Source organism: Silene latifolia, unplaced genomic scaffold (genome assembly GCF_048544455.1).
Source record: "Silene latifolia isolate original U9 population unplaced genomic scaffold, ASM4854445v1 scaffold_20.1, whole genome shotgun sequence".
In the NCBI taxonomy this organism is placed as follows: domain Eukaryota; kingdom Viridiplantae; phylum Streptophyta; class Magnoliopsida; order Caryophyllales; family Caryophyllaceae; genus Silene; species Silene latifolia.
Genome location: NW_027413163.1, coordinates 5925353 through 5997441, shown reverse-complemented (window position 1 = coordinate 5997441; position 72089 = coordinate 5925353). Strand labels below are relative to the sequence as shown.

At 39.2% G+C, this 72089-nt stretch overlaps 1 protein-coding gene and 2 non-coding genes across 3 annotated transcripts; 2 read left to right on the top strand and 1 right to left on the bottom strand.

Annotated features, from left to right (window-relative positions):
• Window positions 1-3886: 3886 nt before the first annotated feature.
• LOC141638602 (small nucleolar RNA R71) lies at window positions 3887-3993 on the top strand. The gene has a single exon (XR_012542149.1). It is a non-coding gene; the product is annotated as a small nucleolar RNA R71 (small nucleolar RNA).
• Window positions 3994-16549: 12556 nt separating this feature from the next.
• On the top strand, window positions 16550-17068 carry LOC141638268 (uncharacterized). Its single transcript, XM_074447675.1, has one exon. It carries the CDS (start codon window positions 16550-16552, stop codon window positions 17066-17068), a length of 519 nt encoding a protein of 172 aa, XP_074303776.1.
• Window positions 17069-50419: 33351 nt separating this feature from the next.
• On the bottom strand, window positions 50420-50526 carry LOC141638585 (small nucleolar RNA R71). Its single transcript, XR_012542132.1, has one exon. It is a non-coding gene; the product is annotated as a small nucleolar RNA R71 (small nucleolar RNA).
• Between the last annotated feature and the right edge of the window lie 21563 nt (window positions 50527-72089).

Sequence of the window (72089 nt, the reverse complement as noted above, 5' to 3'; positions counted from 1 at the left end):
GTTCAAAGTCGACTCGAGAAGAATAAAGTCAAGTTCGATAAGATGATTTGTACCTTTCCTAGCTATCAAGGTATGCCCAATAACCTTATGCCATACTCTTATGCCCGGATGATGGACTAAAAGAGCACGACAATCATGGTAAGATGTGACTTCTTTTCCGGAAATGGCCTTTCATAAAGGAGCGGGGTCATACTGTGTAGGCTTCTTTGTGTAAGTCGGGTCATCACTAAGGCCAAATATTTTACCAAACTCTCCATAAGACAAACATCTATCAACATTCTCGAGACGGAACTCAATATTGGTTCGGGTCTCCACCTTGGTGACTTTCAAAGAGCTCAAAAACTCTAAGGTGAGGGAAGAGTAGGTCAATTCTTGCATTTCAAACAATGTACTCAATCCCATAGACTCAAAAAAGGTCTTTGTTTGCTCTAGGACACCAATTTCAACAAAGTCCTTTGAGAAATGAACTTGGTGGGCAAGATAGTTTTCTTAGCAAAGGAAATTAATTTCTTCCTATGGGAGTCGGAAGTGAAAATTACCTCCGGAAATCGGCTAGTTGTTCAACAACCGGAGTAGTAGAAGTACTAGCTTCCATAGGAGGATTTTGCTCTTGAATTTCCAACCTTGCATTATGAACTACCAATGCCTTTGATGCTTAAATAGCTTAAAGAGCTTGTTGTCTCTTAAAAAGGTTCTTCTTTTGGGGTGCCTTACTTCCACCTTTTGTTCTTGCCATGCTCCTTTATGTAGTAACACCAAAGATACGCTTGATTTCTTCAAATTTCAATAAAACCCAAATCGATTTAGGATAGTTGAATATTGCCTTGTATCCCAAAAATTGACTCAAACTTTGAATATGTTGGTGTTTTAATCACTTGTTGTTGGTAAAGGAGTGATTTAATTTGATTTTGAGGAAGTTTGGATTTGATTTGGGTGATTTTGGTTGAGAAATTTGATGTTGGTTGATGGAGAGAATGAGGGTTTTGAGGGTTTTGGGTAGTGTTTATGTTTGAATGAATGAAATGAATTGGGAAAGTTGGGTTTTAAAACCCGTTGGATTTGAAAACAAGAGAAGGAGACGAGCGGATAGGCGTCTGGACGAGCGGACTTTGCTGCAGATTTGGTTCAGGAAAAATCGCTCTAGGACGAGCGTCTTATCAGCAAGATGAGCGTCTTCTTGTAATGGGACGAGCGTCCTAAATTGGAGACGCTCGGATTCCTTTCCAGGGAGAAATCCCAAAATTTGACAGTGAAAAGACGAGCGGACTTCCTCTGGGACGACCGTCCTGGCTGAGACGAGCGGATTCTCTGGTGGGACACTCGGATTCTCAGTCAGACCCAAAATTTGTTTTTCCCAGCTTCACAAGACGAGCGTCTTTGGCCCTGGACGCTCGGGTTTTCTTCAGGACGAGCGTATCCTCGTCGGGTCGCTCGGATTGTCCCTCTGCCACACGGATTCAGGTCCATCCTTAGGTGCTTCGTAACCCGTGTCATTTTACCCTTCATTTCTTCTGATCTTCATTGTGAGGGCACTATAAAGGCTCGGATAGCCTAGGCAATCGCTATCCCCACACTAAGGCAAAACACTACACATCAATAAACAATTGAGTCCCTCCATCACTTCTCTCAAAATGATGAAAATCTTGATCAAGGCATAAAAATGTAAATCCAAAATTGACAAAAATGCAATACAATAATTAAAATGCAAGTTAGAGAGTTAGAATATTTACAAGTGGTGGTTTGGAGAGGACTCCAATAATGAGATGTCAAGGGGGCATGTTCAAGGTGTTGTTGATGTTGCTTAACACCTTGAAGAAGTAGTCGAAAGCTTGTTCATTGTCATGATAATGATCTTCAATAGACCTTTGCATTTGTTGTTCTTCATGGTGGTCTTGGGTCATAGCATTACCGATATAGGGATTGAATATTCCTTCAAACTCATCATCCCAAAGACCGCATACTTCGTCTACTTGATCACTAAAATTGTAATGAGTTGATGAAGACAACTCTCCTTCTTTCTTATCTTGGCCAATAAGGCTCTCTTCTTCACTTGTCATGGGTGAGCTTTTCAAGATCTCTTTGTTGCAATTTCCTTGCTCTTTTGATGGAGCATTATCCACTTTTTCTTCCAATGAAATGCCAACTTCTTCTTATCATCTTGTCGGCTATAGTGATCGACCATAAAACATGGCTCATGTAATCGGGGAGCACTCATTGTGTTGTCAAGATTGAAAGTGATGGTTTCATCTCCCACTTCAAGGGTGAGCTCTCCATGTTTTACATCGATCACCGCTCCCGCGGTGTGCAAGAAAGGTCTTCCTAAGATAATAGGAATGTTGGAATCTTCCTCCATGTCAACAATAACGAAATCCACTGGGATGAAGAATTTTCCAATTCTTACGGGCACATCTTCCCATACCCTTAAAGGTGTCTTTGTTGATCTATCCGCCATTTGAAGCGTGATGTTGGTGCACTTGAGCTCTCCCATTCCTATCCTCTTGCTTACCGAATATGGCATGACATTAACACTTGCCCCAAGGTCACATAAAGCTTTGTTGATTGTAGTGTCACCAATAGTGCATGAAATGGAGAAACTTCCCGGATCCTTGAGCTTTGGAGGTGAACTTCCTTGAAGAATAGCACTACTTACTTTGGTGAAAGCAATAGTCTCAAGCTTCCGGATAGATTCTTCTTTATAAGAATATCTATTATATACTTTGCATAGGCCGGAACATGATTGATCAATTCCGTGAATGGAATCGAGACTTCTAAGTTCTTCACAATCTCCATGAATTTTCCAAGTTGGTCATCAAACTTAGGCTTAGATTGACGACTCGGGAATGGAAGTCTAATCACAATAGGCTCCTTCTCTTTGGCCTTTTCTTCATTCTTCTTTGAAACTTCTTGAATGGTGGCTTCTTCTTCGCTAGAGTTTTGCACAACTCTTTCCTTGTCACTAGTCTCCACAATGTCATCCTCAACTTGCTTCTTTGGCCCTTCATAGCTTGTACCACTCCTCAAGTGTATGGCACTCACCGATTCATGTCTTGGGGGATTACTTTGAGGTGGTAATTTCCCCTTTTGTCTTTGAGAGCTAGAAGATGCTAATTGAGTCATTTGGGTTTCCAACATTTTTGTGTGGGCTAGGATGTTGTTGATGGTGATGTCTTTTGCTTGGCTATCTTTTTGCATTTGGGTGAAAAATTCTTGTTTGTTCTTTTGCATTTGGAGGACCGCTTTTTGAACATCAAAACCTTGGTCATTGGATTGGTTGTATGGAGTTTGATTTTGATAACCTTGGTTTTGGTTGTAAAAGGGTATTTGATTTTGGTTTCTCATTGGAGGTGGGGTGTATGTTGTTTGAGGGTTTTGAACATTTTGGCATTTTTATGAGAGATTTGGATGAAATTTGTTGTTTTCATTATAATAGTTGGAATAAGGGGTACCACTCTTGTATACTTGGAAAGCATTCACTTGTTCAATTGTTCCCCTACATTCACTTTGGTCATGTCCCAAAGTTCCACAACTCTCACATACTCCACTTGGAATTGATGAAGATGCCACCATGGCATTAACATGTTGCTTAGGTTATTTGGAGGCTTCTTCAAGTTTAGCCATAGCCTTCTCCAACTTCATGTTGATGGTATCATTATGAGTACTAAGCCGAGCACCCAATTGAGTAATAGATTCCACTTCATGCTTTCCTCCTTTAGTAGCCTTCCGAGGTCTACTATATTGTGAGTTATGGACCGCCATTTCCTCAATCTTGTTCCATGTTTGATTATCGTCAACTTCGGTGAACATACCATTTGACCCCATGTTGAGAATGTTTCGGGAGTCTTCATAAAGACCATTCCAAAATTGTTGTACCAAGAACCACTCGCTAAGTCCGTGATGAGGATATGAGCGACAAGTTCCTTTGAATCGCTCCCAAGCTTCAGACAAAGATTCCTCGTCCCTTTGTTTGAACCCCGTGATTTGGGCTCTTAGCATGTGAGTCTTTTCCAGAGGATAGGACTTTTTGTAGAAAGCAAGTGCCAATTTCTTCCACGAGTAAATACCAAGAGTAGCCTTATCAAGGCTCTTTAACCATTGTTTCGCGGTACCAATCAATGAAAAAGGAAATAAGACCCATCAAATTTGGTCTTGAGTAACCCTGGTTTGAGAAATCACATCACAATAGTCACAAAAAGTCTCCATGTGAGAATGAGGGTATTCACTAGGCACCCCCCCTCCCCTCCCAAATTGGCTTCTTTCGACTAATTGGATAAATGTGGATTTTGCAATGAAATTACCGGTCAAATGTTGTGGTGTTCTCCTCGGTTGGTACGGAATGTGATGAAAACTTAGGCATTGTGGGTTGATTTTGTGGTTGATTTTGTGTTGGGTTCTCCTCTCCTTCTCTTGCAAAAGGGTTGATGAACTCAGTAGTATTTGGTTGAATATCCACAACCTCACCAATACCTCTCAAAGTAATTCTAGCAAGTCTTCTATTGTTGGTCAAAGTTCTTTCAATTTCGTGATCAATGGGTAACAAGTTACCTTGTGATCTTCTAGACATGCAAAATATCAAACAACTCGAAAACAATTAGAACAAACCTTGAGGAGTTTTACTTCCCCAAGGCAAAGAAAGACACAACTAAAAACAATCAAAGAAAATCAAATCAAGTTAACACCGTCCCCGGCAACGGCGCCATTTTTTGGTCGGGACTACATTTTCGGTTACTTGTCGTTAGGAGTTACCTAGACCAAAACAGTATTTATAACTTCACAAACTACTCTACTATTAGTAAAGAGGTAAGTAATGGTCGGATCCCAAGGGACGGGTATTGATGTAGGATTTTCGATTGCAAATGGTCGTGTCTAAGGGTGTCACAATTTGGGTTGAGATAAGAGATCACTAAACTAAATAACAATGTAAATGAACAAGCAAGATGATTAAAATGAGATATAAACAATTGATTAAAAGCACTAGGGTGTCTTGGGTTCATAGGGGATTCATGGGATTTGATCATACAAACATGTTTTCAACTAGATGCAAGCAATTATTGTTGTGATGGGATCGAGTTAGTGTATATCTTACAATCCCTAGGAAGGTTTGGGTCCCGGAGCCAAATCGATTAGATTGTACAACACCTACAAGTTGACTTAATCCTCCCTATCCAACTATATGCATGGTCTAATGAGACTCGAGTTGGTTTATGTCTTACAAGTCTCATTGAAAAGGTAAGTGATGGGTAAAAAATGCAAGGATTCATAGGCCCGCATTTCATCAAACATAACATGTGCATAAGTTGAAATCACAACAAGCAAGCAAATTAATTATGAAAGCATATTAGATTAAGCATGAATCAATCCCCATGTTAGTTTTCCCTAATTCCCCATTAACCCTAGTTAAGAGGACTACTCACTCATTATCAAGTTTAACATGCTAACAAGGTTGTCAATCATACTAGCAAGACAAAACATGATGAATAAAGGAAGATGATTAACAATAATTAAAAAGAGATTAAGAGAATTATACCTAATTATGATTCTAAAATAATAAGCAAAGAATAATAGAAGTATTCGATGATTGATTGAAGGTTGTCAATCCTCCAAAATAAACCCCAAATAATCTTCAATTACCCAAAATAAATGATGAACAATAGAGATTAAGGAAATGAGATTTGTATTAATGCTTAATTAAGAGTTTATTACAAGATTAAGAAGAGATTAAAGTTGGATTAGAATAACCTAAAAAGAGCATGATAATCTAATTAGTACAATGGAGTATTTATACTAAGGATTAGGTACATAAATTAGGGTTACTAAGGGCTTAAATGACGATTAAGACCCTTAAGAAAAGTTGAGGAAGTGCTCCTCTCGAAGGATATGCTCATCTCCGCTTTGCTAGTCTTCTTAGAATATGCTCATCCCGAGCGGCTTGAGTGAGGGACGGTCTGCACTGGAGAGGAATCCGAACGTATTGGTGAGGGCGACGCTCGGATTGTTAGGGGCCAGGATGAGCGTCTTGACCACGGGATGCTCGGATTGTGGCAGGCCAGGATGCTCGTCCCGTGCACTGCGACGACCGGATCAGCAGCCACTCACATCTTCTTCTTTTCTTTCTCCAACACTCCTCAAGGATCTTGTTGGAGATGCAACGATCTTCCCATCATTGCCCATTTACTTCATTATTTACATAGGCCTTCTAGTCTTGTCTTCCTTTTGATGCTTGGTCATTAGATTCGATCAATTTAGCTCCATTTTGCCATGAAAATGCAAGGTTCTTACTCCTTTCCTACCAAGGGATCAAAAACTCAAAGAATATGCAAATCGAAAGACTAAAGATAGTAAATGACCCAATTATGCACTAAAAAGCATAGGAACGAGGCTAATTCGGGGACTAAATATGCTCTAAAATGAGTCACATCAAATATTCTCAAACCGAACCTTTGCTCGTCCCGAGTAAAGAGGTGACAAAACTAGGACCCTTATTTAAACTAACCTACTAATATAGCCGATATGATACAATTAGCGGGTCTCACTCCGCCCCTTCAACTCACAACAAGACAACCATAAGGTAGGATGCCTTCTTGCAAGGCAAGGTGGGGCTTGCCAAAATGGCGACACATCCAAGGATTAAAGCACACAAAACAAGTAATGGATGCATCTACAAAAGAATAGCCACTTTCCTCATCTAAGTGGCGGAAATTATCTAAAGGGGAAGCAATTCAAGGGTACACATTCCATCATAGATACGGTTTCTTCAAACTACTAAGCCTAGAAGGATACCAATAAATCACCTCCAATTTGTGTCAAGCTAGGTTACCTTTGTCCTCAATCGTTAAATACTTTCGTCATGAGTAGACTCCCTATAGTGTTAAGAAACACTGGAGGATTGCGGAATTCCCCTTCTTGCCTAGACAAGAAGAAGGGTCGTCCCCTCTCTACCATGCACAAAAGTGGATACGATCACTACTACAGATACAGGCTATAACAACGGTTAAAAACCGTTGTTATATAAAAAAGCGGACGTTATTAAAGCGTCCATTGTAAAAGGTTTTAACAACAGTTGGTTTTCTTAAGGAACCCGTTGTTAAAACTATTAACAACGGTTTTAAATATAAAAACCCGTTGTGGAAAGTGTGACTCAATTTTGGTGGGAAAGTTATAACAACGGTTGTAATATAAAAAAATCGTTGTTATAACTAAAGACAACGGGTTGTTTCTCAATAACCTTTGTTTTTAAAAAATAAAAAAAAAATTAAATTAAATATTACTAGATGCATGCATAATTACGGCCCGTTATAATCCGATGCATGCATTATTACTGCCATCCCTGTGCATATGAATGGACAATATGGAATGAGAAGGGTTATAATAAGATTTGAAGCAGCAGAGAGAGATATGATGATCATTATGGCACAACTTCCTAAACATATATTAATTAAAAAACAACTCAAACCACACATTACTTAGTATAAATACATGCATTATCTCAACCACCATTCCATTATCTCACTATCTCCAAACCCAAACTGCTAAAACAAACTCCAAACCCTAATTAATCTTTCAAACAAACTCCAAACTTCATCAACAAAATGAATGATATCATCCTTAAGACTCTTACTATGATCGAGAACAACAACAGTTTCATCCGCCGGTTGCTCCACATTAAGGAGCTACCTTGTGGATGCTCGATCCGCACTCAAGGACGCCAAAAAAGATGGCTTGACAGAGCGAGCGTGATTGTTGCAGCAACATGTATGACGATATAGCAACTCACGAACGAAACCTCCAAATAGGCGAGGAGAGGATGGATATCATAGAAGAGAATAAGACTCTCTATGAAAATATAAGAATTGCATTTTTATCAATGTAATTCTTTTTTTAATTTATGTATTTATATATATATATATATATATATATATATATATATATATATATATATTAATTAAGTTTATCATGCATTCCTCTCTATCATCTTGCTTCTTCTTTGTTTTATTTTATTTAATTTGTTTTACTAGCTAATTAAGCGAATAATACTTAGAGAAATAACATAATGATCGACAAAAACACATACATGCAAATGAAATAGTTAGAAAAAGAAAATAATGATCATGAAAGACGATGAAACCAACAGTGACGGCGAGATTTACCTGATAATTAGAGAAATTAAGAGACGATGAAACCAACAGTGATGGCGAGATGATAAAGAGACGATGCGAAAGAGAGAAAGAGACGATGAGAAAGTGTGTGTTTGTGTTTGTGTGTGTGTTTGTGTTTGTGTTTGTGTTTGTCTGTGTTTGTGTTTGTGTTTGTGTTTGTGTTAAGGTTTGTGTTTTGTGGCTGTAGCTGATCTGTGTTTATGTGGTTTATAGTATGGAAAGTATAGACAACGGTTGTTAAACAAAAACCGTTGTTAAAAAGTTTTAACAACGGGTTTAAAAAATAACCGTTGTGATTACTTTTCACTAACTTTGCGCCAATTTTGCGCCAAATTATTAACAACGGTTGTGCATGTTTGATCCGTTGTTAAAACGTATAACAACGGTTATATAACCATAACCGTTGTAATTAATTTTAGTAAAATTCGCGCCATACGTTCTACAACGTCTATGGTGATTTTCGGGAATAAGCGTTGTTAAAGGGGCGTTGTAGTTGCCTGGATTTGTAGTAGTGGATTGAAAAAGGATCAATAGATTTTGAGTTTCATGTGGGAGTTTGCTTTTGTTGTTGTTATTCCCCCCCAATTTCTTGTGGCATTTGACATTTGAGAACACTTTCTTTTTGCCATTTCTTTGATGCTTGGCATTTTCAACACTTGACAATTTTCAACTTTTTGCATTTCTTTTTGAACATTTTCAAAGCTACCCCATTTGTAGTGAGGGTGCTTATATTTGAAGCTTTAGGATTCTATTTTTGCTCCTCTTTTCATTTGATGCATTTGCAAACTTTTTGACTTTTCATTTCATTTCTTGAACTCAAATTTTGAACAATTTGTGCCCATTCCCTTTGATGACAAAATGTGGTAGAACATGGATGATGGATACACATTCCATTATTGATACGGTTTTTTCAAACTACTAAGCCTAGAAGGATACCAATACATCACCTCCAAGTTGTGTCAAGCTAGGGTACCTTTGTCCTCAATCGTTAAATGCTTTTGTCAAGAATAGACTCCCTATGGTGTTAGAAACACTGGAGGATCGCGGAATTCCCCTTCTTGCCTAGACAAGAAGAAGGGTCATCCCCTCTCTACCATGCAAAAACGTGGATTCGATGGAAAAGGGATCATTTGAATTTGAGTTTCATATGGGAGTTCGCTTTTTATTTTTCCTCCCCAATTTCTTGTGGCGTTTGACATTTGAGAACATTTTCTTTTTGCCATTTCTTTTGATGTTTGGCATTTCAATACTTGATAACTTTTAACTTTTTGCATTTTCTTTTGAACATTTTCAAAGTCACCCCATTTGTAGGGATGGTGCTTATATTTGAAACTTTAGGAGTCTATTTTTGTTCCTCTTTTCATTTGATGCATTTGCTAACTTTTTAACTTTTCATTTCAATTCTTAAACTCAAATTTTGAATAATTTTTGTGCCCATTCCCTTTGATGACAAAATGTGGTAGAATATGGAAGATGGTTGCATGGTTTCAATGGTCACCTTGGAATAAAGGGTAGTCAATGAGTTATCACACCACAAGGTACTCTTGACTAGGCCTTAATCCATGGGTCAAAGGATACTAACATGACACATCCTAGGGTGTTTTACAAGTATTCTATCAAGCAAAGTCTTAAGAAGAAAAAGCATCTACAAGGGCCTTATATACACTTGTCAAGCTTCTCAAATAGATGTTTTCACAAAATGTTTTCCTAAATGCAACTATATGCCATGGTGCAACTAACATTTATACAACCTAATGCATATGCTTCTACCAAATAGTATGCCATATAATCTGAGTGCAACTCCTAACAACACTTGGATACACAAACCGTAACAACAAAATACACCACATCCTCCTTGACATGTAAGTCCATCCTCCTCATATGAATTATGAAAATAAATGGAAGGGAAATAGAGATTAGAACGATCATACCAAGCAGTGTTCATTTTCCCTTGCTAATGCCTTAAATGTAGTATTGTATCTATGTGAGAAGAGAACAAAAACACAAGTATATACAATTCTACGCTACTAAATTAAAGAACATGTTTTTGGTTTTTGAAATTTTCAAATTTTTATGGGTTTTTGTTTTATGAAATTAAAGAACAGATTTTTGGGATTTTTCGAAATTTTTCAATTTTTATACATTTTGGAATATAAATTCCCTGGCGCGTCAGGTAGGGGACTATAACCCATATCATGTTATTACCCATGTAAACGAACCACATGATTCCTATAAGCCAAAGCCAACTGCATCTTGGTCCAATTATCTTTCATCGGCACAAAGTGAGCTGATTTTGTCAGTCGGTCTACTATAACCCATATCATGTTATTACCCTGCTGACTTTTCGGCAAACCAACTATAAAATCCATAGAAATGGACTCCCACTTCCACTCCGGCACCTCAAGAGACTGAATCTTACCTTGTGGTCGTCGCTGCTCCCCTTTCACTCTCTGACATGTCAAACAACGAGCCACGAACTCAGCTGTTTCCTTCTTCATCCCCGGCCACCAGAAAGTCTTCTTCAAATCTGTATATAACTTGTCACCGCCTGGATGTACCGAGTATGGTGTGCAATGAGCTTCTGTCTTGATTATCTTTTTCAACTCCTCATCACTAGGAACACATCATCTCCCATCAAATCTCAGCCACCCTCTCCCTCACTCGTCGTGGTCCCCTCCCCACTCTAGGCTGGGCATCCCCAGGTCTCGCATGATCCCCCTTCCTCGGCTCGGGCATCACCTCCAAGATATCTGGGACAATGAGGTACACCTGCTTCTCAGGAACCTCCTCCTCCTCATCATCAAAATCGGAAGCCACTACTGCCGCCGGCAAAGGCTCGGTCACTGGGAGGTGCTCAGGATCGGGTATCTTCATCCAGCCCATCCCCCAAACCCTCCAAGCTAACCCACCACCCTCCAAAGTTCTCAACCATTTATGGTCGAGGAAATACTCACAGTCCAAGGTAGGTACCGACGGGGTCAATGGTGTATAGGCCGAGGAAGCTTCAAAAGTAGTAAGCCTCTCCGCCAATCGGGTGGCAATGACACCACAGCTCAGAAAACACGAGTCATAAGAGGCCATCAAGGCTAAACTGGCACACACTATGTCTGGGACACTAAAAATGACTTTCTGAGATCGGGTGGGGTTAAGGTAGACCGCAAGCAACATCACCTCATGTGAGTTCAACTTACTCACATCCTTCCTCTCGTAAAGAAGACAAGTCAAAGCACGAAGAAAGATCTTTAAGGTGACATGCTGAACATCATTAATCAACATGTTGATGGAGGTTGGGACGGGTTTGCCGGTAAAGCAAGGCATCAGGCTACTAGCCCCACACTCAGTCGGGATGTTCCTAAGAGCTCCCTTTGCAGGTTTAGCCAAGCCGAGGTGGGTGGAAAATATATCCATGGTAAGGAAGAAACTGGTGTTCATGAGGCGGAACTCAACAGTCTGTTCCACCGCATCATACTTAAACGAACTCATGAACTCTAGAGTCAGAAAAGCATAATGTTGTTTCCGGAGGCGGTACAACCCAGGCATCCCCAAACTCTCGAAGATATGCCTAACATCGGTCTCAAACCCCTAGTCAGTTAAGAGAGTTGTGTCAATACAACGGGTGGGTCTCATCTTTCGTCTCTGTAAGGCAAGAAAATTGTCTCTTTGTGTAAAGTCCACAAAGACAACCGAAGGGTACTCAGGCACAGTTGGGACCGTAGGTCCCCCACTCCCCTCACCTACCTCGGGCTCAGAAGCCCTCCCCCTCTTACTCTGACGGGTTCCAAAAGTTGGTCTCGGCATCTGTTTTCAACACATGACTTAGATACACAAACAACATATACTTGAAAACATATAAACATTCATGTATAATCATGGAAAAGAGTTACTACGTACACACTATCACCAAACAATCCAAAAATTACAAGTGTAAGCTTCTAAATTATCATCAGAGGATCTCTACAGCTGTAAAAATTATGGCAAGTATGGCATCAATTTAACAACACGACTACTAATTTTGAAAAGTAAATCTTAAAAATAACTTCACAAATAAACAAGTTTCACAAGAATATAAGACGAATTTCAGTTTGGGGCACCTTTAAGACGGAATTTTAAGGCAAAATTTTGAGTAAAAACCATCAAAATCCACTCTAAATATGATACCCATAACATGAATCTCTTAATTTGTCCTCTTTTTCATCAAAAAGACAACCAAAATTCAATTTAGAACTTCAAACCCTAGAAATTCGAGACATACAAACCTCCAATTTGATTCGATTTTTTGCCTATCTAACAACAATAATCAACAAATTTAAGCAAATAAATCATGTGACAACAATTATAATAAAGATTTGGCACATATACATCGAATTTTTAGCATGCATTAACATCCTACATGCCTCTAATCAATTGAAAACATAGAAATAGGATAAACAATCTTACCTTGAATGATTAGCACTTAAAAAGGACGGATTAGGCAAAGAAAAGTACAAGATTCAAGTAACAAATCACAAAGACAAGAGCAACTTGGGAGAGATATAGGAATTAGGGTTTTTGTTGAATGAGGAAATAAGAAAAAAAGAGTATAGAAGAAGGGTTATGAATCCCGCACTTCTCCGGGTACTGTTCATTTACTCGATCAAGTAAGTAGGTTACTCGATCGAGTGGCCTCTACTCGATCGAGTTAGAGCTACTCGGCCGAGTTTCTGCTGGCAGATCCAACTTTCTCGACGTTATAACTTCCTAACTAGATCGAATGAGGTCTAATTGATGAAGTAGACACTCCTACTCGGTCAGGCAAGATTAAGAACGACGTCAAAAGTTACGAGTTTGAGTAACAGTTCCTACAAAACAACAACTCGTGTCGATTCCAAGGCAAACTCGGAAATTGTCACAGATTATTATACTCATTCGCGACATATTACTACTACTCGAATGCAATGCAACGGTTTCATTCAACCAGGATACTGATTACTTCATTCTATAACAAATATTACGCTACCAATTGACTTCACTATTAGCTTTCTCATGCATACATCCAACATTTTGTTTCACTTCCAATCATGCATTCGTAATTTCAACAATACAACTAACAGTTGTATCATTCTAAACATTCATCCAACATCATACCATTATGTATCATCCAAACTTGCTAATAATTAAATCAAAATCACCACGAATTAACAACTACTTTACTTAACATAACTATATCATATCATGCAAGCATTCAACCATTCATCCATCACACTTATCAAATACTACTTGCCAAACGTTACAACTAATTCAAAACTTGCTACTTATCATCCTCACCACACGCAAGACTCACATTTCTTTTATAACTAATGCGCGTGGAACGATTTGAAAAGCATTACTATCACTATATCACACCACACTGTCACGAATTATAAGCATTCCACCACTTCCATTACTTTCTTACACATTTCTACTCAACCATAGACTTTCACAGTTTCTAATCACAATTATACATACTAGCATCCATAAAGACTCCGTCACAAACATTTCTAACATAACCACTATACACACTAGACACATAATTCCCGACTCGATATCCCCATAACCGGTGACTGGCTTAAGCATAAAGGGGCCATGCTTTTGAAATAAGGGCGCCTACTCACCTAAAATTTAGCATCAGCTGGGGCTCCAATACACATACACCAGATTTATTTTATTAGACTCTCTACGTTCGTTAGGCTCATTTGTTACAGGTTCCAAAATCGTCGCTCTGATATCACTTTGTGACACCCCCATATACTAATTAGCCTTAACTAGACCTTCCCTAGCATATAAGGGCGCCACGATCTTGGTTTCCTGAGGACAGTAAATATCAAATGTTGATAAAAGAACAATAAAGTTATATTACAAGTGATTAACAAAACTACTGATATATAAAAGATACAACTCAAAACCATTATGTGAACTACTTCTGTCGTTACTCGTGAAAGACTCATACCGCCAAGCACCCAGCTAACATCCATATCACAACCTGCTAAGACTGACTGCTCGCCATAAGGGATCACGACAGATACAACAGAAACAAACAACAAGACAAAACCACACAAGGTCAGTAACTGAAGAAACACACCACAGATACAACACAGGCACAACAGAACATACACACATCACATCTCCTCCAACCAATTACCATCACCAACTGTCCACTGGACCAGCCCTGCCAGTGGGGGACTGCAACCGTTTCCACCTAAGCCCCGCTCATCAAACTGAGCGATAAACCCCATGTCCATTAATGTGCACATCCCCTCCCGTGGCGGGTTCCACGGAGGGCGAACTACGGGCGTGAAGCCACTCCCGCAAGTGACTCCACTTACCCAAGGACGCACCTCGAGAATCACAGTCAAACAATCACCATCAGCTGTACCACAACAATGCAACACCAACCAATTATCACAATCAATCAACCGTACTGACACCACATCAAACAGACCACATCAAAAGACACTCTAGACAACTAACAGTATTGAGTAGGCGAACCTACCTTTAATGCACCGCAGCGATTCCACTTCTAATCACAAGATACCAATCAACCAAGCGACACACCAATACAAACAGTACAACCATCGATCACTATCACTACAACCCTAACTGAAAACAATGATGACAATGATGATGATGATGATGATAACTTACCTATTCATAATAATCCGGCTTCAAGACCGCTACCCGACTAAGCATCCCATCCCATGGTGTAGGCATCCTCAAGGACCTCAAGGCAAGAACTATGGTGAAGGAGAAGGAAGAGTGACGGCATCTAGGTTTAGGAAAAGAGGTGCGGAAATGATTTGAGGTTTCACGAAACACGATTTATAATTCTCTGCTGCAGACCCATTACTCGATCGAGTAACTAACTTACTTGATCGAGTGACCCCTACTCGATTGAGTAGTTACCCCTACTCGATCAAGTTCTCAAACTACTCGATCGAGTAGCCTCCACTAGATCGAGTAACACATAAGACAACGACCAGAGTCAACACTTGGAAGTTTCCTAAAGGCCAAGACGGACGTCTAAGGTCGGTCAATGTCAGTCAACGGGTCCCTAAAAAGACGGGTATTACAATGGGTAGGACTTGGGAGAGAGATGTAGTAAAACATTTAGGGAATGAATACCATTTCAAGCATCCCCTCACCAAACAGTTTCTTAGGTTCTATTTGGTAAGACATTTCGAGTACATTATTTGTTAAATTAGCTTATTTGATCAAATTTCAGCTACCTTATTTTGCAAGTGTTTGACAAGTAGCTTATTAACCAAATAAATTATCTAAAATGATTTTGTAATAAAATAATTTAGTACATGATTTTGTTTTATCTTACTTTTTTACCCCTTAATTTATAATATTAAATGGTTATTGAGTTATGTTCTTTTATGAATATGATTTACTTAATCATGGACATGAAAAACCATACCTCGTTCATTTCTACATCCTCATTTACTATTTTGTTCCAATTCAATAAATCCTCTCAAATTACTCACTCTAACTATCGCCAACCAATCACCGTCATAGTACAACCACCATGCACTATCCCTTATTTTTCATGGTGAAAAGATAATATATATCAGTAAAAATATAATATATATCAGTAAAAAATGAGTGATAGATCCAACATCCCTTATTTTTCATGGTGAAAATATAATATATATCAGTAAAAAATGAGTGATTATATATCAATTAATTTAGAGTTTCTTGTGGGGTATATTGACATTAGAAATGCAAGAACACAAAACACACAAAACGAAGGGACGAATGGTAGATTTAGACAATGTAGATAGTAATAATCAAGATGTTAAAAATATCAAGATCCATTAGGATTCAAAATGTTCAGCAGCTAAAGCGTTCTTCCTACGGCCCTACCCCCTCCCCTAAGGCCCTACCATGCACCCAGCCACCCTAATCTTCATTAACACTAATTTTTATAAACCTTAATTTCATTAACATAAATTAAATTTCCCTAATTTTATATTATTGATGCATAATTAATAAATTAAAAACATGAGAACTAGTGTCCATAATTGAGTAATTTGGCGGATGTGATTAATTTTGTGATGAAGAGAACTACATCGAGTTTGTTTATTTTGTTTTTTATGGGAAGAGTAAGGTATAGAAAAGTAATGACAAAAAGTCCATGAAATAGTAATGTTTGTTAATGAAAAAGCAATTACGATACTTATTATGTGTTAGGATTATGTTATTGTATTCCAATATTGGCCCATAGAAGCCCAACTATATAACTATATAAGCAATGGTTAACATAATAATAAACACAACATTCCCCTTATATCGTCTTAACATGGTATCAAGGATCATTCACAAAAAAACCCTAATTTTAACCTAAAACAGCCAAAACGAAAATCATCCACCACGCCTCCATGTCTAGCGACGAACAACCTCTCGAGCCACCGAAACTCGATTTTTCAAACACCTACTATCTTGGCTCTCACAATGTTCCCACTGACACGATTTCTAACGTCGTTTTACGTCGCGATAATTACGATGATTGGAAAAATTCGATGAAGATGTCGCTCAAATCCCGTCGTAAATTCGGGTTTGTTGATGGCTCAATTAAAAAGCCAACTGATAAATTTGATCTCGATAATTGGGAAGTTGTCCATTGCACTCTTGTACAATGGATTCGAAATACTATTGATCCCTCTCTTCTCGACATAATTTCTTATGTCGAGGACGCATCAGTCCTTTGGTCGGAGTTGGAAGCTCAATTTTCGGTGGTTGACGGGTCACGTATCCACGACTTGAAGACCCAACTACATGACTGTCGCCAATTGAAAGGTATGGACGTCACCACCTATTATGGTAAGCTTGAATCTATATGGGATTCTCTTGTTGTTCTTGAGCCTCCGTTTTCCTGTAAGTGCGGCATCTGCTATTAAACGACTCGATAATTAACGCCTTCATCAGATCTTTATGGGTCTTGACGCGTCTCTTTATGCTAATGTTCGGTCTCAGCAGTTTCAGCTTGATCTGTTGCCCTCTCGTAGCCGAGCTTATCACGTGGTTCTCCAGGAGGAACGTCTTCGTGTTCCTTCTACCACGTCTCTCGATGTTTCTGATGTGGCGGCTTTTGCCACTCCGGTGATGGGTCGAGGAGCTGCTGTAGATAGGCGGGCTTTGCGTGATCAGGAACGCGGTGAAAGACGACAATTTTTTTATTCCTTTTGTGATACTCGTGGACATGAGCCTTCTAATTCTTACATTAAGACACAAAAATTTCCTGAATGGTGGGGTGATAGTGATGCGTGTCCTAAATATGATGTTTTACACCTTATTTTACACGCATTTCAGAGCTCATTTGTGTAGTTTATGCTACTATTTTCCCTATTTGCGTCTACTTTTGTGTTTTTGTGTAATATTGCAGAAATGTGAAGAATCCAGCGGGAAATGAGCCGAATCCGTCCCCGAGTACTTGGCATATTATTTTACATGAAGTATTTACTCGGGAAGCAAACTTGGTGCACGTATCGAGGCCTGAAAGACAAATTTACGAGGCTTTTGAAGCAACTACCTGTTGAAGTGGTCGATAGACTGGTGCTCTTGGTCGATAGACTAGAGTACGATTATCAGAAGCTACTGTTCAGCGAGGTTCAGTCGATCGACTGGTCTCAGTGGTCGATCGACCGCTATTGTAATCTGACGCAAATTAAAACACGAGAATTCCGAAGCCCATTGTAATTAGGTTTTAGGAATAAAAGTTACGTGACACTTCTATATAACGTAACTCCTGCCTACTGCTAGAGATCATCGAATTAATTAGGGTTCAATACACAGAGAAGTTGAACTTTTGATTATTTCATTACTTTAGTTTAATTTTCCGTCAAAAAAGTTTACTTTTCGCATTTGGTTTTGGCTTTCCTGTTCAATTCTTCTTTACGGTATTCTTCTATACCTTTGTCCAGTTTGTTGCTTTAATTCCTCCGTAGTTTGAATTGCTAGTTTAGATTTCCCAAAGCCAAATTTTCGTTTCATGATAGTTATTTATTTAGTTAAATTAAGTATGAATTCGTTTGCTTTATTAGTTAATTTTATTGCTGTTATTATCACCATCACGAGTGGCTAAATCCTTCGTGCTAAGATGTAGGGGATCTGTAGGTTAGACGGCTTTGACGTAGATGGCCTGCTGTCGGGCTCCGGTCGATCGACTGACATACATGGTCGATCGACCAGAGCGTGTTAGATTTTCTTTGACTTAATTAATTTAATTGCTATATTTGACGAATCGAGTGCACGCGACTAGTTGAATGCTTAGGAATTGACCGACCCGACAAGATCGAAAGATGGGGAGGAAAATAAACTACTGAATTAAGACGACTAAATTAATAAGATCGAGAGATAAGTTAATTTAGATTTTGAGTTTCATTAATCAAGAACGAAAGTTAGTATTAGTGAGATTAGGGACCCGTAGCTTAGGCCGAAAGGTTGCTACCTGTTAAATTGGACCGAGAGGACTTTTTATTTTCCCCTCTAACATGCTTAAGACAGTTTACCTAGAGTTGCCGCCGTCGAAACTATAGTGAACCGACCATCTTAGCATCCCTTTGATATTTGCTTCCATCTATTTTTATCTACTGCTCATTTATTTACTTTAGTTATAGAACTATTCAAAACAAACCCCCACACATTTGTTACTTTAGACTAAAATTAGACAACTATTAATTGCATCGCCTCTCTGTGGTTCGACCCTGACTGCCACTAGCTATAGTAGTAGTTTGGATTATAAATTTATCTTTGATACTCCACGACGGTATCAAATTTTGGCGCCGTTGCCGGGGAGGCAATTGTTTAATTTTTGTTGTTTTTATTTTAGTCTTTATCTTAGTTTAAGGGACATCTGTTCCTTAAACTTTTCTCATATTCTACTTGTAGTTTCCTCTTATGCGCAGATCACAGGGTGGTGAATTGAGACCATTAGATCCTGAGATCGAAAGGACTTTGCGTGAGTTGAGACGATCATCTAGAGTATTGCCGACAGAGGAAGAGTTGAGTACTCTGTCCAGTTACTACGAGAATGATCTATTTGAGGAAGATCCACCTTCATCTCCTGTTTCTACTTCCTCAGCTGAGACCTTTACATCTCCAGATATGGCTGAAGAAGCAAGTATAGCCAGTCACTCCGAGCCAAAATCTGAGAATCTCTATAAGGGATTCGCGTTGCCAGCCGGGACAGAAAGGAAATTCAAACCAAAACCGTCTTACATTAACTTGGTTGAGAGAAACCAATTTGGGGGAGCTGCAAATGGAGATGCGGCTAAACATATGGAGACATTCATTGAATACTATTGTTCCATACCCCCACCAGCAGGTGTGACCCAGGACCAGGTAAAGGATACGATGTTCATATTCTCGCTTCGTGATGCTGCTAGGGAATGGTACCGAGATCTGGATCGAGCTGCTAACGGGATAACTGATTGGAATTCGCTGGCCCTATCATTTTATAAGAAATATTTCTCTGCATCGAAGACCAATGCGATTAGAGCTCAGATCACAAGCTTTAAACAGGGTCCTGATGAAGATTTTCATGAGGCATGGGTCCGTTTCAAGAGACTGGTGTGAACCATTCCGCACCATGGGTTTGCGACATGGTTTCTGTGCAACCAATTCTATAATGGTCTTTATGATGATCAGAGAGCTATCCTAGATGCTGCAGCTAATGGGAGATTTCAAGAAAATAGCGGTGAGACAAAAGGGTGGAAAATCATCGATGACCTGGCCACCCATAAAGCTGAGCATGGGAATTCTAGAGGAAATCAGAGAAGATCGGCTGAATCTCCTGCTGTAGCTACAATAGAGGCCCTTACTGCAAGATTTGACAAGATAGATTTTGGGGGATCCCAAAAAGGAGGTATATATAAAGTTAATGCAGTTTCTGACGGTCCCTTTACATGCAAAAGATGTGGAGGAGAGGGACATGTTTCGGAGTTTTGTACTAGTTCGAATGAAACATGTGCTGCCTTTCAAAATTATAGGCAGACTGATACTTATCCTGATCCTTCTAATATCCACCCCAATTTGAGGTGGACTAACCAGAATGTCCTTAATTCGGGCCCACCACCGCAGCAGCAGCAGAATTATGTGCCCCCTCATAAGCAGCAGCAGTATCAAAAGCCTCCCTATGTGCCTCAGCAGCAGCAATTTCAAGGTTCTGACACTTCTGAGTTGAAAAACATGGTTCAAAATTTGTCGGGTTTGCTGCAAAAGGAGTCTCTAGCTAGAGAGACTTCTACAAAAATGTTGGAGAGTCAAATTGCCCAACTGGCAAGCAAAAGTGCAACTAGAGCTCCGGGGCATTTACCGTCGCAGCCGGATCAAAAAGAGACCCTAAATGCGATCACTTTGAGGAGTGGGTTTACCCTTGATGGGCCCGCTATGGTCGAAGATGTTACTGAAAAGGATGAGGCGGAACCAAGGTAAGAAAAAGACCAGAGTGAACAGTAGCAAGAAAAAGACGATCAGCAGGTATCTCAGTCGATCGACTGACACGCCTAGTCGATCGACCAGCCCGCGCAACAGTACATCTTCTGGTCCTGAGGAAGTCAGTCAATCGACTGACCTACATGGTCGATCGACTGAAGGTGCTGCTGATCGTGAACCTTTTCGTCCTCCAATGCCAGATAACTTGAGGGACCACTTATTTCAGAGTACGATGACTCCGACATTATTGAGGCAAGATCCAAATGCTGATGGGTCAGTTTCGGTTCCAAAGTACGACCCCACGACGGTCAATGGTTCATTTCCTGAGACAGTCTGAAGAAGGTTCGAGCTACAACAAGGACAAGGTAGTGGATTTTCAGCCTAAGTCCACTGACGCTGGTATGAGAGATCTAGAGGAGAGGGCTAAGTTGCTTCTTACACCCCCTTATCCAGAGAGATTGGTGTCGACAAAGGAACAGGTATCGTTCAACAAATTTGAAAATGTTATTCGTAGTTTAAATGTGCAAGTTCCTTTCTTAGAATTAGTTAATCAAGTGCCTGCTTACACGAAATTTATGAAGCAGTTGTTGCCTAAAAAGAAGTCACTTGATACTGTGCAATCTGTCGCACTAACTGAGGAGTCTTGTTCTTATTTGACATATACTGCACCTCATAAGCTAGAAGACCCATGTAGCTTTTCTGTTCCATGTAATATTGGCACCTTCTCAATCGAGAAGGCCTTGTGTGACCTAGGGGCCAGTATTAGTGTTATGCCTTTGAGTCTTGCTAAGAAATTGAAATTGACTAGGTTTGCAGTTACTAACATGACAGTACAGATGGCTGATCGTTCTGCGGTCCAGCCTGTAGGAGTCTTAAAGGATATTCCTGTGCAAATAGGAAAGTTCTTTTTCCCAGTTGACTTCGTTGTACTAGATATACCCGAGGATGCTCACATTCGTATCATTTTGGGTAGACCATTTCTGCACACTGTTGGTGCAGTTATAGATGTTGGCTCAGGGACATTGACCTTTAAAGTAGGGAAACAGTCCATTGTTTTTGCCCAGACCGCTAAGAAGAAAGATCCTATGTGGCCAGTCACTTGTAATACGATTTCTGAGAAGAAATCTTATTTTTTGCTTTCTGATATGCCTGCCTCTATGCCTATTTCTTCTATAAAACCTCCGCCCCTGATTGGGAGCAAATTGGAGGGAGATTCTTCTGTGTTAGATATTGCAGGAAATGGTTTGGGGAATTTGGAGCCGCATGTTGCTCCAGCTGTGAAGGAGCCAATCGTTCAAAGAGGCGGTCTAGGATGTCTGAACTATGCAACTGATGAGGAGCCAGTCAAGGTGACGGAGTCCGATTTGGATTTTGACGAGCCAGACGAGGTCATTGATTGGGAAGATGTAAAAGACGTTGATTCGTTGAGTTCTGAAGATGTTGGAATTGATATGAGTGCAGCTGAGAAGATGAGCACTGTAGAGGCTACCTCTTGTAGCCAGAACCCGAGCAAGTGGGCCATTCCGTGGCCATTCTTGATCAACTATTAGTTGATTAAGACTTTTTGAAGACATTTTATTGCTTTTGTTAGACTTTTTATTGTTTTGATTTGCGCGAGACTTCGCTTAATAAGTTTGCTTAGGATTTAAGGACTTTAGACTGTTACTTTGGATTTTGCGCAATTTTGGGCGCGTTATTATGTGTATTTGCAGGTTCATAGACCATATTAGCTCAATTTATTGAGTTAATTCGAAGAAATCAGAAACTTACAAAGAGTTTTCTCGATCGATCGGCGGTGATGTGGTCGATCGATCGAGCCGCGATCTCAGGGGCTTCTGTTTCAGACGCCCTGGTCGATCGACTGGCATGTATGGTCGATCGACCGCCTTCGCTGTTGTACGTGTTCACGTCCATTCCCCCGCTGTGTTTGGTCGATTTGCGGTGTTGAGGGCGTCTTTTCTCCACTTTATTCTCCGATTTATTTCTGTTTTCTTCCATTTTCTTATTGTGCACATAATTTTGCGTTTAATAAATTGCTTTCTCGGAATTACGCGTGGTACTTTTGTTTCTTTCCAGGTACCTATGGTAGCACTGCTGGCTACTGAAATCTCCTAGCTCACGCTGGTTTGGGAAGGTTTCCTTTTGCTGCGCTTAAAGTCTTGTGAGTTCCCGAGTTTAACTTCATGTCTTGTTTAGTTATAATAACGCAAAAATCCCATTTCCCTTTTATTTTCTTATATGATTTTGCACAATGGGGACATTGTGTGATTTGGTTTGGGGAAGGGTTTTGCGCATTGCATTCACATATTCTATTGCATTTCTGTTTCACGTTTATTGCACTTCAGTTTGCATTTGTTATTTCATTTCCTATATATATACAAAATTCAAAAAAATTAAAAAAAAATTCAAAAAATTCAAAAAAAATTCAAAAAATTGCACGTTTATTTTAGCATATAGGTTGAGTCGGAACGGTAGTATTTCAATGATGACATTGCATTTGTAGTTGTTTATGCCTAAGCCGTGCTTAATTGACATGTTATTAGTAGAATCATATGCATAGTCTACGAGTTTCCGTTAAATATTTTGCTGGACTTTAAACTTGACTTAGATTTATGGGAAACTACATCATTTTCTGAGGTTTAGAGCTTATAACTGGTGTCATTCATGACCAGTTTATCTAGGAATGTGAGTAGTTACTCCTTGTAAGACATGTTATATCAATATGCATAACTATGAACTTAATCTACTTAATACCTGTATGCATTCGATTTGTGGTTTGTTGACACATGTGGTAGAGGTCTCTTTTTCTCATTTTACCCATAAACCTCACATAGCCAAATTGCCTTCTGTCCCATAAGCTACATACTATATTTAACCTACCTTATCTGAGCTAGTATTGGTAGTTATGGGAATGTATTTATTACATTTTGGTTATATTGCTCTTTATGAGAAGTTTGGTGGAATGTTGGAAAGGAGGAAAGAAAGAAAAAGAAAAATAGAATTGAAAAAAAAAGAAGAAAAATGAAAAGTAAGTTCGGCCTTTGGTCGGTCGATTGACCGTGCACTGCGAAAAAAAAGAGAAAAAAAATCACAATCGCATAATTCAAAGTCTTTATTAAATGGCGATTTTTGCTCCCATGTTGTAGTTGTATCTTGTGGGGAGTTGACTAATTGTGGAAATTGTGAGATTAGTGCTTCTAATTAGCACCGGTTTTATTGTTGAATCTTGAGTAAGAAAGTGGATGTTGTTGTAATTTGGATCTGTAATTACTAGCTTGGCTTTAACTCCTCATATCCAAATTTATCTTAGCCCCTTCTTACCCATTTCCTCACATATCCATATTTACCTCGGCATGTGTCATGGTCATTTGTTTGGTTGGAATGCATATGTACGGTTGTAGAGGTCATTTTCATATTAGATTGCAGGCATGTTCTTATGGGTCGTAGTTAGGTGAGTGTCATTACAATATTACTTCTTTCTATCTTTTACATATACTCACCCGTATTCATTTCGTGATTTGAGCGACCCATGAGAGTCCATAATGATAAGTCTCTATAGTTAACGGTTCAACAGTTTTTGACGACTACATAACTCGTTTGCATGATTCATATTACTAATTGATTGTTAGTTGTTGCATTAAACTGGTTTAGGCTTTGCAGTTTGTATTTCGCTCTGAGATTGAAATCGTTCCAATTAGGTCTTAGGATCGAGTCTAGTTCTTGCTTGGGGACAAGCAAGGGTTTGGTTTGGGGAAGTTTGATGTGTGTCCTAAATATGATGTTTTAGACCCTATTTTACACGCATTTCAGAGCTCATTTGTGTAGTTTATGCTACTATTTTCCCTATTTCCGTCTACTTTTGTGTTTTTGTGTAATATTGCAGAAATGTGAAGAATCCAGCGGGAAATGAGCCGAATCCGTACCGAGTACTTGGCATATTATTTGACATGAAGTATTTACTCGGGAAGCAAACTTGGTGCGCGTATTGAGGCCTGAAAGACAAATTTACGAGGCTTTTGGAGCAACTACCTGTTGAAGTGGTCGATAGACTGGTGCTCTTGGTCGATAGACCAGAGTACGATTATCAGAAGCTACTGTTCAGCGAGGTTCAGTCGATCGACTAGTCTCAGTGGTCGACCGACCGCTATTTTAATCTGACGCAAATTAAAAGACGAGAATTCCGAAGCCCATTGTAATTAGGTTTTAGAAATAAAAGTTACGTGACACTTCTGTATAACGTAACTCCTACCTACTGCTAGAGATCATCGAATTAATTAGGGTTCAATACACAGAGAAGTTGAACTTTTGATTATTTCATTAGTTTAGTTTAATTTTCCGTCAATAAAGTTTACTTTCCGCATTTGGTTTTGGCTTTCCTGTTCAATTCTTCTTTACGGTATTCTTCTATTTCTTTGTCCAGTTTTTTGCTTTAATTCCTCCGTAGTTAGAATTGCAAGTTTAGATTTCCCAAAGCCAAATTATCGTTTCATGATAGTTATTTATTTAGTTAAATTAAGTATGAATTCGTTTGCTTTATTAGTTAATTTTATTGCTGTTATTATCACCATCATGAGTAGCTAAATCCTTCGTGCTAAGATGTAGGGGATCTGTAAGTTAGACGACTTTGACGTAGGTGGCCTGCTGTCGGGCTCCGGTCGATCGACTGACATACATGGTCGATCGACCAGAGCGTGTTAGATTTTCTTCGACTTAATTAATTTAATTGCCATACTTGACGAATCGAGTGCACGCGACTAGTTGAATGCTTAGGAATTGACCGACCCGACAAGATCGAAAGATGGGGAGGAAAATAAACTACTTAATTAAGACGACTAAATTAATAAGATCGAGAGATAAGTTAATTTAGATTTTGAGTTTCATTAATCAAGAACGAAAGTTAGTATTAGTGAGATTAGGGACCCGTAGCTTAGGCCGATAGGTTGCTACCTGTTAAATTGGACCGAGAGGATTTTTTATTTTCCCGTCTAACATGCTTAAGACAGTTTACCTAGAGTTGCCACCGTGGAAACTACAGTGAACCGACCATCTTAGCATCCTTTTAGTATTTGCTTCCATCTATTTTTATCTACTGCTCATTTATTTACTTTAGTTATAGAACTATTCAAAACAAACCCCCACACATTTGTTACTTTAGACTAAAATTAGACAACTATTAATTGCATCGCCTCTCTGTGGTTCGCCCCTGACTGCCACTAGCTATAGTAGTAGTTTGGATTATAAATTTATCTTTGATACTCCACGACGGTATCAGATAGGCCTCGCAGTTTAGCTGAGCTGCGATGAGCTAGGAGTTCTTGTCGTGGTTCGGTCAGGGAACATCCTCCTCGGGTTCTGCTGCAGGCCGTGGGTCATCGAGTTTGAATACGGCCTTGGGTCCTCCTCCAGTTCAGGCTAATATTGTCACTTCGGGTGATTCTATGCACTCTGTTTTATCTGACTGCTTGAGTGGTATGTTCTCTTGGATCATAGACACCGGTGCTTTCAATCATGTCACCGGAAATTTGACATGTTTGGATGCACAACGGGTTATTTTTTCCCGAACTGTCGGGTTTCCCAATGGGCACCAAGTCCTTTCGACAGTTATGGGAACGGTATTTATTAGTGATTCGCTTACTTTGACCGATGTGTTGATGTGCCGGGTTTAGCTTGTAACCTTATTTCCGTTTCACAGCTTATCTCTGTTCATGATTATACTTTTGACTTTGCTAAAAATTCCTGTCTTATTCAGGACCGTTCCTTGAAGATGACGATTGGAGCGGAATGAAGCTGGGATGGACTTTATTGGATTTGTGCGGGTGCTAGGACTACGACGATGCATTCTTTGAGTGATGAAGGCTCTCTCGAAGTTTGGCATCGACGACTTGGTCATCCGTCTTCTAAAATTTTCAAGACTTTGCCTTTTGCTAGTACTTTTAATTTTAATAAAGAATCCGTGTGTGATACTTGCCATTTTGCAAAACAGCATCGTAGTAATTTTGATTTGAAAAATAAGCGTGCTTTGGCCAAATTTGAATTAATTCATTGTTATCTTTGGGGTTCTTATCGTATTTTATCATCTTGTGGTGCGAAGTATTTCTTGACGATTGTGGACGATTTTTCTCGCGCAACTTGGGTTTTCTTACTGCTTGATAAGACGGAAGTTACTGAGATGTTTTTAAATTTTCTTGCCATGGTTACCACTCAATTTTCTCCCACTGTTAAATGTGTTCAAAGTGACAATGGCAACGAGTTCAATTGCATGGCTGATCATTTTTTGAAACAGGGGATTCATTTTCAGACCTTGTGTGTCGGCACGCCTCAACAGAATGGTCGTGTCGAACGCAAGCATCGTCATATTTTGAATGTTGCCAGGGCTCTCCTCTTTCAGGCCAATTTGTCGAAGCTGTTTTGGGGTGAGTGCGTTCTTACTGCTGCACACTTAATTAATCGTACTCCCACTGCATTGCTTGGTAATAAAACTCCATATGAGTGTCTCTACGGGGTTGCTTCCTCTTACAAGAATTTATGAGTTTTTGGTTGCCTTTGCTTTGCTCATAACCAGTATACTCGTGGTGATAAATTCGAAAAACGAGGGCGAAAGTGCATATTTGTTGGTTACCCTCATATTAAAAAGGGTTGGAAATTGTATGACCTTGAGACGAAAACTGTCTTTGTGTCTCGTGATGTCGTGTTTCATGAGACCTCATTTCCTTATACTTCACCTGATTCTTCCCCTCTGGTAAACCCGGTTTCGACACTTGATGAACCCTTTAATGGGTCCTTGGACACGACTGGCTCGGCCACAGGAGAGGGCCCCACCGCTACCCATGGGTCGGGTGCCGAAGGGGGGACTGTTGAGGAGCCAATCACGGGTGACACGGGTGCCACTGGTGGGTTTGTTACGGGTGACATGGGTACCGCAAGTGAGGTTGTTGAGCTTGGCTGTGGTCGACGACAAAAATTTTCGAATTCTCAACTGCGTGGGTACGTTTTAGGCACCGCACAAACTCCATCCTCGCGCTCTCCAAGTCCGCCTCCGTCATCTTCAGGTACTCCTTATTCTTTAGCAAATTATATTGACTGTAATTCTTTTTCGGAAAAGCATCGTCATTCTCTTGCAGCTATCACTTCCAATGTCGATCCCCCAACTTTCAAAGAGGCTATTCGTGATGAGAAGTGGTGCGCTACTATGAAAGAAGAAATAGAAGCTCTTGAACGCAATGAACCGTGGGAGCTTACTGACCTTCCGACTGACAAAAAGCCCTTGGTTGTCGTTGGGTGTATAAAATTAAATATCAATCTGACGGTACTATTGAGCGTTTCAAGGCTCGACTGGTTGTCTTTGGCAACCATCAGGTGGAGGGTTTGGATTATGGGGAGACTTTTTCTCCCGTTGTCAAGATGGTTACTATTCGTGCTTTCTTATCCGTTGCAGCTATTAATGGTTGGGAATTGCATCAAATGGATGTCCACAATGCCTTTTTACACGGTGACTTGGACGAGGAAGTTTATATGAGACTTCCACCTGGTTTTGGTCGCGGTAAGGAAGGGAAAGTATGTCGTTTGAAGAAGTCGTTGTACGGCCTACGACAAGCTCCTTGTTGTTGGTTTGCCAAGCTTGATGTTGCGCTCCGAGATTATGGTTTCAGTCAATCTTATTCTGATTACTCGCTATTTTCTTATTCGCGTGACAAGGTACGTCTTTTTGTCCTAATTTATGTGGATGATCTTGTCATCGTGGGTAATGATACTTCCGATATCTCTGTTTTCAAGACATATTTGGGGAATGATTTTCATATGAAGGATTTGGGACCTCTTAAGTATTTTCTTGGTCTTGAAGTTGCGCGCAGTGCCGAAGGTATTTACCTTAGTCAACGCAAATACGCACTTGATATTATCTCTGAGACGGGTTTGCTTGGAGCTAAACCAGCTGTGACCCCTCTTGAGCAAAATCATCAACTTGGGCTCGCATGTGGTGCGGTCCTTGATGATATTGAGTCCTATCGCCATCTTGTTGGGCGACTTGTGTATCTCGCTGTTACACAGCTTGACCTGTCATATGTCGTCCATATTCTCTCCTGTTTTCTTCATCAGCCACGGTAAGAGCACATGGCCGCTGCCTTTCGCGTGGTTCGTTATCTAAAGAAGCGATCCGTCGATGCATTCTTTTTACGGTCCAATAGTGATCTTGTTGTATCCGGTTGGTGTGATTCTGACTTGGCTGGTTGTACTTCATCTCGTCGTTCGACTACTGGGTGGTTCGTTTTTCTTGGCGAGTCCCCGATTTCTTGGAAGACTAAGAAGCAAACTATCGTCTCTTTGTCTTCCGTCGAAGCAGAGTATCGTTCCATGGCCGCTGTTGTCTGCGAATTGAAGTGGCTCCGTGGTCTTTTGGTTAGTTTGGGCGTTACTTCACCCTTACCTATGAAATTGTTCTGTTGCAGTAAGTCTGCTATTCACCTTGCCCAGAATCCGGTCTTTCACGAGCAAATGAAACACATTGAGATTGATTGCCATTTCGTTCGTGATGCGATAACAGAAGGGTTATTACTACGGAGCATGTCTCTTCCAATGAGCAATTAGCGGATATTTTTACTAAAGCCTTGGGTGCTAGACAATTTTTCTTTCTTCTCCGCAAGCTGGGCATTCTTGATCTCCATGCTCCAGCTTGGGGGGGGGGGGGTGTTAGGATTACGTTATTGTATTCCAATATTGGCCCATAGAAGCCCAACTATGTAACTATATAAGGATTGGTTAACATAATAATAAACACAACGTTCCCCTTATATCGTCTTAACATTATGTCCTTTTATATAATTTTACAAAGTATCAACTACGTACCTTTTTAACTAGCTTACCAATTTTTTTTTTTAATATATAATCAAGCACCTTATCAACTATCTTTTCAGGTTTGAGTTAACTTTTTAGTTTTCAGCTGCATTTGCATGCAGATGCAAGCTACTACATACCTTTTTAGATTTGAGTTAACTTTTTCAGTTTTCAGTTGTCTTTACAAATTTCAGCTACCTTTTCATTTAATTTTACCAAATAGAACCTTAGTTGTTTTCATATGATAGAAATGGAGGCCGCATATATCTTTTTGTCTCAGTTATTGACATTATATACTCCGTATAATATACGTTTAAATTTATTGAAAATGTGACATTAATGAAAAAAAATTCTTTACTTAAAAGGTTTTTAGTATGTTCAAAGATAAATTTTTGTTAACATATTTTTAATAAATTAAAATTATGTTTTACAACGAAGTTTACGACTTTATGATCTTATTTTACCAATCCAATCTTAAACCATTTCAAAGACCCAATACAGAATTTTGATTCTAACCGAATTAACTCTCCTTATTTATTCAATTAGTCCTACTATGTTAACATTGATTCAACTTGCATGCATGGAATGTATCAACGTTTAATTAGTCACGTTACCAACTAATTAGGAGTGTATTATTTTAATACACACGTTGTGTTTATAAGATGGTGAGAATGAGTAAATGTCAATTGTTAAGGGACTCAACGATTGCTGCGCATGTAGGGCATACAACATCTAACAAATGAACAAAGTATAAATAAATATTCAACCCATACAGTCATACAGATACAAAATACAAAATGACGAACAGAGTAAATTTGTGGTGGACACGTGTCCAAAGTTGCTACGTGCGTATACAAAAGGGTTTTGTTGTTTTCAAAATTACAAAGTCACAAGTCAATATGTCAAAGGTGACGATTGAATTCAAACAGTCAACGTTCAAACTTTCTAATCATGTGCTTCATCATTTGGTCGAGGGTAATATGGTCTTTTACATAACAATATGTCAACCTAGCTAAGATCGTCAATGTCAATTGTTAAACCATGATGAATCAGGAGAGAGAAGACATGATAAATTCTTTGGAAAATTTCGAGTGGTTGTGGTTTTGGACCTTAAAGTGGTGATTAGCTTTTGTGAGATCAATAAAGTTGTTAATTTTATGGCCTCGATTAAACATTCTTGTCCAATTTTTTTGAGGTAATTTGAAAACGGGTGATTTCAATTCACCTCTATCATCCGAAAGGATGAAATAGGCTGATCTTACCCTAAAAAATCAATTTAATTTTCTTGTCTTAAAAAAAAAAAAAGGAAAGAGAGAGAAATAAGACATTATCGAAAGCTCTCTATTTAAACTCAAACCCGTCTCATCTTATGCTTCTTTGATAGAACAGGTTTCGGATTCCAAAACCTACTCTGTATAGAATCTTAATTGTTCGTTTTTCCTTTGCCTTTAATATATACAAGTTTATCGTTATATAAAAAAAAAATTGTATTAGTATATTATACTTCATCCTATTTGCGGATTAATGATAACATTTTTTCTTATTTGATATGTGGTGGAATTGCTACATTTCGATTGGGTGAGATTCATCACCATCATACTGATCTTTCGCATCTTTTATAAAAGAAATAGTAGTATTATATAGTTTTTTTTTTTTAAACCGAGCTCAGAATAAATATGCTGCAAATAATAGTCTATCTGTTCTTTGGTCTACTAGCTATGTGCAGTATTGTGCACTACTATTTATAATTGATGATTTAAATTTAATTAACAAATCAAAGATGTCAGTAAAATAATTTAAGATCCAATTTCTTTCAATCTTTAATCAAGGTTTAAAATCCGATTGGATTGAAGTAGGCATAATATCTTGTTGTCTTGAATTATGGGGGGATTTGGTCCTCGAAAGGGTAAGGGAATTTGATTAGGACATGGTTACAAGGAAAAGAGAGATCGATACCTTTGAAGATTAATGTATAATTCCATAAATCCATAAAGGGATCAGAGCAGTAACCAAAGGCATGTGTCATTAGACTCCGAAATTACAGTGATGATCATATGTCCCACTTTTGTGTCTTATTCCATGTCCCACTTCATACACATCTTAATACATCACTGATTGTAAATAAAAAATACACAATAAATGTGGTAATATGTTGATGTGTCAAAATATGTATGAAGTGGAACACAGAATGAGACTTAAAAGTGGAACAGAGGATCCTTACTGTCGAAACTACAACCATCAAACTCGAAATGTCGATGCTTACATGTAATCAAATCTTCAAGCATTAATACTTTCTTTTGCTAGTCTGATCACCAACTCTACTTTGAACATAACAATATGCCTCTTACGTAATAACGCGCCACGTGACTGGCTGAATCTAAAAGGATGAACAGTACTAATCATGTGTGCACTTTCTGTTTTGAAGTTTGTTGTTTCGACTGATGACCCATGTTTATTAAGCCAAGAGAGTCTAAATCCAACACACGCGGCCTAAAACAAAGTACGAGTTCTGATAACTTCAAAGTGCTGTTCCAGAGTTCCTTGATATACCAATGACATTGAAATTCATCGAATTGGGGGTTTTCTGAATGATTCCTTTGATAACCTTTGCCGCATCCTCAATGGCAACTTAGGTCATGGTAAAAATGCATAATCTCTTAAAAGACGGTCTTATATTAAAAGTGGGAGATTCACCCATTTATTCATTAGGTTGACTCATTCCAACTAATTAAGAAATCATATATAAGGCAGTCTCATAAAAGAACTGTGCGAGACAGTCTCATAAAATAACTTGTGAAGGTGATCTCACAAAGCACAACAAAGCGAAAATACTCTCGAGTCTAGATTCAGATAAAGGACATGAAGTAAAGTTTTGGGAGAGGATGGTCCATGTGATACTGGTCTTGCTCTCCTACCATCAAGTTCATACAGTTCACCTAAGAAGTCATAAATTAAGAAAATAAATAAGAGATGAATAATATGAATACTAGTAAAAACATATGATATGAAAACAGTGTATTATACCATCAACACGAGAGAAGCAAATGAAATGAGTATCCACAATATCTGGAGCCTGTCAAGGAATAAAATCTAATTAGCCTGTCAAGGGATAAAATCTATCTGGAGCCTGTCAAGGGATAATATCAAAGATTTCCTACGATTATAAATATTGTCAAAAAACAAGTGTTACTTTTGGTTTGGATGAGAGGGAGTATTATCTAAAGACAATGAAACATCATAATCTGTATACATAAACACATTCTACATATCAACTTTAATATATCTATTATATTAGGTTCTAGTTTTGAAACCCACCAGCATCAATCGCAACTCTGGTGGCTCCCTTTACGCCCCTACCAACAACACTACGTCAGTACCTCAATAGGTCCCGCAAAATTGTTAAGTACATGGAGACTAATTTATGTAGCCTTATCCTTAAGCGAAAGCCTCCGTAACAGTTGGGTGATAGTAAAAAGTCATAACAAACCCGGTAGCTACTTGTACAAAAAAAACAAGTAAGCGTAATTCTTCTTAGACAATAAAAAATGTATATATGCGGAGAAACATATTTACTAGTTATATCATCCGCAATCGCCTGAATCTGGAGGCGTTCTTCGAACCAATAATAGACTTTATTGAAATAGGTAAAGCCCTAAAAGCTCCCCTCTAAAAACCGTATATGAGAATTTTAATATCGGTAACAAAGTACTCCCATAACCCCCAAATAACAAGAAACAGCTTAAATATACACAAGCAGGGGCACTCGATCGAGTTAGGTTTACTCGATCGAGTTCAGGTCAGGCTACTCGATCGAGTATGTATAGGTCAGAAGGCTCCTTAAGACATCATACGCAGGTACTCGATCGAGTATCTGCAAGTCAGAATGTTCCCTAATGCGATATTAAACAAGGAAAAGTATACCAATTTCGGGGTCTCATCCCCAACATCATGTCCCTACATAACAAGTTTAGAAACTCCAACACATAATACGACCTTATGGCCAAATACAAATCGATAAAAATCCAAGTACCAACAAACAAATGCAACAATCTGACACAAGTCCGCTAAACCGACCATAAACAAAAGATCACTCGAGGTCACTACCTCGACCCTTCTCCATCTCATCATCACCTCCTCCTCCTTCTGATGTGCCGGCTCTTGACGTGCCTTCTCCAAACCTGCCTCCAACAGCTGCTCCCGATCCTGGGTCTCCCCCACTCCTTCACAGCGCTAGGCATCCGTAAGGGTAGCTTAGAGGTGCTCCCTATGTAGCCGGATCCACTCCGTAGGAATGAAAGACACCACTATCATTCCCCACGCCGTGCCACCACACCGGTTGAGCCAAGTTGATCTCCACACCCTACACATAGGCCATCTCGTGGAGGTTCCGAAGCACCGAGGCCTTGGACACTCTCTCTGTAAGCTCGCTAATATGCATCTGTGGGCTGAATGAAGATGGGTACCTGGGTTACTGGTACTGAGGTGGCCTCGGCTGAACAAACGGCGACTCCCCAACCACCTCTCTAACCCTCCGAGGTCCTCTACCCTCCCGAGGTGGTCCTATCTCGTAGCATGTTATCCCCCAAATGACTCAAGCATCTCCTCCCGAAGGTCATCAATGATCAAGTACGTCTGATCGAGAAGGGCAACCTATGCACTACTAGGGGTAGCCTCAGTCAACGCCTCAGTCACAAGTAGATGGTCTGGGCCGGGCACTCTCAACCAACTCCTCCACCGCACTCTCCATGCTAAGCCGCCATCATCCAACACCCTCAGCCACTTCTGCTGGATGAAGTACGCCTTATCTAAGGTCGGGACAATCGAGGTCAAAGGTTTGAGGGCCACAGAAGCCTCAAAACTGGTCAAGCTCTCAGCAAGACGGGTGGCGATATCGCCGCAACTAAGGTAACTGGTCGAAGACCTAGCCATCAATGCTAAACTGGCACAAACTATCGCCGGGTTACGGTATGAAAACCACTTTTCCCGAGTGGGGTTCAGGTATGATATCAAGAGCATCACCTCATGTGATTTTAGCATACTCACATCTTTCCTCCCGTAAAGTAAACAAGTCAAGGGTCGGAGAAAGATCTTTAAAGTCATGTGCTGAATATCATTTATCAATATAGCTCTCGAGGTCGGGGCAGACCTACCGATAAAAAACAGAAGGTAGCTACTGGCACCATACTCAGTCGGGACATCACTAAGATATCCCTTCTTTGTAACACCCCGTAATTTCGGACCGTTATTATTTTGCGAAAGTAATTTATTAATCAAGTTGAATTTAATATTAATGTATTTGAAGTAAAAATAATTCAAAGAAATATAATTTTATTATATTTTGAGGTAAAGTATTTATTTTGATAGTTTCGAAACGTTTAAAAATAGTTTAAACCGTGTAAAAACTTGTTATTTCGAAATAAGGGCATATCGGGGAAAAATGACAACTCTTTTGAAAATTGGGTAAACGATTTTGGAAATGGGTCGTATGAGTATTCAATTTTCTTATAATCTCGTGTTTAAGAACTTTGGTCTTGTCGGAATTTGCAATTGACAAATGTTGGTTTAATTATTATCGAAACGAGCCAAAACGACTCGTAAAATCCCGTCATCCCGCTCCCTTCTTTTTCCTTTCCCGCGGTACCCCCTCCCTATTCTCCTTTCTTTCTGATTTTTCTGCCAACTACACCTTCCTTTTACATTCTAAAGTCTTCTAACTAAAGAAACACCATTTTTATGCAAAATCTAAGCTTTTCTAAGCTATTTTCACCATAACTTTCTCGTTTCTTGACGGATTTTCGCATAATTTATATTTTCGGAATCCTCTCTTCAAGATCTACATTCTGGTATATTTTAATTTCAGTTTTCATTAAGTTGTTTTAAGACGATTTTGGCACAATTTCGGTATTTTATACTTATTATTGTGTTTTTATTGTTTATTTAGCTGAAGATTTGGAGGACGAGTTTGGGGACTCGTATATTGTCGAAGATAGTGGCTAGTTGCTTGTTAGGGTTTGGTTTTCAAGGTGCTAAATTGCTCATTTTCTAGCTTAAGGTAACATATTTCGAGTTACTCGACGAATAATCGTCACATTCTTTGCTTTTTGTATGTTTTTGTGATTTTTGGTTGAGTAGTAAATTTTCACATGTTTAAAATGGGTTGCATGCATGTCTTTTGTTAGTTTAAGATAACATGTTAGTTTTGGGAACGATTAATTATGTTTGGAGACGGTGTTTAATCGAACAAAAATGGAGAAATGGAGGTGTGGGGGTGGCGGCGAGCCCGCAGTGCCACACGGCCGGCCCGGTCGGCCGTTGCTTGTTTCGCGGTTTTTCATGCTTTGTTCATCACTTTAGGTTCATTAATGTTATAGTTAGAATAAGTAACATATGGTTAAACCTTTGAAATGAATAATGTTAATGGTAAAAATTATGTTTATATTGGTAGTTGCACATGTTAGGGTAGATTATAAAATGAAATTGTAATGATTAGGCTCAAAATGAATTTTATAGCGATAATTGTAATGTTTTGATGATTGTGCCGAAAACTGAGCCTTGGTCCCTTTGACCGATTCGATGTCGATCAATTGTGTGATTGGTCGGCCCACGCAATTTAACCCGCACTCGTCGCAGGGTCAGGGGTTGCGGGTAAAAATTCGGTTAGATGAAATTTTATATGAATTGGATAATCGGCCTTTTTCTTGTTTTAGGCCATTTATCAAGTTTTTAAGTTCACATGTATAGTTGGTTGAATTTAATAGTTTCTTATATTGTAGAAATGGCCCTAGATTCCCTGAAGCCTTTAATATTGTTAATATTGCTAGAAATGGTATTGGTATTAAATACTTTCTTGCAGGTTGTTGTGTTTGTCATAGATAGGTCTTTATAGTCTTTGACGAGTATATGTTCACTGCTTAATAGCCTTTGTGTTCCTGACTTGTTGGGATTATATCCAAGTTGGGGCATGACCTCGTTACTTGTTTTGATAGTAAGTGGTCAGCTTAAGTACTAGCCAACCCTTTGGTGGACTCCTTAGGGTACTCACTTTGTTTTAGAAAAATTGTGGGTCTTGGGTGCGGTGGTGTGTATCCGCATGTCTAGGTCTCAAGGTGATTTTAGGCTAGGGTTGTGTTGTGTCTTGGCCATGTTTTATTAATATTAACCGCCGAGCCAAGATACCGGTTCGATTACCTTCCCTACCTCGTGGTATAGACTCGAGTTCTGAGTGACTATTGACGGGACTAAGAACTTATGCCTGTCTTTGATATATTGCCCTTTCTTGTATGGTGATTTTATGAATTGTAATAGGTGAGATGTAAGCTTTTACAATTGATAAAGTTTGGATTACTATTTGTTATATGTTTCACATGATAGTTTAAATTGGTCAGTTTAGAGTTCACATGTTAGAATACTTGATAAGTAAATGGTTTATCAAATTGTTTACATGTTACACTACATGTTACATTAAATATGACGTTTTGTGGCTGGGAGGACTCGAAGTTACTCCCCACTGAATTGTGGCTTTCGTGTTTGTATAAAATGCGATTGACAGGTTGAAGATTTAGATGGGGACACAGACGAGCTAGTGAGCAAAAGAACCTTGGACCTAGTTTGGCTATTTTTGTAGTAAACCTTTTAACTCTTGGTTATGTATATATTTTGAAGGGACATATGTCTCCCTCTTTTACCTTGGGTTTGTATCTCTATGTTCTCGCAACTTTAGTTGGGTTATGTAAATTAGTTGGTTTGCAATTGCAGGTTTTGGGCACTCTTAAGTTGGAATTGTTTGTGAATGGTTTAGGAAAGTTTTAAAAATTACAGGTTTTATCTAGTTGAACCAATTACAAACATATCCTGTCAGTTTTTCTGTAGAATTTACGTATTTATTTAACGCTAATTTAAGGGTGTCACAGTTGGTATCAGAGCTTGTTGCTCCCGACGCACGTTTGTGCACCCCACTTAAAATCACTTGACCTTTAAATAATGAACTTGAGAGATGGGTAGGATGGGTAGATTTAGGATTTTATGTGGTAGTCTGTTTGTGATTGCTAATTGTTAGGTTCTAACCAATGTTCTCTTTTGCAAGATGGCTCTCCAAGAAATGTAGATAATGCAATCTTACAAGCTAAGTGTGTTGATTGTTAGTTATTAATTTTGGTGCCGTTAAAGATTGGTTATGCCAAATGAAGAATGCTTCCACTTTCTCGATATTTCTTTCCGTAGTCGGTGTATCTTACCTTAACCTTCCAATCTCGTTGTTTATTCATCTTTCAAATTCCTCTTCTTTCGCCTTGGTAACTACTCTTCAATTCTTTCTCCCGATTCATCCTTAGTTCGTTTTCTTCCTATAATAAAAGTCCATGTGGACACCTTCCTTTTATTCCGCAGGATAGTTCCCTTGTTCAAGAGAACCCGGTTTTGAGAGAATGTATCATTGGAGGGCGTGAACGAGTTGAGAAATTGATTGTTTAAGGTTTGAGTTGTATAGGAGAATATAACTTGGGATCCTTTGGTTAGTTTTGTTAGTTGTGCTTGATATGAGAGCCTAGTGAGTTGAGAAACACCTTGGTATTTATGTCTATTGAGAGCTTGTTTGTTATAGATGTTTGAGCATGGGTACTACTTTAGCACATAAGATGGAAAGAACCTGAGCTACTCCATTTGAGAGTCTCGATGTTTCCTGTGGAGAATTAAAGGAATGATAAGTAGCCCTAATCCTTGTAGGCCTTGAAAGGAATACAATAGGACGTTGACGTTGCTTAATGGATTGGTATCGTACTTTGGAATTAGTTAGTTTGTTAAACCTTTCGAGTTAACCAAATCTAATATATAGTAGCTGAAATTTGAGAACACGTGGTTGACCATATTAATCATATCTGAATTTGGGAATTTTGGTGGAACGTTGATCGATGTAGTTCGTGAGTTCAAAGATGTGATTCTAATTTATGGTATCAGAGACTAGAAGTATTAAGTGGTGAGATGATGGAGTAAACAAGCCATGGTATTTGGGGATGACATAGTAAGTGAAGTTCAATGACGAGAATTGTAAAGGAGATACTTTGGGACATGGATGGTAATAAATGAATTTGTGTGGTGAATTGATTTTGGCTCTTAGAACCAATTGAGTTGATGAATAACTACCATTGTGGAGTCCTTGTTAGTCCTATGATTTGGTAGACATTTGGGGCTTTGTTGAGCACCTTAGTGAAGTAACCTTATCATATCGATCATAAGCTTTGATGAGTGTTTGGTAAGCGGTAACCCTTTCATTATGCCGCTTTTGTTCTCCTTTCCTTCTCTTTAACGTTCGTTGAACCCTGTTCTTATGCCAAAGTTTACGTATCTTCTTCTTGCCCGAGATATCTTCTTAACTCAAATACCTCTTATTTTTGTCAACCGTTATCTTTACAGTTCGACTCCTTATTTCCTAACATGTCATTTGTTCCTTGCTTATCATTCCTTAACGCCTTTTTATAATACTATTTCTTTTGAGAAATGTTGGCCTTGGTTGGACATCATGACCTTTGAAGGGATTGTTGTGTTTGACCCTTTCCTGGTTTTGAGAGGATTTGATATTGGAAAGACTTAGGTAGTGTGGTGAGACATACTTGATGGTTCTTATAGCTATAGATCCTTGATAAAGTGAGTACGTTGGATTGGTGGATTTTGTGTGTCAAATGTGAGTTGCTTTGGTTACTAAGGTTATGGACCATGGCATTGTTGTTTATGTTTGGATACTAGTGCCTAGTACTTGACTTAAAATGGATGAAACTGAATGGTGGATTTGAGGATATAGGATTGACTAAGTAGTCGGGTTTTTGATTGGCTTCCATAATCACTTTGGATATGAGGGTTTGATAAGGTATATGTTACCGTGTGAGAAATGTTAAATGTGGAATTATTAGTTGATTTTAGTGAGTGATATTGATTACTACTTGAGCTATGGTATGAGAGTGAGAGTAAGCTACATTATTGGGAAGTTTTAGCACTTGTTTTAATAACTAGAAAGGGTAGTGGTATGGTTGATACCAATTGCTAGGTTAAAGAACATAGTTTCAATTTATGGTTTTAGGAACTCTGAGGTGATAAAGTGTTGTTACAATTAAGACCTTGTTCCTTGGGAATTTGATGGTAAGTAAGTTTAGGATGTCAAATTTGAAAGAATATTCCTTGAGATGTTAATGACCATAATGGATTGGTGATGTGATTTGATATTAGTTGGCTCTTGAGAGTTCTTGAGTTGAGAGAGACTTAGTATTGAGAAGAATTTGTTAATCCTATAGTTTTATAGACCTTGAGGTCGCATTGAGTACTTGTGATGATGTGATGGTGTTGTAGCTGAGTGTAGTTCCGCTTTTGGGAATCCTTAGTAAGTAAAAGGATAGAGAAACTTGAGATCCTATTGATTTTTCAGATTTTGGGGTTGGTATGTTACCACCTTGTTTTGAAATAAGAATCGGGTGAACTATTTGAGGAACTTTCTCTTGGAGTTTATAGTTTGGTATTGGAATTCTTGATTAAAGGTTTATTTGTTTTGAGGAACCCATAGTTGACACTCGTTGGATACGAATATAGCTTTGTTGGAAGCCTTGACCCTAGGCTTGTGGAAGTTGTTTCTGGATGTTTGAGGATTTGGAACGATGAGATCATACATATAGTGGAATACCTTGTTTCAGGGATTAGATTATGATGAGGTAACATAAGCGATTGAGGAAACCCTTGGGAGTGATGTGGTTATGAGTGATGTTGTTGTTTGTGATAAAAGTGTCTGGCGTTTCCTTGTTGTCTAATTTCCCTTCTTCCTTGATCATGAACGTTATCGTTCATACCTCTCTTCCTTACTTCATCATACTCCTCTCATAAGTTTGATATTGGTAACCTATGAAACTCCATTTTTGACACCCTTTTAGGTTCGACTTCAATTTCTACCCCATGAAATTCATCATAGCTCTTTTGGTTAGTTAAGCTTGAATCCTTTTAGCATACGTGCTCATTTGATGTCTAAGTTACTTTTCACTTCGTGGAACTTCTAAACTTTCAAGCTATCAGTTTCGATTCATTCTTAAAAGTTTATGTCACTTCTGCAAACCTAATCTATTTTTAAAGATTTGAAAATGAAAATTTGATTTAATTCCATATTTGTTCCTTGAGTATAGACTTCTTTATCACGATTTTAATCGCTAGACCCGAGATTTCGTTAAGATTTGTCTCTGATTTGGTAAGATAGCGTTCTTGTGTGCACGACAAGAGCAATTCCGTTCCATGAATGAGACTTACATTCTTGAAAACTCTTCATTAATGTTTTGAAGGTATTTTGGTTTTTGATTTATACAAATGATTTGCCTTTTTACCTTATCTTAATATGAATGTGGATGTTCTTGTCTGATCAACGAGAGTATCACCGTTTCATTGAAAAGATACCTATATTTTTCCTATGATTATATTATTAAGATGTTGTATACTATAATTTCTCCTTCTAAGTTTCGAGGACGAAACTTTTTAAAAGGAGGGGTGATTGTAACACCCCGTAATTTCGGACCGTTATTATTTTGCGAAAGTAATTTATTAATCAAGTTGAATTTAATATTAATGTATTTGAAGTAAAAATAATTCAAAGAAATATAATTTTATTATATTTTGAGGTAAAGTATTTATTTTGATAGTTTCGAAACGTTTAAAAATAGTTTAAACCGTGTAAAAACTTGTTATTTCGAAATAAGGGCATATCGGGGAAAAATGACAACTCTTTTGAAAATTGGGTAAACGATTTTGGAAATGGGTCGTATGAGTATTCAATTTTCTTGTAATCTCGTGTTTAAGAACTTTGGTCTTGTCGGAATTTGCAATTGACAAGCGGTTCTAATTATTATCGAAACGAGCCAAAACCGACTCGTAAAATCCCGTCATCCCGCTCCCTTCTTTTTCCTTTCCCGCGGTACCCCCTCCCTATTCTCCTTTCTTTCTGATTTTTCTGCCAACTACACCTTCCTTTTACATTCTAAAGTCTTCTAACTAAAGAAACACCATTTTTATGCAAAATCTAAGCTTTTCTAAGCTATTTTCACCATAACTTTCTCGTTTCTTGACGGATTTTCGCATAATTTATATTTTCGGAATCCTCTCTTCAAGATCTACATTCTGGTATATTTTAATTTCAGTTTTCATTAAGTTGTTTTAAGACGATTTTGGCACAATTTCGGTATTTTATACTTATTATTGTGTTTTTATTGTTTATTTAGCTGAAGATTTGGAGGACGAGTTTGGGGACTCGTATATTGTCGAAGATAGTGGCTAGTTGCTTGTTAGGGTTTGGTTTTCAAGGTGCTAAATTGCTCATTTTCTAGCTTAAGGTAACATATTTCGAGTTACTCGACGAATAATCGTCACATTCTTTGCTTTTTGTATGTTTTTGTGATTTTTGGTTGAGTAGTAAATTTTCACATGTTTAAAATGGGTTGCATGCATGTCTTTTGTTAGTTTAAGATAACATGTTAGTATTGGGAACGATTAATTATGTTTCAGACGGTGTTTAACTGAACAAAAATGGAGAAATGGAGGTGTGGGGGTGGCGGCAGCAGGCCCGGCAGGCCCACGGCTGGCCCGGGTCGGCCCGTTGCTTGTTTCGCGGTTTTTCATGCTTTGTTCATCACTTTAGGTTCATTAATGTTATAGTTAGAATAAGTAACATATGGTTAAACCTTTGAAATGAATAATGTTAATGGTAAAAATTATGTTTATATTGGTAGTTGCACATGTTAGGGTAGATTATAAAATGAAATTGTAATGATTAGGCTCAAAATGAATTTTATAGCGATAATTGTAATGTTTTGATGATTGTGCCGAAAACTGAGCCTTGGTCCCTTTGACTGATTCGATGTCAGTCAATTGTGTGATTGGTCAGCCGCAATTTAACCCGTATCTGTCGCAGGGCTGGGGTTGCGGGTAAAAATTCGGTTGGATGAAATTTTATATGAATTGGATAATCGGCCTTTTTCTTGTTTTAGGCCATTTATCAAGTTTTTAAGTTCACATGTATAGTTGGTTGAATTTAATAGTTTCTTATATTGTAGAAATGGCCCTAGATTCCCTGAAGCCTTTAATATTGTTAATATTGCTAGAAATGGTATTGGTATTAAATACTTTCTTGCAGGTTGTTGTGTTTGTCATAGATAGGTCTTTATAGTCTTTGACGAGTATATGTTCACTGCTTAATAGCCTTTGTGTTCCTGACTTGTTGGGATTATATCCAAGTTGGGGCATGACCTCGTTACTTGTTTTGATAGTAAGTGGTCAGCTTAAGTACTAGCCAACCCTTTGGTGGACTCCTTAGGGTACTCACTTTGTTTTAGAAAAATTGTGGGTCTTGGGTGCGGTGGTGTGTATCCGCATGTCTAGGTCTGCGCAGATTTTAGGCTAGGGTTGTGTTGTGTCTTGGCCATGTTTTATTAATATTAACCGCTGAGCCAAGATACCGGTTCGATTACCTTCCCTACCTCGTGGTATAGACTCGAGTTACAGAGTGACTATTGACGGGACTAAGAACTTATGCCTGTCTTTGATATATTGCCCTTTCTTGTATGGTGATTTTATGAATTGTAATAGGTGAGATGTAAGCCGGTTACAATTGATAAAGTTTGGATTACTATTTGTTATATGTTTCACATGATAGTTTAAATTGGTCAGTTTAGAGTTCACATGTTAGAATACTTGATAAGTAAATGGTTTATCAAATTGTTTACATGTTACACTACATGTTACATTAAATATGACGTTTCGTGGCTGGGAGGACTCGAAGTTACTCCCCACTGAATTGTGGCTTTCGTGTTTGTATAAAATGCGATTGACAGGTTGAAGATTTAGATGGGGACACAGACGAGCTAGTGAGCAAAAGAACCTTGGACCTAGTTTGGCTATTTTTGTAGTAAACCTTTTAACTCTTGGTTATGTATATATTTTGAAGGGACATATGTCTCCCTCTTTTACCTTGGGTTTGTATCTCTATGTTCTCGCAACTTTAGTTGGGTTATGTAAATTAGTTGGTTTGCAATTGCAGGTTTTGGGCACTCTTAAGTTGGAATTGTTTGTGAATGGTTTAGGAAAGTTTTAAAAATTACAGGTTTTATCTAGTTGAACCAATTACAAACATATCCTGTCAGTTTTTCTGTAGAATTTACGTATTTATTTAATGCTAATTTAAGGGTGTCACATTCTTGGCCCGGCTAAGTCTCAGGTGATCGACAATCTGGTCAAGGGTTAGATAAAAGCTAGTGTTCATCCACCAAAAATCCACCATCTTCTCAGCCACATCATAAGTAAATGAACTCATGAACGCAAGGGTTAAAACGGCATATGAATGCTTCCTCAAGTGGTACAACCCCTCCAAACCCAACACCTCAAAGATATGACGCATGTCTACCTCTATCTTCAACTCCTCCAGCACGCTCGTATCTATGCACTTTGTGGGTCTCAAGGTGCGACTGAACAAGTCCACAAAAGCATCTCTCTGCTTAATGTAAACAATGATTACCGTAGGATATCCAAGTACCGGTGGAACAATAGGACCTTGGTTTCCTTCCTCTACCTCTAATTCAGCTGTAACACCCCCACATATCAAGGTACCTTACCAAGGACCGCCCTAGCATGAGATACTGTTACCATCTCGGTTGCCCGAGGTTAGTATATCAAAGTTAAAAATCCAAACACAATTATTGATACGTGCAATTTATATAGACTTTTTAGCCTCTTATTGCACGCATTTTTATGTCGTTCTCCTTATTTTGTATTGTAAAATGCCCCGAATTGGCTACTTTGATTTGTTTCGTCTCATTTGCAGGAATGGGCCTCAAAGTGGTGGAATTGTACCTTATTCGTTCCTCCTAGCATGTATTTAAGGAGATGGAAGATTTAGAGCGGAAATGCCCTACCTCGGGAAGCGTGAAGGAGTCCTTAGAGTCTAACTAAACGAAGATCAAGCTGATTTTAATGGAAAATCACTCGATCGAGTACTTTCTTGGTCGATTGAGTGGTTTTGACGGTAGTTGGAGTTCGATCGAGACCCTGCTGAGCTCGATCGAAAAAGGCTAATTTAGGAGTTCTCGATCGAAGGCTATATATGTTCGATCGAGAGGTTTTGCTGAGAAGTTACTCAATCGAGAGGAATGAAATGCCTCGATCGAGTACTTTGTCTATTTACTCGGGATTTTATTCCGTGTTTAGTTTTTATTTTAGTTAATAATCTCTTCCCTATTTAAGGGAGACGTCATTAGGTTAACACATACATTACACTGCGCTTAATTACTCTTTTTCTCTTAATCACCACTGGAACTTTTTCTCTTGAGTTGCTTTGCCTCTTAATTCCGGATCTAAACTTTGTAATCCTTCTTACTCTTTAATCTTAATTTAATTCTTTTATTTGCTCTTAATCCTTGCTCTCTCATCTTTGTTTTATTATTCATATTAGTAATTTATGCCTCATCTTTATTATTCATCTATCATGTCCTCCTTTAGCATATTCAATATTGTTATCATTAGTAATATTAATAACATGAGTAGCTAATTTCCTTTATGTTAGGTTTAGGGGAGCCAAGGTAGTGAGTTGACGATGTTGTGAATAGATCAGATAATTAATTGTGAGAACTGTTATATAACAATATAACTGTAATTTTTTAGTTGAGTGCACGCTTCTAAACCCATTAAATTGGTTAAATTCAATCCTAGATCGTAAGATTGGAATGAACAGACCTGTTATGAACAGTAGACTACCCTAATGAGGACGGAAGTTAAATTAGTTGTATTCTAGGGTGGATAGCGGGCCGGAAGGACCTTTCCCTTGCCCTTCTCGCATTTGATCATCTAAACTATTTATGACTGAGTTAGTAAACTACCATGGTGAACCGAATTCCTAACATATTTCTCTCTATTTGATTACATACATCGCTTGTCTCTGCTTTTACTGCTCTCTTCCCTTATTCTCTTGCCTAGACTCTTTTAGTAGTTAGAAATCAATTTAAAACCCCCATTTGTTACGAGACAGACTTAGATTAGCAGATAGATATAATAGCCTCCCTCTGTAGATCGACCCTACTTCCGCTAAGTTCTGTTAGTAGTTATAGGTAATTATTTTTAGTACTAAATGACGGTATCAATGGCGCCGTTGCCGGGGAGGCAATTAGCTTATTTATCCGTCTTATTTTCGTTTGCCTTAGTCTCAGGAATTTTTAATTCCAGGAATTTTTAATTCCTTGAGACAGTTCTTATTTATTTTCTCTAGTGTTTTTTATGCCCAGGTCTAACAGGCCAGAGTTAGTGCCAGCTGATCCTGAACCAGAGCGGACCTTTCGCTATAGACAAAGACTGCTGAGAAGGAATCGAAAGGAAGTCTTGCGTACTTTTGAGCCCGATCTTGAACATTTTTTATTTGCAGAAGACCAGTCTTTCGAAGACAATAATTCTATTTCTGCTGCTAGTTCTGTGAAGATGCCTAATATCATGAGTCACTCTGAGCCTACAGCTGCTTCAATTCCTAAAGGTTTTAATCTTGCAACCGAGGATGGGAACACATTTGACATGCGGCCGTCTTATATCAACCTGGTCGAAAGAAATCTGTATCGTGGTGTAGCTTGTGAGGATCCGCGAAAACATATTGAGGTCTTCACAGAATACTGTTCTACCATTCCCGCCACTAAGGGAGTAACGCAGGACAAGATTAAGGAGGTCCCGTTTCCTTTTTCTTTGACCGATGGAGCCCGAGAATGGCTCATGACAGAACTGCGGCTAGGATCACCAATTGGGAGACCCTAGCCCTTGTTTTCTATAAAAGATACTTTCTTCCACAACGAACTAATTAGCTGAGAGGAAAAATTACATGCTTCAAGCAAACGCCAGATGATAATTTTTATGAAGCCTGGAGCCGGTTTAAGAAATTGGTGCGGTCTCTACCTCATCATGGTTTTGATCAGTGGTTTTTATGCAACCAGTTTTATAATGGGTTGTACAACGACCACCGGGCTATTTTGGATGCTTCATCAAATAGGCGATTCCTAAAGAATATTGATGATGACAAGGGATGGGGCATTATAGAGGAGATGGCTATCCATTGTGCTAAATATGGAAACCCAAGAGAAGGAATTAGTACAATTTCTTCTGTTAATAATGCAATTGTGGCTCAGCTGGAAGCCATGAATGCCAGGTTTGACAAGTTAGAGTTGCAGAATGCGGGAGATCCACAGACGATTCACTTGTTGACTAGACAGGAAACCGTTTCATGTGAGAGATGTGGAGGACTAAATGGTCACACTGCTGTTGACTGTCTAGCTGAAAAGGAGCAGGTTTATGTCTTTCAACAATATAGGCAAGGCGACTCCTATTATAACAATCAGAGTGGAGTCCATCCTAACTTGAGATGAACTAGTAAGAATGTATTGAATACTACACCTCCACCACAGCAATAACAATAGGTCTATGTTCCACCTCATAAAGCTCAACAAGGCTTTCAAAAGCCTCCATCCTTTCCACCGCCGCAACAAGGTTCTTCTGCAAGTGGTGTAAGTGAAATAACTGAGTTGAAGTCGATGGTTCAATCATTGAAAATTCTGTTGCAGAAAAGTGACCAACAAAAAGATGCATCAATCAAGTCACCTGAGTCTCAAATCGCTTAACTCGCCACTAATCAAGCTTCAAGGCAACCAGGCCATTTACCATCCCAACCAGATAAGAAACATCATGAGACGGTGAATTTGATTAATCTGAGAAGCGGTCTTTCCTATGAGGGACCCAAGATGTCTACTGATGAAGACAAATCAGACCCAGAAATTACTGTTGCTGAGCGTGAACAGTCGTCATTGGACGAAAACATGTTGAATCCGAAGAAAGTCCTCGATCGACTCATTTCAGGTGGTCGATCGAGAGGAAATGTTAAGGAAATTGCTCGATCGAATGAAACTGGTGTTCGATGGAGTACTGTTGATATTAAAGCCTTCGATCGAGAGGATGATACTCCTCGATCAAGTGAAATGGTTGATGAAAGTGCTCGATCGAAAGGGAAAATAGGTCGATCGAGTAAAACTGCTGATGATCGTGTGGAAACTTTGGCAGAAAGAAATAAAGGTTTGGAAATTCCCATTACGGTCCCTTTCCGGAGGCGATTGCAGAACAGGAAGGCTGAACAATAGTTCGGAAAATTTGCTGATATTTTGAAGAGCCTTCACGTCAACTCTCCCTTCGCCGAATTGCTTACAAGGTACCCTTTTACATGAAATTTGTGAAAGAAATATTAACGCGTAAGAGGCATATTAGCGATCATGAAACGGTAGTTTTAACTGAAATAGGCTCTGCCTTAATTCAGAATAAGACACCACCCAAACAATCTGACCCGGGTAGCTTTTCTATTCCATGCCATATAGGGACCCACTTTATTGATAATGCGTTATGTGACTTAGGAGCTAGCGTGAGTGTCTCACCACTGTCTCTCGCTAAGAGACTCGGTTTGACCAAGTTTCACTGTACTAATATGACTGTGCAGATGGCCGACCGTACTTGATGTGACCATAATTAGAGCATATTTAGTACCCGAATTAGCCTTGTTCCCATGCTTTTTAGTGCATATTTGGGTCATTTATTGTCTTTAGTTCTTTGTTTTGCATATTCTTTGAGGTTTTGATCCCTTGGTAGAAAAGGAGTGCAAACCTTGCATTTTCATGGCAAAATGAGACTAAATTGATTGAATTCAATGACCAAGCATCAAGGAGAGACAAGATTAGAAGGCCTTTGTACATACTATAGTAGATGGGCAATGATGAGAAAAGATCCTTGCATCCCCGAGGAAATCCCCAAGGATTTTATGAAGAAAAGGGAAGAAAAGAAGAAGAAATGAGATCGTCCAAAGAATCCGTGCGGATTGTCCTGAAGACGCCCGTCCTCCACCACCACAATCCGAGCGTCTTCACCACAAGACGCCCGGGCAGCAACTCCAGAAGACGCCCGTCTTCTCCCAAAGACGCCCGGGCAGAGACCCCAGAATCCGCCCGTCCCGTGCCTAAGACGCACGGATTCCCAGGCAGACCATTTCGTTTCTTCAAGCTTCAAAGAAAGATGCCCATCCTTCCAAAACTACCGGCGTTTCCTTAAGTAGGGACTAAATCGTCATTTAAGCCCTTAGTTAACCCTAATTCCTACACCTAATCCCCACTATAAATACCCCATTAGTCTAATTAGAAGAGCATGTTCTTGTTAGCAATCTCTAGTGTAGTTAATATCGATCAAATCTCTCTTTAATTTTGTAATCAACAATTAATCAAGTTTTAATACAAGTTTTATTTCCTTAATCTCTCTTTTGTTCATCCTTTATTTTGGGTAATTGAAGATTATTTGGGTTATTATTGGGAGATTGACAACCTCTCAATCAAGCATTAAGTACTTCTTTTATTCTTTGCTTTATTATTGGAATCATTAGTAGGTATAATTCTCTTAATCCCTTTTTAATTATTGTTAATTACTTTCATTTATTCATCATGTTTCACTTTGTTGGTATGATTGACAACCTTGCTAGCATGATCAACATGATAATGAGTGAGTAGTCACCTAGCTAGGGTTAATGGGTAATTAGGGGAAACCAACATGGGGAATGATTCATGCTTAAATTAATATGCTTTCATGGTTTATTTGCTTGCTTGTTCTGATCTCAACTCATGCACATGTTATGTTTGATGAAATGCGAGCCTATGAATCCTTGCATTTTTTTTACCCATCACCTATCTTTTCAATGAGACTTGTAAGACATAAACCAACTCGAGTCTTATTAGACCATGCATGTTGTTGAGTAGGGAAGACTAAGTCGATTGTAGGTGTTGTACAATCTAATCGATTCGGCTCCGGGACCCAAACTTTCCTAGGATTGTAAGATATAACCCAACTCAATCCATCACAACAATAATTGCTTGCTTATAATTTGAGAACATGTTTTATGACCAATTCCCATGATTTCCCTATGACCCCATGATACCCTAGTGCTTTTTACCAATTGTTTACAACCCTTTTAATTCATCTTGCTTGTTTACTTTCATTGTTATTTAGTTTAGTGACCTTCTACATCAACCCCAATTGTGACACCCCTAAGACACCACTAGTCTCAATAGAAATCTCATCTCAATTCCCGTCCCTTGGGATCCGACCTTTACTTGCCTCTTTACTAATTGTAGAGTTGTTTGTGAAGCTATAAATTGTGTTTTGGTCTAGGTGCTCCTAACGACAAGTTACCGAAAAGATTTAGTCCGACCAAAAATGGCGCCGTTGCCGGGGACGGTGTTAACTTGATTTAGATTTTCTTACATTGTTATTAGTTGTGTCTTTCTTTGCCTTGAGGAAGTAAAACTCCTCAAGGTTTGTTCTAATTGTTTTCGAGTTGTTTGATATTTTGCATGTCTAGAAGGTCACAAGGTGACTTGTTACCTTTTGAACGTGAAATTGAAAGAACTTTGACAACCAATAGAAGACTTGCTAGGAGAAATTTGAGAGGTATTGGTGAGGTTGTAGATATTCAACCAACTATTGAGTTCATCAACCCTTTTACAAGAGAAGGTGCGGAGAACCCAACACAAAATACAACACAAAATCAACCCACAATGCCTAAGTTTTCATCACATTCCGTACCCACCGAGGAGAACCTACCCAATGGTACTCCCACACCACAACATCTAACCGGAAATTTTATTGCCAAATCCGCATTTATCCAATTAGTCAAAAGAAGGCAATTTGGGGGGATGCCTAGTGAAGACCCTCACTCTCATATGGAGACCTTTTGTGACTATTGTGATGCGATTTCTCAAACCGGTGTAACTGAAGACCAAATTCGATGGGTCTTATTTCCCTTTTCTCTAATTGGCACCGCGAAAAAATGGTTGAAAGGCCTTGATAAGGCTACTCTCGGAATTGATTCTTGGAAGAAGTTGGCTCTAGCTTTCTACAAAAAGTTCTATCCACCGGAAAAGACTAACATGCTAAGAGCTCAAATTACGGGTTTTAAACAAAGGGATGAAGAATCTTTGTATGAAACTTGGGAGCGGTTCAAAGGAATTTGTCGCTCATGTCCTCACCATGGACTTAGCGAGTGGTTCTTGGTACAACAATTTCGGAATGGTCTATATGAAGATTCAACGAACATTCTCAACATGGGATCAAATGAAATGTTCACCGAAGTTGATGAAAATCAAACTTGGAACAAAATTGAGGAAATGGCGGTCCATAACTCACAATATAGTAGACCTCGCAAGGCTACTAGAGGAGGAAAGCATGAAGTGGACTCCGTTACTCAATTGGGTGCTCAACTTAGTGCTCACATTGATACCATTAATTTGATGTTTGAAACGGCTATGGCTAGACTTGAAGAAGCCTCAAAATCACCAAAGCATCATGTTAATGCCATGACGGCATCTTCATCAATCCCAAGTGGGATATGTGAGAATTGTGGAACTTTGGGACATGACCAAAGTGAATGTAGGAGAACAAATGAACAAGTGAATGCTTTCCAAGCATACAAGAGTGGTACCCCTTATTCTAACTATTACAATGAAAACACCAAATTCCATCCAAATCTCTCATACAAAAGCCAAAATGTTCAAAACCCTCAAACAACATACACCCCACCTCCCATGAGAAACCAAAATCAAAGACCCTTTTACAACCAAAACCAAGGTTACCAAAATCAATCTCCTTACAATAAACAAAATGACCAAGGTTTTGATGTTCAAAAAGCGGTCCTTCAAATGCAAAATAATCAACAAGAGTTTTTCACTCAAATGCAAAAAGATAGTCAAGGAAAGGAAACCACCATCAACAACATCCTAGCCCACACCAAAATGTTGGAAACCCAGTTGACTCAACTAGCATCTTCAAGCTCACAAAGACAAAAGGGGCAATTACCACCTTAAAGTAATCCCCCAAGACATGAAACGGTTAGTGCCATTCACTTGAGAAGTGGTACAAGGTATGAAGCACCGAAGAAGCAAGTTGAGGATGAAGTTGTGGAAGCTAGTGACAAGGAAGAAATTGTGCAAAACTCCAAGGATGGAGAACCATCAAAAGAAGAAATTTCAAAGAAAAATGAAGACAAGGTCAAGGAGAAGGAGCCCATTGTGATTAGACTTCCTTTTCCAAGTCGTCAAGCCAAGCCCAAATTTGATGACCAACTTGGAAAATTTATGGAAATTGTGAAGAATTTGGAAGTCTCAATTCCTTTCACGGAATTAATCAATCACGTGCCGGCCTATGCGAAATACATGATAGACATCCTCACAAAGAAGAAGTCGATCCGGAAACTTGAGACTATCGCCTTCACTAAGGTGAGTAGTGCAATACTTCAAGGGAGTTCACCTCCAAAACTCAAAGATCCGGGAAGCTTCTCAATACCATGTACCATTGGCGACACCACGATCAACAAAGCCTTATGTGATCTAGGGGCTAGTGTGAGTGTTATGCCGTACTCGGTGAGTAAAAGGTTGGGGATGGGAGAGCTTAAATGCAATAATATCACACTCCAAATGGCCGATAGATCGACGAAGACACCATTAGGGATATGGGAAGATGTTCCCGTACGAATTGGGAAATTTTTCATCCCGGCGGACTTTGTCATTCTTGATATGGAAGAAGATTCCAACATTCCAATCATTCTAGGAAGACCTTTCTTACACACCGCGGGTGCGGTGATTGATGTAAAACATGGAGAGCTCACTCTAGAAGTGGGAGATGAGAGCATAACTTTCAATCTTGACAAGACCATGAGAGCTCCCCGTTTGCACGAACCATGTTTCATGATTGATCATTATAGCCGGAAGGATGATAGGAAGAAGTCGGAACTCCAATGGAAGAAGAAAATTGAAGATGCTCCATTCAAAGAGCAAGTGAATTGTAACAAAGAGAGCTTGAAAAGCTCACCAAAGTCAAGCAATGAAGAAGATGGCCTCATTGGCCAAGAAAAGAAAATGGGAGAGTTGTCTCTATCAACTCAAGAGATCTTTAGTGATCAAGTAGATGAAGTTTGTGGCCTTTGGGACAATGCATTTGAAGGGATTTTCAATCCCTATATTGGTAATGCTATCGATCAAGACCGACAACAAGGGCAAAGATCTATTGAAGATCTTTATCACGACAATGAACAAGCTTTTGATTACTTCTTCAAGGTGTTGAGCAACATCAACAACACCTTGGACATGCCCCCATGACATCTCACTAAGGATGAGAGTTTGGTGGAGTCCTGCCTAAACCACCATTTGTAAATATTTCTAACTCCCTAACTCGCATTTTAATTCTTGAATTGCATTTTTGTCATTTTTTGGATTTTTGTGCCTTGATCAAGATAATTATCATTTTTGAGAGAAGTGAGGGAGGGACTAATGATTTCAATTGATGTGTAGTGCTTTAGCTTAGTGTGGGGATAACAATTGCCTAGGCTATTCATGCCTTAGTAGTGCCCCCACAATGAAGAACACGAGATTTTGAAGAATGAAAAATGACAAGGGATATGCAAGTACTCGGATGGAACTGAATCCGGGTAAAAGGGGAAGAATCCGAGCGTTTTCAAGAGAACCCGCCCGTCTTCAGGCAACCCGGGCGTCTTGGTCAGAATCCGCCCGTTCCTCATGAGCTGAATTTTTGAAATTTTGGGACTGTTAACAAATCCGGGCGTCCTGCAAAAGAATCCGCCCGTCCTCAGAAAGACGCCCGTCCTGCAAGAGAAGACGCCCGTCTTTTTGGCTGAGAAAAACAAGAAAATTCCCTGGAAAGGAATCCGCCCGTCTTCACTGAAAGACGCCCGTCCCGCAGCTGAACAATCCGTGCGTCTTTGCTGGAAGACGCCCGTCTTTAGGCGAGAATTTCTCAACCCAGAACAGACAGAATCCGGGCGTCCCGAAGGAAAGCCGCCCGTCTTCCCCCTGCATTTCAAATTTTTCGGGTCTTTTATAAACCCCCACCCACATTCATTTCTTCATTCCTTCATTCAAAACACTACCCATAAACCCCAAAACTCAAAACCCTCATCCTCTCCATCACAAAAACAAGATTTCCTCAACCACATTCATCAAAATCAAATCAAATCATCCTTCTAACAAAAAAATTAATCACTCCTCTTTCAACAAAAATCAAACCAAGCACCAAAATCTTCAACCTTTGAGTCGATTTTTGAATTTATAAAGGCAAAGCCTTTCATCTTAAATTCGATTTGGGTATACTTGGAAATTGAAGATTTTCACTCTTTTCTTGGTTCAAGCATCAATGGCAAGGACAAAAGGAGCAACAAAGGCACCAAAGGCAAAGGCACTCTCAACAAGACAAAAGAGTCTTCAAGCAAAGAAAGCCTCATTGGCTATGGTGGTAGCTAGCTCAAACTTGGAAGTGCAACAACAACAACCTCCCTTGGAAGCAACAACATCTACTACTCCGGAAATTGCTCAACTTTCGAACTATCCGAAGGTAATTTTCATTTCCAAATCCCATAGGGAAACTTTTGCCAAGTATGCTAGAAAATCCTTTCTATCCACCAAGTTTATTTGTGAAGATGCCTTAGATAAGTTGGGTGTCCTTGAGCAAACTAGAGCCTTCTTTGAAGCCATGGGGCTGGGCAAATTGTTTACAACAAAAGAATTGACATACCCCTCCCTTACCTTAGAATTCTTGAGTTCTTTGAAAGTTACAAAGGTTGAGACCATGGAAAACATCGAGTTCCGCCTAGCTAATGTTAGTAGGCGCATCTACTTTGAGGAAATGAGTAAAGCTTTGGGTCTTAGTGATTCACATAGTTATTTCAAGAATGTTGGCAAGTATGATTCCGCTCCTCTTTGGGAGGCGATTTTCGGAAGGAAATTTGAGAACTATCATGCTAGTCGCGCTCTATTAGTCCATCATCCGGGCATTAGAGTGTGACACAAGGTCATAGGGAATACCATCATTGCAATAAAAGACACCAACCACTTTACCAAGCTCGATTTTAGTTCAGGAAGTGTTGCTTTTTTTACATAAGAAATGTTGCATTAGAAGATAAAAAATGTTGCCTTTGCAATTGAAAAAGTGTTGCATAAACATGACCAATGCAACACTTTTCAAAAGTGTTGCTTCAGATTAAAAAGTGTTGCATTAAGCGTTGCAATGACCTAATGCAACAAGACCTAATGTAGCACTTGATTAAGTGTTGCATAAACTCTATTGCAACATTTATATGACATTATGCAACAATAGCAAAGTGTTGCTATAGAATCTAAATGTAGTAGTGTTGAGTCGGCCTTAAACATTGGAAGGGAATTCACCAAGCCTTTCAACTCTCTAAGGCTTTTGGTAGATAGATGGCTAAATGTTGATTGTGGGAAGCAAGGCACTACCGTTATTGTGAATGGAGGTCTAGTCACTCTTTTGGCTAAATACGTTGATCCGAACTTCAATAAGGATAGCAAGTATGTGGCGAAAAAGAGTGGTCATCTCATTGATTGGATACTATGATAAACAAATACAAGTGGGTCTCTCATAACCCTCTTGACACCAAGTATGTGTGGCTCACTAGTGAGGCTAGATCTTTTACTTTGCCTTCGAAGATTTGTCGTTTAAGTGTCCATCGGACCAACTATCTCCTTCCCCTCTCAAAAGAGGCCGAATACATTATCCGACAACAAAGGGATGAAATTGAAATGCCCTCCTCTTCCATTGTCACACCACCCTATCCTTTCAAGTACCAAGAGTTCAAACCCGAAGGTGTTGAAGCAAGCAAAGATTATATGACTCTTCTTATGCAAGAGATGCACAAGCAAGCTTTTAAGGATCGGGAAGATACTTACTTAGCCCAATATCCACCCCTCCTTCATTTAGCTAGACAAGGACTATTGTATCCTTCATGTCCTTTGCCTAGTTGGGCGGATAGGGAAGTCTTCTTTCCGAGTGCATCTAGGGGTGAGATTCCGGGTGACGATGAGGTTGCCGGTGATGCGGTTGATGATAGCATTGATGAAGAGGCTAGTGAAGAAGAAGAAGAGGATGATGAACAAAGTGAACAAGAAAATGAAGAGGGAAGTGGTGATGAGTCCACTTCTATTGAGGAAGATGATGATGATATGATGGAAGATTAGCAAGCTTTGGAGGCTCCTACCCTCTTGAGGTTTGTCTACTTCTTTGTTTTATTTACTTTATCTTGATCGTGGTTGGAGTAGTCCTAGCAACATAGAGGACTAACACCTCGGCCTCATTTAGGTGTTCTTATTTCATTGCTCCCACTTTTGAAAATCCAAAATGACAAATTTAGTTTCATGCATTGCATCGTGTGTGCATGAACTACACCCAACCTTAGGACATTAGAAATAATGTCTAACTCGATTTGGGGAAGTACATGCATACACAACGGGAGGTAATCTAAATTATCCTCTCCGTCATAAACAAAAACCCATGCATCATGTAGTGTAGATTAGTGTAGCTTGCATTTAGTGTAGAATTCATGCATCATACTTGCATGATTTCCCATCATTTTGGCCATTGAGGACAATGCCCATATTAGTGTGGGGATGGGGAATTCTAACTTAAATTTTATTCAAAAATCCAAAAAAATGAAAAATTTCGAAAAAAGCATAAAAATTTGAAAAATTGAAAAACCAAAAACAAGTTCATTTCCTTTGTAGTGTAGTCATATATATATTGTTGTTTATATTGTGTTTGTTTTACCCTTGTTCACATTGATCGACTACACCACATCCGAGACATGAGGATATTGAAGACCGCATGGTATGATCTTTCCAATCTCTTTTTTCCTCTCTATGTTAATGACTATGTGGCTTTATTTTGATTGATGCGGTACAACAATGTGAACTTAGGACTTGCATCTAGCTTATATGTCATATTAGTTGGTAGAATCATTTGCATTAGGATGTTCATATGTTAGTTGCATCATGGCATGTAGTTTGCATGTTAGAAAATTTTGTGAAACCGTCTACTTGGGAAGCTTGACAAGTGTATATAGGCCATAGTAGATGCTTTTTCTTCTTAAGACTCTGCTTGTTAGAATACTTGTAAAACACCCTAGGATGTGTCATGCTAGTATTCTTTGACCCATGGATTGAGGCCTAGTCAAGAGTACCTTGTGGTGTGATAACTCCTTGGCTACCGTTTATTCCAAGGCACTACTACAAATTTAGGCAACTACAACGCCCCTTTAACAACGATTATTCACGAAAATCACAATAGACGTTGTAGAATGTATGGCGCGAATTTTACTAAAATCAATTACAACGGGTATAGTTATAAAAACCGTTGTTATTATTTTTAACAACGGGTCACACATGCGGAACCGTTGTTAATAATTTGGCGCAAAATTGGTGCAAAGTTAGTGAAAAGTAATCACAACGGTTACTTTTGAAACCCGTTGTTAAAACATATTTGACAACGGGTGTTTTTTACAACCGTTGTTAAAACATATTTCACAACGGTTGTTGTTTAATAACCGTTGTCAATACCTTCCATACTATAAACCACACAAACAGTCTCTGCTGCACCACAAAACACAACCCTTAATACACAAACACAAACAAAGCAGACAAACAAACACAAAACACATACACACTCTCTTTCTCTCTTTCTCTATTTCTCTCTTTCTCATCGCCGCTTTATCTTCTCGCCATTGTGATTTCATCGTCTATTACGTTCGTATTTATCAGGTAAATCTCGCACACTTTGTCATCGTCATTATTTTCTTTTTCTATTTATTTCTTTTGCATATATGTGTTTTTATCGACCATTATGTTATTTGTTTAAGTATTGTTCGCATAATTAGTTACTAAAACAATGAAGAAGCAAGATGAAGAAGTAAGATAAACATAATTAATATATATATATATATATTTATAAATACATAAATTAAAAAAAAAAAAATTACATATGTAAAAATGCAATTCTTATATTTTCATGGAGGATCTTATTGTGCTCTATCGTATCCATCCTCTCCTCCTTGGCTATTTGGAGGTTCCGTTCAGCAGTTGCTATATCGTCATATAGCCGCAATCGCACGCTCCGTCAAGCCATCTTCTTTGGCGTGCTTCAGTGCGGATCGAGCTTCCGCAAGGTAGCTCCTGAAACTTTCCTCAATATGGAGGAACCGGCGGATGAAGTTGTTGTTGTTCTCGATCATGGTAAGAGTCTTTAGGATGAAATCATTCATTTTCTTAGAGTTTTTTGAGTTTGATTTGAAACATTAAGTAGAGTTTGTTTTAACAGTTAGAGTTTGGAGATGAATATATGAGATAATGGAAATGTTAGTTGAGATATGCAATGTATTTATACTAAGCAATGTGTGGGTTGAGTTAATTGCTTTTTAATTAATATATATGTTAGGAAGTTGTGCCATAATCATCATCATCATCTCTCTCAATAATGCTGCTTCAAATCCTATTACTAACCCTTCTCATTCCATATTATCCGTTCATATGTACAGTGAATGTCAGTAATAATGCATGCATTGGAATTCTAACAGTAGTAATTATGCATGCATCTAGTAATATTTAATTTTTTTTTTTTTATTTTTTAAGAACAAACAACAACGGTTATTTTAAAACAACCCGTTGTCTTTAGTTATAACAACGGTTTTGTATATTACAACCCGTTGTTATAACTTTCCCCCCAAAATTGAGTCACACTTTCCACAACGGGTTTTTATACATAAAACCGTGGTTAATAGTTTTAACAACGGTTTCCTTAAGTAAACCAACTGTTGTTAAAACCTTCTACAACGGACGCTTTAACAACGTCCGCTTTTTTATATAACAACGGTTTTTGACCGTTGTTATAGCCTGTATCTGTAGTAGTGAGGTGACCCTTGAAACGATGCATCCATCCATCATTCATCCATGTTCTACCACATTTTTGTCAACAAAAGGGAATGGGAACAAAAAGAAATCAATTTGAGTTCAATGAAATGAAAAGTGAAAGAAAGTTTGCAAAAAAATGCATCAAATGAAAAGAGGAGCAAAAATAGAACTCCTAAAGCTTCAAATATAAGCCAACCTCACTACATATGGGGTGACTTTGAAAATGTTCAAAAGAAATGCAAAGAAAATTTGAAATGCCAAAAATCAAAAAGAAATGGCAAGAAAGTATTCTCAAATGTTATATGCCACAAGAAATTGGGGAGAAAAACAAAAAACAAAAGCAAACTCCCAAAGTGAAACTCTAATGTCTATTGATCCCTTTATCCATCGTATCCATTTTTGTGCATGGTAGAGAGGGGACGACCCTTCTTCTTGTCTAGGCAAGAGGGGGAATTCCGCGATCCTCCAGTGTTTCTAACACCATAGGGAGTCTATTCTTGACAAAAGCATTTAACGATTGAGGACAAAGGTACCCTAGCTTGACACAACTTGGAGGTGATTTATTGGTATCCTTCTAGGCTTAGTAGTTTGAACAAATTGCATCTATGAAGGAGTGTGTACCCTTGAATTGCTTCCCTTGTAGATAATTTCCGCCACTTAGATGAGAAAAGTGGCTATTCTTTTGTAGATGCATCCATTATTTGATTTTGTGTGCTTAATGTTTGGATGTGTCGCCATTTTGGCAAGACCCACCTTGCCTTGCAAGAAGGCATCCTACCTCATGGTTGTCTTGTTGTGAGTTGAAGGGGCGGAGTGAGACCCGCTAATTGTCTCATATCGGCTATGTTATTAGGTTAGTTTAAATAATGGTCCTAGTCTTTGTCACCTCTTTACTCGGGACGAGCAAAGGTTCGGTTTGGGGATATTTGATGTGACCATAATTAGAGCATATTTAGTCCCCGAATTAGCCTTGTTCCCATGCTTTTTAGTGCATATTTGGGTCATTTATTGTCTTTAGTTCTTTGTTTTGTATATTCTTTGAGTTTTTGATCCCTTGGTAGGAAAGGAGTGCAAACCTTGCATTTTCATGGCAAAACGAGACTAAATTGATTGAATTCAATGACCAAGCATCAAGGAGAGACAAGATTAGAAGGCCTTTGTACATACTATAGTAGATGGGCAATGATGAGAAAAGATCCTTGCATCCCCGAGGAAATCCCCAAGGATTTTATGAAGAAAAGGGAAGAAAAGAAGAAGAAATAAGACTGTCCAGCAATCCGTGCGGATTGTCCTGAAGACGCCCGTCCTCCACCACCACAATCCGAGAGTCTTCACCACAAGACGCCCGGGCAACAACTCCAGAAGACGCCCGTCTTCTCCCAAAGACGCCCGGGCAGAGACCCCAGAATCCGCCCGTCCCGTGCCTAAGACGCACGGATTCCCAGGCAGACCATTTCGTTTCTTCAAGCTTCAAAGAAAGATGCCCATCCTTCCAAAAATACCGGCGTTTCCTTAAGTAGGGACTTAATCGTCATTTAAGCCCTTAGTTAACCCTAATTCCTACACCTAATCCCCACTATAAATACCCCATTAGTCTAATTAGAAGAGCATGTTCTTCTTAGCAATCTCTAGTGTAGTTAATATTAATCAAATCTCTCTTTAATTTTGTAATCAACAATTAATCAAGTTTTAATACAAGTTTTATTTCCTTATTCTCTCTTTTGTTCATCCTTTATTTTGGGTAATTGAAGATTATTTGGGTTATTATTGGGAGATTGACAACCTCTCAATCAAGCATCAAGTACTTCTTTTATTCTTTGCTTTATTATTGGAATCATTAGTAGGTATAATTCTCTTAATCCCTTTTTAATTATTGTTAATTACTTTCATTTATTCATCATGTTTCACTTTGTTGGTATGATTGACAACCTTGCTAGCATGATCAACATGATAATGAGTGAGTAGTCACCTAGCTAGGGTTAATGGGTAATTAGGGGAAACCAACATGGGGAATGATTCATGCTTAAATTAATATGCTTTCATGGTTTATTTGCTTGCTTGTTATGATCTCAACTCATGCACATGTTATGTTTGATGAAATGCGAGCCTATGAATCCTTGCATTTTTTTTACCCATCTCCAATCTTTTCAATGAGACTTGTAAGACATAAACCAACTCGAGTCTTATTAGACCATGCATGTTGTTGAGTAGGGAAGACTAAGTCGACTTGTAGGTGTTGTACAATCTAATCGATTCGGCTCCGGGACCCAAACTTTCCTAGGATTGTAAGATATAACCCAACTCAATCCATCACAACAATAATTGCTTGCTTATAATTTGAGAACATGTTTGTATGATCAATTCCCATGATTCCCCTATGACCCCATGATACCCTAGTGCTTTTTATCAATTGTTTACAACCCTTTTAATTCATCTTGCTTGTTTACTTTCATTGTTATTTAGTTTAGTGACCTTCTACATCAACCCCAATTGTGACACCCCTAAGACACCACTAGTCTCAATAGAAATCTCATCTCAATTCCCGTCCCTTGGGATCCGACCTTTACTTGCCTCTTTACTAATTGTAGAGTTGTTTGTGAAGCTATAAATTGTGTTTTGGTCTAGGTGCTCCTAACGACAAGTTACCGAAAAAATTTATTCCGACCAGTACTTTATCACGGATACTAGGTGTCTTAGAGGACATACCTGTAAAGATCGGGAATTTCTTTATTCCCATTGACTTTGTGGTCTTAGACATCCTCGAGGATTCTTACACCCCTATCATATTAGGACGACCATTTCTATTTACTGCTCGCGCGGTAATCGATGTCGGGGGGAAGACCCTTACTTTCCAGGTAGGTGACGAGGAGCTGATCTTTTATCAGTCCAATGCTCATAAGGCCCCTATTCAAATTCAACCTTGCAATGCCCTACCCTCTATAGACCCTGACACAGATTCTCCAGTTTATAATATTGAGTTTTGTGCTGCTATATTAATACCTTCGCCTCAGACTGAGAGCAATATGGAGGACCATTCTGTTGTTTCCATTGTTGTAGATATAAACAGAGTGGATATTGGAGATTCCGTCAATGGAGGTATAGTGAAAACCAAGCTAAATGATGGGAATGATGCGAAAGACGATGCCAAAAAGAAAGACAAAGGGAAGAAGAAAGTGAAGGCGTATGTGGACGCAAACTATTCTTGTCTGACTAGTTCAAGCTCATGGCGATTCAAGAGGACGGTCTGCAATGCTGAAGGGACCTCCTCCAGTCAGAAGCCCTCTCATGGGCTGCTAAAGTGTTTCGGAAGATAAACGGGAAATGTCCCGTTGTAAAAACTTTCTAAATTGAATTTTTGTTAGAAATTTTAATTTGCGTTTAGACTTTTAGACAATAGCATAGTTATTTTTTAGCGTAAGACCGAATATAGACTGCGTTTTGTGATTTTGGTATTTGCGGGAAGTGTTTGTTGTGTTTTTATGCAGGTTTGGGGAAGATTGGATGCATTGGGATGCGTGTCAATGGAAAAAGCCTCGTTCGACCAGTTTTTGAACTCGATCGACCAGAATGCTCAGTCAAAGTCCTCGATCGAGTAAACTAGAGTACTCGATCGAAATGCATAATTCAAGGGTTCCTCGATCGAGTTGTCCTGTACTTGATCAAGAGGAAATGAGGAGCAAAAGTCCTCGATCGAACTTGTCGCTGGTTTTGATCGAGTAGAATTCAAGGAGTTGAAGGAACCTTTCGATCGAGCAAGTCTGAAGGACTCGATCGAAGACAATGGAGAAGAAAATGCTCGATCGAGTGGTTTTAAATCACGCGATCGAGTGAAAATGTTGACTAAAGCACGAGGAAGTTTCTTCTTCCCCTTATTCTATTTTATTGTTTACTTCTCTTTTCTTCTTCCTCTTTGCGCGAAAAACCCTATAATCCCCCAATTCCTCCATTTTTCTTCCCCTTTTACCAAATCAATTACCCTACTTTGTTCTTTGCAATAATCCCGACAAAAGCCCCTTATTTCCCCCTTTAAATTTTGAGATTTTGTGGGATTTTTCACGATTCTAGGGTTTGCGAAAAATCGGGTTTCAAACTGGTAATTTGGTGTTTATTTGTTGATTTCACTTGCAATTAACCTTGGGTAATCAGTCAAGTAAGTCCTTTTCCCTATTTCCTTTGCTTTATTTGTATTTTTCAGCCTTAATTTAGCTGTTAGGGTTTCGAAAATTTTCGAAATTAGGGACAAATCGTGTTGTTGATTAATTCTCTGATAAAAGGACTTGTTTGATTAATAGGATGGATAGTAGTACTTGCCTTCCTCTAGTTCTACTGCTAGTCCGTCTATTAGTGAGACGGTGGTCCCTGCTGCCACCACCGTCACCACCCCTACTGTTACTCCTGCTGTCACTGTTACAGCTGCTGCTACTGCTACTTCTAGTGTAGCATCTTCGGTATCGACCCCGGCTGCGTCGACACCCCTTGTCACAATCAATCGCTTTTTAAATGCACTTGTACCTCGGCCGGTCTCGGGCCGCGCTCTGGGTCGTCGCCGCTAGGTCTTTGCCGCACGAGCACGGGGATGGGAACAAGGGGTTCCTACAGCTGCTGCGCGCACTGCTGCCAGGTTCGTGGTAGACGACTCCTTGGACTCGCTTCCCGAGTTCCCTCAGGTAAGTTTCGTAAACTCGCTTCATCATAAACGTTTTAAGTTTTTGATGGGCTGTGACATTACATCTACTAAGTTTTTGCGTCCTTCTTCATTGGAAAAATTGGGGATTTTAGAACCTGTGGCCGAGTTGTTGAACAGGACTAGGATGGCTGGTTTGACCACAATGAGTGCATTGACTTATGAGCAATTGACACTCGAGTTCTTTAGCTCTTTTACTTTCTCATCTGGTGCCTATGATACTGACCCGGAGAGCCCCTGTGTTTCTTTTAGACTGTTCAAACCAGACCACCACTTGGACTTTAGCTGAGTTTGGGAGGAGGTTGGGTTTGTCTTCTCACGGCCATCAGGACCAGCGGCGGATTTACAGGGGGTGATGGGGGTGAACCCTCACCCCCATTAATTTATTAAAAAAAATTAATATAGTTTAGGGAAAATAATCGCAAACGAGTAACAAATTGCAAACCCACCTCTCCAACTTCGTCCCTCTTTGACCAGTTGAATCATATTTTCTTTGGATGCCATTGATGAAGGCAATCGAAGAAGATGAAGATTCATAGTTTACTGGGTTTTTGGTAAAGAAACCGTGGGAGTTGGGACTGTGACTCTGCGTGAGAGAGAGTAGATTATGGGTAATAGGTGTTATTTAATATTTTATGTTACTTTTGACAGGGAAAAACGTGTAACAACTTTTGGATAATTGGAAAAAAGCACTTGTATCATTTAATTTTTTCTTTTACTGCAAAATAGGTGGATTAATAGTCAAAGTCTACTTTTGAATATTTTTTCCTCTATATTTTGTTTATTGGCTAGGTTTTTCTTAAATAATAATTCCGATTAATACATTTTATGGTCTACTATTGTTAATGCTCTAAGTATCATATCCGTGTTTAGAATACTGGTCAAGATACGTGGTTGACTGTATTTCGTGTCATCTAAATTTCAGAATCCCGTATCCGATACTCCGATACGATACGTATCGGACATAATACTTCTTTGTCGTGGTTGAGTAACATAGGTTCTACATTGGAATGGAAAATTCTTACGTATATCCATCGTAATTTGGACTCATGTGGATTCATGACATACTAATTAACAATTACAACGTATATACTATTAATACTAACACAAATTCTAGAATAAGATGAGAGGATCATCTTCTGTTAAATTTCACTAATTTATTAGTACTATCAATAAAAGAGTAATTTTTATACAAATAAACCGTCTTACGAGTTATTCGAGTAATGACATTTTGCTGTTACTTTCATCGTATAAATTGTCACCCCCATTTCAGAAATCCTAGACTCGCCACTGATCAGGACCCTCCTCGGAAGGTCCTGGCTCTACTTTGGCCTACTATTTCACAGACTCCCTACGACCAGAGGAAGGTGGCTCACATCCATCTTCCCCCAGCCCGTTACTTTCTTCATATCGTCGGAGGGACGATTTTTGGCCGAAAGGAGCCTAACATCGTTAACAACGTTGATTTGTCTATTTTAGGGGGCTATTTGAACATGGATAGCGCTGGCCCCTTCGTTCTTAACATTTCTTACTTGACAGCTCAACATTTTAACGATGTCGGGCAGAAGAGGACGGACACGATTTCCTGTGGTGGGATAGCTTCCTACATTGCCCGTTCCCTCTTCACTGACTTCCCCCGAGGCTTGACACATATAGATAGAGATGCGTACTTAGATATTAACGCCATGCAGTCGATGTTTTGGTTAGCTAGGGATCAGCGGACTTGGAAGATCTGTGGTTCCGAGTCCGTGACCTTACCGTTTCCCGACCTACCCCGTCTTTCACCTTTGACCACTGTGTCGGGTAGGTTGCCTCCACCTTTACCTTCCTACCACCTTACTCTTGATCCTTCCACTTCTTCTGCTTCTAAGAAGCGGAAGCGACCTGAGACTGGAGAGGGGTCCACACCGACTCAGGCTGGGCAGACGTCCACGTCCACGACCACGCCTACACCGACCCCTATCCCTACCCCTCTGTTTCACAGCCTGTTCTACCGGTTAACTTTGTTCCTCCTCCACCCTTTGAGGCGCCCGAGGTCATGGACCAAGGGCGTCGCGATGGTTTGTTGCTTGAGATGTGCAGCCGAGTGGCTTGTATGGAGCTGGACCAGGCACTTGCCTTGTTTCCTCTATACGAGTACCACATGAGGAGAGGACGTCCTGTTCCAGACGGCTGGCCGAACCCTTCTTTCTACCGGTACCCGCCGGAGGGGTACCCACAGTCAGAGAGCGAGGCGGATAGAGTTGAGCAGGAGGAGAGGATATGAGCTGACCTCGCTGCTGGAGGTCACCAGTGGAGAGGAGAGGAGGAGGGAGACCCCACCTACGTGGTGGTTGACGAGGAGGAGGCTGACGAGTAGCTGCTGGTCTACTCACTTCCCCAGTTTTCTGGTTGGTTTGGGGAAATTCGCTTATTTTGTAAGTATTTATGCTTTCTTTATTTTTCATCTTCTTTATTTATTTATTCATTCATTTATTGGCTGTAATTATCCCATTCCCCGTATATATATACTGCTGGTGTATGCTGGAGGACAACGAGGGCGTTGTCCATTTTGGTTTGGGGAGGGTATTACATCCTTTAAGTCTGCATTTGCCTTTATTTTTCATTCACGTTTAATTTTCTGCTTGCATTGTTTTTAATTTCAAAAATTCAAAAATCACAAAAAAATAGAAAAATTCAAAAAATTCAAAAAATATCACGTTTATTTTTGCATATAGGTCGAGTCGGAACGGTATTTTTCCGTGATGATATTGCACTGTAACTTGTCATTTCACTTAAGCCTTGCACCAGATTGGCATTTTATTAGCTTTGTCATGCGCATGGTCTACGAGTTAATGTTAAAAATATAGCTGAACATATAGATTTGACCTGAAATTTTGGCAAACTACATATAATTTCTAAGTTATTAGAGTCGTATAACCAGTTCATGTAGGAATTGAGAGTAGTGCACTCCTTGCATAACATGTTCATCATTTTGCACTTTCATGAAATTCGATTGCTTTTCGCTTGCATACATTCGGGTTTGTGGTCGATGTCACATGCAGGGAGGTGCTTACAATTTTTTTTCCCTTTCTTTCATTTTCACCCATTTAGCTCCACATTGGCCAAACTTTGCCTTTTGACCCATTAACTACACCCAAATTAAGCCTGCCTGTCAAGCTAGTTTAGTGTAATTTTGCGGTATATTTTCCATTGATGCAAGTTGGTTCGTTCTATTTCGTATGGAGTTGGTAGGAAAGGAAAAGAAAGGAGGATATGTTTGAATTGAAAAGCAAAAAAAAGTTGTGAAAAATGAAAAAAAAAAAAAAAGAATAAATGTGGGCAGGAAAATGAGAAAAGCACTAGAAAAAAAAAAGAAAAAGAAAAAGAATAGACCGTGTAAAAAAGGGAAGTTTGTGACGATCTTACTCCTATGTATTAATTATTTCTTTTTGAGGAGATTGTGTATTGGTTAGTGAGTTTTGTGCCAAAGAAGGGCAATTGTGTTTGATTTCATAATCGGCTGAGATTCGGACTTGCTTAGAATGGTTCTGTTTAGGTGCTAGTTTGACGCTTTATCTCCACTTTATCCATAACTGTTTTGCCTTTTCTTACCCGTAGCCTCACTTTCCCATAACTTTTTTAAGCCCTCGGCTGTGACAGACACTGTTTGGTTGGAATGTATGTATGGTGATTAGAATCGTCTATCATTTTTGTTGCAAGCATGTTTATGTGGGTCGTAGTTTAGGTGAGTGACTGTTTTCTCTTTTTCTCTTACACATTTATACTTACCCTTTGCTTCATGAGAGAAGAGTGACCCGTGAGAGTCCAATTTTAAAGGTCTTGCAAGGTTGACAGTTCAGCTTATTTATAGACATCATACAAGTCGTTTACGCTTGACTGTTGTAGCTATAATTGTTAGTTTTGATTGCATTAATTGGTTTAAGTGGACAAGTTATAGCTAGCTCTGAGTTTTCGTTTCCGTTCCATTAGTTTGCATTTAGTTTACTCGAGGACGAGTAAAGGTTGGGTTTGGAGAGATTTGATACGTGCAATTTATATAGACTTTTTAGCCTCTTATTGCACGCATTTTTATGTCATTCTCGTTTTTTTGTATTGCAAAATGCCCCAAATTGGTTACATTGGTTTGTTTCGTCTCATTTGCATGAATGGACCTCAAAGTGGTGGAATCGTACCTTATTCGTTCCTCCTAGCATGCATTTAAGGAATGGAAAATTTAGAGTGGGAATGTCCTGCCTCGGGAAGCGTGAAGGAGTCCTTAGAGTCTAACCAAACGAAGATCAAGCTGATTTCAGTGGAAAATCACTCGATCGAATACTTTCTTGGTCGATCGAGTGGTTTTGATGGTAGTTGGAGTTCGATCGAGACCCTGCTGAGCTCGATCAAAGAAGGCTGATTTAGGAGTTCTCGATCGAAGGCTATGTATGTTCGATCGAGAGGTTTTGCTGAGAAGTTACTCGATCGAGAGGAATGAAATGCCTCGATCGAGTACTTTGTCTATTTACTCAGGATTTTATTCCGTGTTTACTTTGTCTATTTTAGTTAATAATCTCTTCCCTATTTAAGGGAGACGTCATTAGGTTAACACATACATTACACTACGATTAATTACTTTTTTTTCTCTTAATCACTGCTGGAACATTTTCTCTTGCGTTGCTTTGCCTCTTAATTCCTAATCTAAACTTTGTAATCCTTATTACTCTTTAATCATAATTTAATTCTTTTGTTTGCTCCTAATCCTTGCTCTCTCATCTTTGTTTTATTATTCTTATTAGTAATTTATGCTTCATCTTTATCGTTCATCTATCATGTCTTCCTTTAGCATATTCAATATTGTTATCATTAGTAATATTAATAACATGAGTAGCTAATTTTCTTTATGTTAGGATTAGGGGAGCCATGGTAGTAAGTTGACGATGTTGTCAATAGATCAGATAATTAATTATGAGAACTGTTTTATAACAATGTAACTGTAATTGTTTAGTTGAGTGCACGCTTCTAAACCCATTAAATTGGTTAAATTCAATCTTAGATCGGAAGATTGGAATGAACAGACCTGTTATAAACAGTAGACTACTCTAATGAGGACGTAAGTTAAGTTAGTTGTATTTTAGGGTGGATAGCGGACCGGAAGGACCTTTCCCTTGCCCTTCTCGCATTTGATCATCTGAACTATTTATGACTGAGTTAGTAAACTACCATGGTGAACCGAATTCCTAACATATTTCTCTCTATTTGATTACATACATCGCTTGTCTCTGCTTTTACTGCTCTCTTCCCTTATTCTCTTGCCTTGACTCTTTTAGTAGTTAGAAATCAATTTAAATCCCCTATTTGTTACCAGAGAGACTTAGATTAGCAGATAGATATAATAGCCTCTTTGTGGAGATCGACCCTACTTCCGCTAACTTCTGTTAGTAGTTATAGGTAATTATTTTTGGTACTAAACGACGGTATCAATTATTATAGTATAAAAGAATAAAGTTTACATGTTCTCCAAAACCAAAACCAAAACCAAAGTACAACTGTGAAAGTCCAATAACTAGAAATGAAAGCGAAGTCTCTTGACGGCGGAAACTAGACTCGAGTGGTGACTCTCCATGACTGCCCCATAGCTAAAGAACTCCATCACCGTTCACAATAAGGCAAGTACGAAAGATAAACACTAATCATCAGCCATCTCCAACTCCCAATCACAACAAGCAGCGGTAGGGGACCGCAGCCACACCCACCATGGTCCCGCTTATCAACGAGCAATAATCCCTGTCCCTTAATGTGCACATCCCCTTCTGTGACGGGATCCACGGAGGGCGAACTAGGGTGTGAAGCCACTCCCGCAAGTGACTCCACCACAATCATCACAATACCAAAATAAACATCATACCATCACCATCACCAACACCAACACCAACACCAACACCAACACCAACACCAACACCAACACCAACACCAACACCAACACCAACACCAACACCAACACCAACACCAACACCAACACCAACACCAACACCAACACCATCACCAACACCAACACCATCACCAACACCAACACCAACACCAACACCAAAACCACAGATGATCACAATATCAATCACACAACAGTTACCACATAAATCTTAATTCAATAAAACAGTAAAACTGAGTAGGGAAACCATACCTTAGCGCAACAGCAAAGAGACACAAGCAAGCAATCTAGAAAGGCTCCTCTACGAATTCTTCACCTAACAACAATCACATAAACTTCAATTACCATATACAAAAACCCCCTTTTCCCAATTCACAATACAAGCCAAACCCTAAACGATTAATCAAAGGACTACGGAAATTAAGGACTTACCGACATCGATGATAGAATGAGAGATGAAGAAACTTGATAACAATCACACACACTAAGAAAAGATTTGGAGAGGATTAGAGCGTCGTTGAAGTGTTTAGGTTTTGTAAAATGTAATTAGAAACTGATTAACGCGTTTTATATAACTCTAATCATCTCTAAATCAAACCGCGAAATAATACCCGTCAGACTGGATACTCGGTCAGGTACAGAGTGTACTCGACCGAGTACGCTCTACTCGATCAAGTATTCTACATACTCGGCCGAGTATTCCTGGACAGTTAACCATCCAGAAAACACGACACCCATTACTCGGCCGAGTAAGCCGTATTCGGCCGAGTACATGCTTAGGAAAACCGTAGTATTACAGTCTTCCCTCCTTAAAAAGAATTTCGTCCCTGAAGTTCACACCGTACAAATAAAATAAGACCAACAAAACCCAAAAAACTCCCAACATGTAAGACAAAACACCCAACACTAGCTAAACTATTACAAAACATCACTAACCCAGCTCACACTAACTCAAAAACAACCATGCGATCATCTCCTACCCCCCCGTAAAAAGACAGCGGCTACGTCCCCGTAACCAAACATACCTAATCAAAAAAGGGGGGAAAACGCTCTCGCACAGCCTCCTCGGGTTCCCATGTGGCCTCTTCCATATTATGGTTAGACCAAAGTATCTTGAGTAAAACGGTCTCACCATTCCTTGTCTTGCGCACTTTGCGGTCCAAGATCTCTTTAGGAACTTTTGCATAAGATAAGGACTCATCCAGTTCGATGTTCTCAATATCAAGCACATGTGATGGGTCACTCACATACTTTTGGAGCTGTGAAACATGAAATACGTTGTGGACTCGATCCAAAGCTGGTGGTAAAGGTAACCTGTAAGCCACTTCACCTATACGATCCAAAATCTCATATGGACCTATAAATTTCTGGCAAATCTTACCCTTCTTTCCAAACCTCATCACTCCTCGCATTGGTGACACTTTCAAAAGAACTTTGTCACCCACTGCGAACTCGATGTCCCTGCGATGTAAATCGGCATAATATTTCTGGCGATCCTGAGCTGCATTCATATTTTGACAAATAAGCCAAACTTGTTCAACCATATCTTGCACCATCTGCGGCTCTAAAACCACTGTCTCTGAACTGTCATCCCAACAAACTGGACTATGGCACTTCCTGCCATATAACGCCTCGAAAGGTGCCATCCCGATGCTAGTATAGTAGCTGTTGTTATACGAAAACTCGATCAAATCTAGCCTGTCCTCCCAACTTCCACCGAACTCCATGACACAAGCTCTCAACATGTCCTCTAAGTTCTTGATAATCCTCTCAGTCTGACCATCCGTTGTAGGATGAAAGGATGTACTCTTCTTTAAGGTTGTACCCATGAACCCCTGCAACTCCTGCCAAAACTTCGATATAAACCTCGCATCTCGATGTGACACTATATCCTTGGGTATACCATGTAACCGGACCATATATTTCCTGTAACTCAAAGCTAGCTGCATCTTGGTCCATGTATCCTTCATTGGAACGAAGTGGGCTGACTTTGTTAACCGATCAACGATCACCCAAATGATATTGTTTCCTTGCTGTGTCCTTGGTAACCCCATGATGAAGTCCATAGAGATCGACTCCCACTTCCACTCAGTTACCTTAAGAGACTAAATCTTACCCTGTGGTCTCTGCTGCTCACCCTTGACCCTCTAGCATGTCAAACATCTAGCCATAAACTCAGCCACACCCCTCTTTATATTAGGCCACCAAAAAGTTTTCTTGAGGTCTTTATAAATCATGTCACCTCCAGGGTGAACCGAATAAGGAGTACAATGAGCCTCTGTCATGATTACTCTCCTCAAGTCCGCCTCATCTGTAACACATCATCTCCTATCAAAACGAACACTCCCATCGAGTGGATAGAAAACCTGGAAACTGTGCCACCCTCCACTCTAGACTTCCATTCTTGGATCTTAGGATCAAGCTCTTGTTTTCTTTTGATATCCTCATACAAATCTGGCTCGATCGTCAAATCTCTGATGGTATCCCCTTTCCGAATCATACGGATCCCCATCTTGGACATCTCATCCCTCATCTTCAGCAAAGACATAGCTATACACAGCGAATTAACACTCTTCCTACTCAAAGCATCTCCAACAACATTAGCCTTACCCTCGTGATAGATGATCTCCATGTTATAGTCCCCGATTAGCTCCATCCACCGTCTCTGTCGCATGTTAAGCTCTTTTTGAGTGTAGATATATTTCTCACTCTTATGATCTGAAAACACCTTAAAAGTTGCCCCATAGAGGTACTCCAAATCTTAAGAGCAAAAAGAACTGCACCCAGTTCCAAATCATGGGTAGGATAATTCTCCTCATATGGCTTCAACTGCCTCGACGCATAAGCTATAACCTTCCCATTCTGCATCAGCACACATCCCAATCCATTCTTTGAAGCATTAGCATATACTTTAAAGTTCTCACAACCCTCTGGTAAAGCTAGTATAGGAGCTGTGGTCAAATGCTCCTTTAAGGTCTGGAACGCCGTCTCACAACTCTCATCCCATCGAAAACTGGTCTCTTTCCTCATCAAAGATGTCATAGGTCGAGCTATCGTAGAAAAGTTCTTCACGAACCTCCTGTAGTAACCAGCTAAACCTAAGAAACTCCAAATCTCAGCAACATTCTTCGGTGATTCCCACTTGGTCACCACCTCAATCTTGCTAGGATCCACTGACACTCCCTTTTTAGATATCACATGCCCTAGAAAAGCCACTTCCTCTAACCAGAACTCGCACTTGGATAGCT

Excerpts from the sequence above, each read along its gene's own strand:
- LOC141638268 (XM_074447675.1), top strand. The coding sequence starts at position 16,550 with ATGTCTAGCGACGAACAACCTCTCGAGCCACCGAAACTCGATTTTTCA.